The 60,948-nt window shown below is 35.6% G+C and overlaps 3 protein-coding genes and 1 non-coding gene across 4 annotated transcripts in view; 3 read left to right on the forward strand and 1 right to left on the reverse strand.

Annotated features, from left to right (window-relative positions):
• Positions 1–385, forward strand: part of LOC115723596 (uncharacterized) — a 3,429-nt gene extending 3,044 nt beyond the window's left edge. Inside the window, exon 2 of the mRNA XM_061105960.1 lies at positions 1–385. This exon is cut by the window's left edge and continues 359 nt beyond it. Within this exon, the coding sequence (XP_060961943.1) occupies positions 1–385 (385 nt within the window).
• Positions 386–38,360: 37,975 nt separating this feature from the next.
• Positions 38,361–38,804, reverse strand: LOC115722067 (uncharacterized). The gene has a single exon (XM_030651186.1). It carries the CDS (start codon positions 38,802–38,804, stop codon positions 38,361–38,363), a length of 444 nt encoding a protein of 147 aa, XP_030507046.1.
• Positions 38,805–39,320: 516 nt separating this feature from the next.
• Positions 39,321–39,427, forward strand: LOC115703322 (small nucleolar RNA R71). Its single transcript, XR_004009097.1, has one exon. It is a non-coding gene; the product is annotated as a small nucleolar RNA R71 (small nucleolar RNA).
• A 7,094-nt stretch (positions 39,428–46,521) lies between these two features.
• Positions 46,522–49,722, forward strand: LOC115712589 (uncharacterized). The gene is made up of 3 exons (XM_030640893.2): positions 46,522–47,393; positions 48,357–48,704; positions 48,806–49,722. Exons 1-3 carry the CDS (start codon positions 46,962–46,964, stop codon positions 49,427–49,429), a joined length of 1,404 nt encoding a protein of 467 aa, XP_030496753.1. The 5' UTR covers positions 46,522–46,961; the 3' UTR covers positions 49,430–49,722.
• Positions 49,723–60,948: the final 11,226 nt, after the last annotated feature.

A 60,948-nucleotide genomic window follows, 5' to 3' on the forward strand; every position in this document is an offset into this window, starting at 1 on the left:
CCCATACATACTTGCTAGTCAAGCAAAGCAAGTGTTTTATCTCGATGATTTATTGAGAGGGAAAAATTGGAAAATAGTTGAGAATGTAAATCACCGACAAATTTGGGATATCGTGGATGATGATCCTAACGTCGAAATTGATTTGGTACACGACACCAACTCCTCCAATTTTGTGTTAACAGTTGATCTTGGGGAGTTAATTCTGCTACCTAATCAACCTCCTATAGACATTGGCACTGAACCTAGTTCGCCTGTCAACGAAGATGACCGCAACGTGGACGACGAAGATGCTACTGAAGAATCTGACGAAGAAATTTTAGTTGACCTTTGTGAAGATGATGTGAATGATCATTTAGTTAATAATGATAGTGATATGGATGATTAATTTTCAATCACTTTATTTTGTAAATCATACAATTATTAATTGCAAGTTAATATTTCTTATTTCAAGTTAACTTTATTAATTTTAAATTATTTTTACTATTACTTATAAATGAAATATTTTTTTTAAAAAAAAAGTAATGTCAGCTGATGTATCCACTTATCATGGTGGAGACGGGGGCGGTACCGATCCACCGGACCCTAGTAGGGTACCGCCAACTTGTCAAACTGCTCCACCGCTAAGAAGAAAGGGGCGTGGCCTTGCTACCAACTTGGATGTTGAGCAAAGAAGGCGTGATGCAGGGAAACCATTACCACTAAAACTTGATGCCGTGACAGGCAAAGTGGTTGGTAAGGAGAGTTCAGCTTTTGTACGTCAAATGGGTGTTGAGGTCACAATTACGTTGCCAGGACACTACTTGAATTTTAGTGAAATTCCTCAACACTTTAAAGACCAAATTGTACAAGAAATGAAGGTAAAACACATTAACAAGTTTAATGTTTCAAATAATTAATTTCAATTAACACATAATTTTTTAACAAATACTATTTGTTTGTAGTATTTGTACGATATTGATGGCCATCCTGAGCCTGAAAAAGTGATGAGTACTCTTTATCATGAGATGAAGAGAAGATATTCTGAGAGAAAGAATATCAGGCACACGTGGTTTCAGGAACATTATTCTGGGGATCCAAATGATTTGGCAAGTGTTATTGAAGCAGTACCTGATCACTGCACTACCGAGAGTTGGAAGCAAATCATTGACTTATTTTTGAGCCCAAAATTCAGGGCGCGTTCAAATCAAAACAAGAAAAATAGAGGAGAAATGCAGTATTTGTCAACGCAAGGCTCGAGGTCGATGGCAGCGTCTCGAAATGAACATGTTAGTAAAATTATCAACTTTCTATTAGAAATTTCTTTTACTAAGCACAAACTAACTCTATTTTTAAACAGGACGTCCCCGAAGACTACGCAATTGATACTTGGATGAAAGGCCACCTCAAAAAAGGAACAGAAGACACTTGGATCAGCGAGACATGCAAAGAACTACATGTAAGTTTCAATATGTTTTTTAATAATTTTCTTACAACTAATGCATGTTGTTGTTATTGTATTTCTAATATTTTATTTGATCAGGAGAAAATGCTTGAAGAGGTTGCTAGCATGACGGATACAGAAGATGATTCCAGCGATGGGTCTGCTAGCAAATACAAGCAATTGAAAGCTATGAATAAAGTTCTTGGGAGCCGGTCGGACTATCTAAGAGGCTTGGGTTATAAATTGAAAGGCAGCTCGACATCAAGTTCTAGTACTCAAAGTCGAGCTCAATCACAAGTACCGACTTCATCCATTACTCCGGAAGATATGGGAGTCTTCGCCGAGTTTATGTTAAAAATGAGTGATAAGATTGATCAGTCTGGCACCTCCAGTGACGCGTCTCTGCATGACCCGCGGTTTAATAATTTTTTACAAAAATTTTTACCATCACAACCGCAAGGTAGCGCGTCCAGTTCAGCCCCCCCTCCAACGTCAATGCCACAACAACAACAACATTCTCCCAACATGTCTGCTGGCTCTTCACAATCGCCTCAGTTGCATTACATGTTCGGGCTTCCCTCACAGTCTCCTCCTATATTTTTTTCGGAAGCCGCTGGAGGATCTCAGACACAACCTATGGTTGGTAATATTGGAGGCTCATCCCAACAACCATACCCTGTGTACGGTCAATTTGGGTCATTGTTGCAGCAACAACCTGTGTATGGTCAAATGGGAGGATCTCCACAACAGCCTATGTATGGAGGCTTTTTCAGTGCTCAGAGTCAGCAACAACAGCAACAACCAATTTTGGTTCGCCCGCACCCTCGACAATATGTGGAGATCTTACCTACGCCGTAGACTGGACAACCTTATTACCCTGCCCCGCCGGCTCAATCCCGTGAGAATATTGATGGTTCAAGACTTAGCTCAAATGCAGATAAATTTTTAGAGTTTACTGATTTGAACAATGATAGTTAGGTTTTTTTTAATTATGTGTTATGTTTTAAAGTTTATTTAAAGACAATTTCCTAATTTTATTTAAGATAATATATTTTTTATTGTAATGGACAAATTAATTTTAATACTTAATTTCTTAATTAATGTTTAATGCTTAATTTCTTAATTTTGATATTTTATTTCTAATTAATATATTTATTTATAAAATAATTATTATAATTAAATTAATTATATTAAATAATCAGAATAATATTTTTTTTTAATATTTAAAATTATTATTACCGGCGGATGGGTCTGCCGGTATTTATCATTACAATATTTTTTTTTTAATATTTAAAAATATTAATACCGGCGGACCCCACCGCTATTAATCCGCCGGTATTAATATTATTATCGGCGGAATCCCCCTTTCGTCGGTAATAACCATTTTTAGCGACCAATTAATGCCGGCGGATAATTGCCGGCGGATAATTGCCGGCGGATTCCGCCGGTATTAATTATTACCTGCGGAATAGTTACTTATTACCGGCGGATGCTTCCGTCGGTAATAACGAAATCTGTTGTAGTGTTTTCTTAAGTTCTAAATATTTAGTTTCTAAAAATCTCGGTAAACACTTATCTTCCCCCATAAAGAGAGAAAACTAGAGAGAATCTTAAGTTTTGTATTCTTGGAAGATCATTACCCAATGATCTGACATCACTAAATTAATTATCTTTATCAATGAATTAAGGTACGCTTCTGCTATTCATGGTCTTTTTCCTCTTTGAATCATCAAGGGCTTTAGATCTACACTTCTAATTCTAATAATATGTAATATTTTATGTATGAAATTAATCTTGATACTGTATATTTTATAAGTGATGAAAAAATTCTAACAACTAGTACTAATATATAATATTTTAACTTTTACTCTCTTATATCTTTTATGGTCTTACGTTCCGCCATTATTTGATGAGAAATAATAAATCAATGAATTTATAATATTTTAAAAATATAAAATAAGTTAATAACAGGGAAATTACCCTATCTACGGTAAGTTATACTTTTGTCTTACGTTTTTTTTAACTTGGGTTACGATTTGGGTTGCTACGTGGAGTGCGCTGTGGATTGTAAATTAAGTTGAGTTGCGATTTTGATTGCTGTGTGGATTGTAATGTGAATTGCGAATTGAGTTGGGTTGCGATTTGGATTCCTGCGTAGATTGCGATTCGGACATTTATTATAAAATACCATATACAGTAGAACCTCTATCCAAGAATACACTTGGACCAAGTAAATTATATTCTAATTGGGAGATTATAACTAAATAGGGAATATTTTAGAGTAAATATAATTTCATACATGTATAATAATTTAAAATAAAATTATTAATTTTACATAAATAAATTTACAAAATACATGTATATATTTTATTAAGATGTAATTATTCTTATATAGAGGTATACTTTATTAATACGGGACTTAGAAAATGTATAACTAATTACAATTTAGAGGTTATTTTTATTTATAACTGACCCAAATCGGGACTTGATTTTTTTATAACAAATTAGAGGTTATTCTTGAATAGAGTATTCTTAAATAGAGGTTCTACTGTATTTATAATTTATATTAATTTTACAATATAAATAAAAAAATACTTTAAAATGTATAGATGAACAAATCCCTTAATAATATCTACCTATTAATAAATAAGAATATGAAAAAGTATATCATAGAAAATATCATCAGTATTCTTTTTGTGCAAAAAATTTACAATATTTTTTTTATTTGTTCTATAGATTGTAAATTAATAATAAGGAACATGGAATAAAGAAAAAGACAATCAGTCTTCCAAATGGTGTTACAAGAATGTTGCTGAGAGTCATCTCGGCTGGGGCTATGTTTTTCCCTTAATAACATAACTAATCACGCTCTTTATTCATTCAACAAAAAAAAATAAATAAATAAAAAAAAATCACGCTCTGCATTCTGTTATCTTTTTTTCACCCTTAATTAATTGTGAATGTTGTTTTATGTTACAGTTCTTCTAAAAAAGAAATTTCACTGTTCTTAATTATTAATTGCTTTATTCCAAATTAGCTTGCCTTGGTATTCACATAATAAAATTCCAAATGTGAAAGACGAATACAAAATCTACACTTTTTGATATCAATTGGGAAGGTAAGCCTGTCTGTCTCCCGTGATTGGCGACGTGATTTAGAAGTAGTGCTCCCAGAACCTAACTTTACTGCAGTTTTTTACGAAAATGGTCAATTTGGCAATACGCGCTCAAATTCGTCTTTTGTGTGTTGTTTCTAATATACATTTTCATAAACATATATTTATATAATCATTGATTAGACTCTTAGTCTTGGTGGTAGCATATAACTACTTACTACAACTTTGAGACGAAAAGCATAACAGAATCAGTTGGTCAGCCAAAATCTTCACCACAGTAGGGTCGCCTTTGCAAAGTTTTGTAGTCTAGCTGTTAGTCAAAAATATTTCATATTTAAAATATTAAAATATTTGCAAAATACAATTTCACTTATGTCGAATTTATAGCATACAAATTTATTAATATACGTGATCTATACATGATTAAAAGAATAATCTCTTAAATATAATTTTTTTATTCAAAGAAAACACTTTTTATTCTAATTACGATAATATTAAATAATTGAAGTAAACTTTAGAAAAGTTAAGGTGAATTTTAAATTGAGCTGAACTCACTAAATTTAATTAAACAAGCTGCTTATATACTTTCTTTGTGAAAGATCAATACACTTGTAGTTCGAATATGATATTTTTAAATTTAAATATAAGAATTTCGATAGATGACTACTTTCATGAATTCTTTGCTATTTACAAATTTGAGAAAATTGCTAAGTGGATGACCTTTTATGGAATCTTGAGATTTGTATTTTATACGATTTTGTGGTATTGGCGACTACACTTAGTCTTAGCAACTCAGTTGCCTATGTATCCTTTTATAGGAATCAAGTTGAACATAGTTCAAATTTTGTGATGCTTAGATAATTAAGAGGTGAATAACCTCTTTTTGGGATGTTATTTTTTATAACCTTGAAACACGATTTATTATGGCTTTTTAAAGTTACTGCACTTTTGAATTTTGAAGTAATATTACCATTAAAGTGTGCTTGAGTGGGGTTCGTACTTTTCTCTGATGCAGTTGCTCCTTTCTAGTTTTTCCCCTGTTTTCCCTTGTTTCTATCTTCTTCTTCCTCCTCGATCTGACTCCCATGAACCCACATCCCCACTACCCTTCTGGTTTCCCAATCTGGCTACCACGATCTTCCCTCTCTGATGGAATATACATATGCTCGTTATTCTATAAATACTCAAACTCAGACTCTTTTTGATCTATTCCTTCGGTTTCTTTTTTCTTTCACTGAATCAAACATTTTCATGGATTCCATAATAAACAACATGAATTCAACATTGGCTTTGCCTTATAAAGAGAGGGTGGTACATACCTTTTCTGAAGCGGATCTCTGTGATCCAAACCAAACCCCTAAATTTTTTCTCGTAGCCCAATGTCTCTCTAACTATTAATCCCAAAATCTTCATTAACTGAATGGGAGCTTTTTGGTCAAACAAATGTCGATTTGAGGTTATTATTAATGACACATACTGAACTGACTTTTCTAAGGCAAATGTCCACCCTTTTACTTTCATCTCTAAAAGAGCCATTAGACAAGCCATCCCGGCACTAAGGTTGCAATCACAATTTAGCTATTGGGACCATACCACATCCCTTACCTCTTACACTTGCTGAATCTTCGTCCAATAATTCATCAAGTTCCCAACCATTAGATTTCATACCCGAATTTTCTTCTCCTTTTTCTGCATATTACCAATCCATATCATCCCCTTTTACTAATGACATTCACAATGTTCCTCTTACATGACACTCTAATTCCCCAATTATTGCCCCCTCCATTTCCATTAATCCTTCACCTCACTATATAACACTTATCCACCTATTGATGCTATTTTTACAAGCTTTCCAGTTACTTTAACTTCATGTCTATTTTCCCAAAGTAGTAGCTCTACTACCAATGTTTTTGTGAACAAAAGGAAAGGCTGTTGTTTCTAGTGAAGAGGATTGTGATTATGAGGTGCATAATAGAGTTTTTAAAAGACATGTTGACCCCGATAATTTTAGAAGTGTATTGAAGAGATGCAAAAATAATAATCAGTGTATTTTAGCTGTTGATGGTCATCTCACTCAACCAGTTTCTTGTTCTTCCATGGATTCTACTGAGATTTTGCCGTCTTGTCCAGCAGAGGTTGTCGACCTACAAACCCGCTCTCAGCCATGAATGTCAAAAGCTGGAATCCACAGGGTTTGGGGAACCCAAGTGCATTCCGTCGTCTTCACTTGCTTGTTCGTGATCATTCTTCTCAATTTTATTTCTGATGGAAACAAAAGTTCTTGATGGCACTCTTACTCGTTTTAAACAGTCTTTACATTTCAACAATGGATTAGATGTATCTCATGTTGGTTTGAAAGGGAGGATTATGTTATTATGGCAAGAACATGTAAAATGTAACCTTAATTTCAATGAGTACAAATCATTTTGATTGCTATGTGTCCTTTAATAATGGCCCTCGTTGGCACCTCTGGTGTTTATGGCTTTCCTGAAGCTACAAATAAAAAATATACTTGGCCTTTGATAAATAGATTGGCCGATGTTTCTCCATTGGATCTTTGGATGTTAATTGGTGATTTAAATGAAATTTTCTCTCACACTCACAAAAATGGTGGTCCACTTTGACATGATAATCAAATGATTGCTTTTCGCTCTACTTTGGACGGATGCTTTCTGCATGAATTATCTTATGATGGGGATAATTTCACTTGGACAAAAAATAACAAAAATCCTTTGGCTTTGAAAGAAAGACTTGATTGGTGCTTTATTAATGATGTTTAGAATAATGGGTTTAGCTTACCAACTCTAACTTATCTTGATTACTATGGTTCGGATCATCGTGCTATACGTGTTCATGTTGGTTTTTCATCTATAACTGAAGCAAACAATAAGAAGCAATCTCGTGTTCAGTTTGAGAGAATTTGGTTAAAAGAAAAGGATTATGCTGATATTATATCTAGTTGCTGGCTGCATAATAGTCAGGGGGATCCTTGTGTGGATTTGCTTAATAGCTTACACAAATGTGCTCAAAGTTTGCAAACTTGTCATAAAAAGAAATTTGGACAACTCAGAACTGACATCTCCAATGCTCAAAAAAGGGTAAATCACCTCCATACTGTAACCACACCTGCTCTTAATCATTCCCAAGCTATTGTCTCGGCTGAGAAAATTCTGGATGAATTATTGGCTTATGAAGAGCAGTATTGGCAGCAGCGTTCTAGAGTTGAATGGTTGCAATTAGGTGATCAAAATACTAAATTTTTTCATGCAAAAGTCTCTGCTAGGAAGTCCAATAATAAAATCAAATGCTTGTAGGACCAAAATGGTTATACTATTACTTTAAAAGAGGAGATTTTGAGCATCATTTCTTTTTATTTTGAGCAACTTTTTACTGCTACTGAGGAGGATCATTGGGTTTAATCACATGTGCTCTCCACTATTTCTACTACCATCACAGATGCTCATAATGACATTTTATTGAAGGATTTTATTACAGCTGTGGTCCTTATAGCTTTGAACACCATGGGATTAGATAAAAGTTCAGGCCTAAATGCTATGTCGGTTTTGTTTTATCAATATAATTGGCATATTGTGAGACACTTAGTCATTATAGTGGTTCTTCATGTATTCAATGATGGTGGTAACCCTACGGTTTTCAATAAGATATTGATTACTTTGATTCCCAAAATTAAGAAGCCTCTTACTATGAAAGAGTTTCGTCTTATAAGTCTTTGTAATGTCATTTACAAGTTTATTTCCGAAATGATAGTTATTCGGTTTAAGAATGTTATACCCTATGTTATCTCAGAGACCCAAAGTGCTTTTCTTCCCAATAGGTTGATAACTGGTAGTGTACTTGTGGCCTTTGAGCTAGTTCATAATCTGAAGCATCGAAACAAAGGTTCCAAAGGCTATGCTGCACTTAAACTTGATATGAGCAAAGCTTTTGACAGAGTGGAATGGTCTTTTTTAGCTGCTGATAGAAGGGGGAGTCTAATCTTAAATAAAAAATAATAATAAAATCTTATATATATATATGGTCACCTGGTACACCACTTACTGGGGTTATATATATAAATATATATACTATTTATGTGTATCAAACAGTGGTTTTAGATTATATTATCGTGCTTATATAAAAAAAGCTATGAAACTGATTTTTATTTGGGAAATTTGAAATTTTATGCTTACATTAGGGGGGAATTTTTCCCTTAAACTCTAAATACCCTATATTGGTAAGATGGGACAATATTTTATTAATCCCCACATTACCCCCCTCATTCAAACCCCTCTCTCTTTCCCCTCTTTCTCTCTTTCTCTCTCCGTCTCGCGAATCCCACACTTAAATTTCTGGGATTTCAAGTTCGGGTCCGATGGGCCCGATGCCTCTGATTGCACACAAAAACTACTTAATTTTTTTGGGTTTTTAAGGTCGGGTCCGATGGGCCCATCGGACCCGACCTTAAAAACCCAAAAATTAAGTACATCGGGCCCCATCGGACGGTATCGGACGGGCATTGGGCCCATTGGACTCGACCTTAAAAACCCAAAAAAAATTAAGTGCATCGGGCCCCATCGGACGACATCGGACGGGCATCGGGCCTCATCAGACCCGACCCTTTAAAAGACCAAAAAAATTTGACATTCGACAGAAAACTCATACCATTTTCAACCCTATTAACTAACAGATCTATTCCTAAATCTAACTCTAACTAACAGATTTCACACAAAATTGCAACATATTAATCTATTTCATGAATTTAAGCATCAAAAATTGAAGGAAAAAATTGAAAAAAAAAATTGAGGGTTGGGGCGGTCGGGTGTGGGCGGCCTGCGTGGATGGTGGGGGCAGTCGGGTGTGGGCGGCCGGCGTGGACGATGTGTGTGCTGACGGCCGGTGGGTGGTGGTGACGGGCGGCGGGTTTCCTACGATGGGATTTTGGGCGAAGAGGCAAAGAGGCATAGAGAGTTTCATGGAAGGAGAGAGAAAGGATTTGAGTTTTTGAGAGGGGTATTTTTAGAGTTTTGGAAAAGTTGTCATATATTTTTAATGTAGAAAAGTATTAGTTTAGGGAAAAAATTATCCCCTAATGCATGCATAGAACACTGAATTGTTAAAACATCCTGTGTATCTCAAGGGCGTAAAGTTGAGTTACGTGGAATCCAAGGATCGATGCCACACCGAATTTGACTACCATTTCCTACTTTTAAACATAAGCCTTGTTGTAAGAGCTCTCTACCCCAACAAATTCCTTGCCAAATTAAAGAAGACATGCCTCCTTGCTTAGCATTCATGAAATCATTATGAGGGAAATATCTACCTTTTAGAACCTGACCCAGAAGTGAGTTAGGATTTTTAAGAGTCTCCAAGATTATTTGCTAACAAAGCCTGACTGAAATGAACAAAAGATCGAAACCCTATTCCACCATCCAATTTTATTTTGTTTTACAAAGAAGTTTCCATTTCTTCCAATGAGTCTTCTTTTTATCAATGTCTGAACCCCACCAAAACTTTACCATGATTTTCTCAAGTTGTCTACAAAAAGTAATAGGCAACTTAAAGCAATTCATACATATATTGAGATAGATTGGACTACAGCTTTCAAGATAACTTCTGTAATATCCCGATAAGTCTTATGGTAAATAATTAGGGTTTATATTTATATTATGGATTAATCAGGTAATAAGTGGGATTATGATCTTACTAATCTATTTTAGTGTAAAATTTAAATTTGCTATAAGTGAGTAAATAAGCATAATTTATAAATTATGAAGATTTATATAGCATGTGTGAATGTAATATGAGCTTTATTTGGAATAAAAATATTTTTAGGTTCGGCGATCCTCAAAACCCGATAAGTAGATAAATAAGTATAATTTATTAATTACAGATATTTATTTGAAATATGTGAATATAATATGAGTTATTTTGTAAAATAAAAATATTTTCAAGTTCGACGACTCTGGAGACCCGATTGGAGGCTAAAAATATCATAACAATTTTAGTTAAAAATATTGATGGGATTATTGAGATAAGTTTATTTTAGAAATACCGAGGTATTTTGGGATACTCGAAGTTGGCCAAATACCCTAAAAATAGAGATTTCTTAGTGGTTAAAAAATAATAAGATAACTATTAATAATAAAGTTTTTATTATATTATATTATTATAATATTATTATTATTATAATATTATTTTATATATATAAAGTTATCGTAATTTTTTTTATATATATATTATCTAAATTACAGTAAATATATAACACTTAGAATGAACGAACAAAATTATCGCTCTTCGTACTTCGATAAAATTTTCTCCTCCTATACCTATTTTTTTTTTTTTATTTTCAACCCGAAACCTAATGATCTAAGCTCTGGTAGTAGCGGGATAGCAAATCCTTGAAGAGAGAAAGCTTAAGGTATTGTTTAATTATGTTTTAAGCTAAAAACGATTGGTTTTATATAAGAGCTTTATGATTTAAAAAGGTTATGGAGATTCTGAATTCATAGAATTGTTCTTTGGTAACTATGGGACAAGTTTCTATGTTTACTTGTTGAATTTGAGGTGCTTTTGAGTTAGAAATGGAGTTTGGAACTTTTTAAAGCTTACTCCGAACGTTAATGGAATTTTTCATTTAAAGGCTTGATTTTTATTTCTGTTACATAAAGATGGTAATGTTTATGGTATATATGCGCCCTGTGAAGTTTGGAGTGATTTGGAGAAGTTTGGTAGTGTTTCAGTGAGTGTGAAAATTGAGATTTTTGAGTATCATAGTTTTTAAAAATTCCTAAGAGATTAAAAATCCTATTTTTGTCATAGCTTTTGACTCGGGTCTCCATGTTGGACAATCTATATACTGTTTCAAAGCTTGCGATGAGCTCTAAAATATGGTGTATATTTTAGAGCCAAAATATAAGTTTTATTTTAGTGTATTTATACCATGAGGTTTGGAAGAAAATCCTAGATTGTCTTATGTTAATATTAAGAAGTGTTTTGGGATAAACACTTATTGGTTTACCGTTGTTATGACATAGGGCCGAGATCATCGGGAATAGTTCTCCACTTGGGTTGGCCGATATGTATGAATCTGGATTAAAGGTAAAAAGAAGTATATTGTACTGCATAGTACGTTATATTGTAATATAATTAATAATGTTATGAATTGATTAATATTGAGATTGAGATATAGTTAATATTATAATATATTGAAAAGATTGATTGGTTAAGCAATGGTAATGTATTATACTATGAATGTGATATACAAACTCACCTGATTAGGTGGTGCGATACTCCTGGCGACTTACCGGGCATAGGTTCGACCGTCAGTGACATATGACTACCGAGCGTAGGTACAGACTCACCTGATTAGGTAATGTGATACTCCTGGCGACGTGTAGATACGACATTAGTGATATGAAAATTGTCAGGTTATGGCATACAATGAAACCGCTGTAGGGTTTCCTTCTGGCAACGTGTAGATACGGGAGTCAGTGACATATGATAAGCACTGGGCATAGGTACGGGCTCGTCTGATTAGGCGATTACTCCTGGCGACGTGTAGATACGGCGTCAATGATATGAAAATTTCCAAGTTATGGTATAGAATGAAACTGTTTTAGGGTTTCCTCCTAGCCACGTGTAGATACAAGCATCAGTGACATATGATAAGTATCTGGCGTAGGTATGAGCTTGTGTTATTAGGCGATTACTCCTGGCGACGTGTAGATACGACGTCAGTGATATGAAAATTGCCAGGTTGTTGCATATAATGAAACCATTGTAGGGTTTCCTCCTGGCTACGTGTAGATACAGGCATCAGTGACATATGATAAGTTTCTTGCGTAGGTATGGGTTCGTCTGAGTAGGCGATGCGATATATTGGTGCCAAGTTGTGGTACGGGCTCACCTGATTAGGTGATGTAATTATATGATATATGGGTGCAAGTTTTTGGCACGGGCTCACCTGATTAGGTGATGCAGTTATGCGATATACGGTGCCAAGCTATGGCACGGGCTTGCCTGATTGGGCAATGTGATGTAATAAAGATGGTTACTTTATGAAGTAACATATATATGATTTATATTTTTTAATGAATACGATTCCTTTGTATAATAATTTTGTATTATCAGATATCTGTATACTAATGCTTATTCATGGCAGATGCCAATAGTTATCTGGATTTCATTTTATGAACTATTCGTAATAGTTTGATTCTGATTGTGTATAAATGACACTATTAGAATAATCAACTATATGATTGTTATTATTATTATTACTTTTCTTACTGAGTCATTGTGACTCACGGTGCTATGTGGTGCAGGTAATAAAGGCAAAGAAAAGCTAGATCAACCATGGGTGATAGTCTTCTCCAGTAATGTACATATTGACCTCACTAGCCTGCGTGTCGAGTTGCCAGGAGTTTTGTTGGGCTGGTTGTATCTGTTGTGTGTTTTGATTTTGTGTTTAAATGGTTGTCGTATAATTCCTTTAGTAAAATTTTTTATAATAGGGGATCCCCGGAACACACTTATTATGTCGTTATAATGTGTGTTTTTGGTATTTTATTTTAGTCAAGTTTTCAATATTATCACGTTTTTTAATGATTAATTATTCTATTAGTATTAAACTAGTTTGTAAAATCACACACGTGGCATCCCTATAGATTAGGGCGTTACAACTTGGTATCAGTGCAACGATGGTTTTAAAGGTCCTAAAGACTGGTCGAATATGTACATTTGCTACGAGGACTGGTCGACTCACGGTATAGTAAGTATTTATATTATTTGTTATTGGATTACCTGCCTAGGCTATTATAAAGTATGTTGGGAAACGTAGCACAGTGATAATTTTGATAAGAATATATGTATGGTATATGCATAATGATATTGATATTCGTCTGAGTTTTAAATGGTTAGAAGAAGTAGACTAAATATTGATATTCGTCTAATTAGCGAGTTATCTGAGCTCGAGGCAAATAGTATGGAAGAGAATTCTTTATTGCCATAATGCTCGGAACATGTAAAAATTCTACTATGCAAGATATGATTATACAATAAGGGAAAACAGATCTGAGATCTGAAAGAACAATATGCTCATCTTGTGTCTGTTCTTGTATTACCGACACTTCATGTTGTACAACTAGATGTGGTGGAATATATGAAGCCAACTTACCAGAAGATCAGGAAGCAAAAACTAAATGAACCATATTTATGGGATAGGAGAAAAAGGTTCCAGGATGGTCAGGATAGCGGTTAAGGTGAGAATAAAAAATTGTGACTTATCCTAATTGTTCAAGATGCAAAAAAAAAAAAATGCCATTTGAACCAATGTAGAGCCAGATCTTATTTTATTGTGGGGTAGTGGGTCATCTAAAAAGAACCTACCCGTAGTTAAGAAAGACTGATGTTAAAGGAGAAAAGTATACGTGTCCAGCCCAAGTGCTGGTTATGACTTAAGGGGACTCGGGTATCAGACCTTTGGCCGACTCAAATTAGAATTTTATGGGAAATATTACAACTGTTATTTCAATTGATATCAATATAAAACATTGTACATTAAGTTAGAGACATCAAGAAATCTGAATGGACTGTGCATGTATGTTATTTAGTGGCAACCTATTTGAGGGGGTAGACAAATTAGAGAAATGACAATATGAGTTAAATTTGCAAGTATTCCCAAGTGGAATATAGGACATGAGTAGTTAATGGAGGCATCGATCTAATTGATTCAAATAACAAAATCTTTTATCTAGGAGTGATCTAGCATTATCAAAGGTGAGACAATTTACGAGTATTGTCTAGAATCCTAGGTGAATTGAAGGCAGCGATTGTGTAGTAATTTTGAGATTATGTAGGCGTGGGACTACCTATGTTAGCAAGAAGTATCTTGTTTTAGTAGCTCACCATGAGAGAACTCCATGGTTGAGTGTCCTTAACTTGGGGTGATTTCATTTAGGAAATTTTTCCATGAAGTGTGCGAGTCGAAGCAAAGCACGTTGGAAACACTTGGATTGGTCCGTGGGGGCCCGTCGTCAGTCTGGGAAGTAGCTAGAGTGATGCACTCATGTATAAGAGCCATCATTCTGTGAGAATAAGGGCCCAATGGAGGCTTGAAGCGAGAACGTTACCAGGGTAACGTATAAAAGAATGTTAGGAAGAGTAGTGGTATTACTAAGGTAAAGAAGATTACCTGAATTACTTAAGGTGATACGGTAATGATGGAAAGTACTTTATAATTGACTGGATAGTCAATGTGGTATATAAGGAGACCATTGAAATTCTAAGAAAGGATTACTTTATTAAGCAATTATGGAAAGGCATACTCACCCAGAATGGGGAAAAGCTTATGAATTGAGATGTAAATTAATGGACATCTAATTGAGTGATTAGTGAATGTTGGATCACAAAGTAGATTGTTTATTAAACAATGAGCTATATAATTGAGTGTAAAATAAATTTTAAAGTGGTTAACCAAGTATGAAGATAGTGATGATTGCAAGTAAGCAATGGTAGCATATGAACTAGGGAGTGAAACCTTAGTGGTAATGATGGAAAAAGAACATGAGAGTCTCAGATGTTGATGAATCAACATCATCAACAAGAGACTCACTATAAGTTGGTATGGTAATTCGTACAAAGGGGTTATCAATAAAACAAAGAATATACTTGAGGTATGTATATTTCTGGATGTGTTTGAAAAGATTATCAAGATTTCTACCAAACACAGAAAAGAAACTTTAAGATCAAGGAATGATCTTTGATTAATTGTTATTAGTTGAGAATTCGAGAAATGGATATTTTTCAGTTTAGTTGTTGTGACCTGGTATGAGAAGTGTTGCCTCTACTGTATAGGTTTAAACAACTTACTTTATAACCGTGGTTAACCGTAAATGATTGGGAAATATTAAAAGTTGTATCAATTCAAGGGAAATTGATACAAGTTAAAATAAGTGGACATGAACAAGATTTAAGTTGATAATAAGATGGGAATTCCTCAAGTTCAAGTGAACAAAACCGATGAGGAATTGCAAGAGGTTAATGAAGGGAGTGATCGAAATTAAGTTTTATTAACGAAACAATGAAAGCAAGAAATAAAATTAGGAATGACAAAGAAGCATCTACTTTCTGATAACCCACCATGAGCTTACTTTGGAATTAAATATACTTAACTTGGGGTAATCTCTAAATGGGAAATCTTTCGGGGAGTCATCTCGGAAAGCGTATGAGTGAGGACAAAGTACGCAAGAAAGATTCATATTAGGATGCAGAATTAGTAGTTGTTCCAGAGATTATCAAGAGGAAGGGATGTGTTAATAAGTAGAAATTTATAAGGTATTGATATGAGTATATATTAATGGGTGGTGTAGAAAATAGTGAATCGAATTGTGTATAGAATAGTACATATTAATATACAAAGTTAGGAGACTAAACGGGAAACTACTAATTACAAAATATGAAGCTATTAAAATACAAGTTACCCTAATTTCTTTACAACTAATAGTCTAACACTCCCCCTCAAGTTGGAGCATAGATGTTAATCATGCCCAGCCTGTTCAAAGATAATCAACCCACACCCCATTCAAAGCCTTTGTAAAAATATCTCCTAGTTGTTCTCCGGTCTTCACATATCCTGTGGAGATCAGACCTTGTTGAATTTTCTCAGGAACAAAATGACAATCAATCTCATTGTTCTTAGTTCGCTCGTGGAACACGGGATTTGAGGCAATATGAAGAGCAGCTTGATTATCACACCACAATTTTGCTGGAATAGAAGTCTTAAACCCGAACTCAGTCTAAAGCTGATAAATCCATATTGCCTCAGACACATATTGTGCCATAGCTCTACATTCTGATTCATCACCGGATCTAGATAAAACATTTTGTTTCTTACTCTTCCAAGAGACCAGATTGCCCCCAACAAATACACAATATCCTGAAGTGGATTGTCTATCTACCTTGGAGCCTACCCAATCTACATCAGAGAAACACTCAATCTGGGTATGTCCATGATCCTTGTAAATTATACCTCGACCTGGTGCTCCTTTCAAATAACATAAAATTTGCTCTAATGCTGCCCAATGATGAATTGTTGGAGAAGAAATGAATTGACTAATGACACTAACTGGGAATGCAATATCTGGACGAGTCACAGTTAGATAATTCAACTTTCCAACTAATCTGCGATATTTCTCAGGATCTTCAAATGGTTCCCCATCACGCATAAGATGCACAGCTGGATTCATTGGAGCATTATAAGGGTTTGCTCCCAATTTTCCTATCTCAGTTAACAAATCAAGTACATACTTTCTTTGAGATAGAAAAATACCTTGTTTACTCCGAGTAACTTCAATACCCAAAAAATAGTTGAGCTCCCCTAAATCTTTCATGTGAAACTGGGTATGAATGAAAGACTTAAGGGATGAAATGCCTTCAGTATCATTCCAGTAATAACGATGTCATCAACATACACCACTAACAAAATGATACTAGCAGTTAATCTTTTATAAAACACAGAATGATCTGACTTATTTTTCAACAAACCGAATTTCTCAACAGCCTGACTAAATTTACCAAACCAAGCACGAGGACTTTGTTTCCATCCATATAAAGATTTGTGAATATGACAAACTCGCCCTAACTCCCCTTAAGCAACAAACCCAGGAGGTTGGTGCATATATACTTCTTCCTAATGATCACCATGAAGAAAAGCATTTTTAATATCAAGTTGATGCAAAGGCCAATGATGAGTAGCTGCCTTGGAAATGAACAGTCGAACAGATGTGAGTTTAGCAACTGGAGAAAAAGTATCACAATAGTCCACTCCATAGGTTTGAGCATAACCATTGGCAACAAGATGAGCCTTTAAGCGAGCAACTGTTCCATCTTGGATTGAATTTAACCGTAAACACCCATTTGCACCCTATGGCCTGTTTTCCAGAAGGTAAATTAACCAAGACCCAAGTACCATTTGCAATTAAAGCATTCATCTCTTCTATCATTGCAGCAAGCCAACCAGGATGAGACATTGCTTCACGAACAGTTTTAAGAATAGTGATAGAATCAAGAGAAGCAATAAAAGAGCAAGAAGAAGAGGAGAGATGATTATAAGAAACAAAAGAAGAAATAGGAAAAGTACATTGGCATTTACCTTTACGTAGTGCAATGGGAAGATCATCTTTGATTTCCGGATCTGATGACGAAGATGCAGGTGCAGGACATGAAACATGAGGTGGAGGAGGGGGGCGCCTGGTATACACTATAGGAGGCCGAGGGAGTGGTGAGGTGGTTTAGGGGGTGGAGGTGTAGACACTGTGGGGGTTATGACCGAGGTAGGTGAAGGAACAAGAGACTCGTTAGACCATGTAGTAGGCGCAGAGGATGTGACAGAATATACCAACAAATCATCATCCTCCCCCTGATTAGTAGGAGTAGTGGAAGATGAAAAATAAGGTGTATTTTCTACAAAGGTAACATCAATAGAAACAAGATATTTATTGAGATCGGGATAATAACACCTATACCCTTTCTGAAGAAGAGAATAACCAAGAAAGACACACTTTAGTGCCTTAGGGTCTAATTTGGTGACAGATGGGCGGACATCGCGAGCATAACAAACACTGCCAAATAGTCGAGGAGCAACTGGAAACAATGACTTATTAGGAAAAAGAATTTTAAATGGGATTTCACCATTAAGGACAGAGGATGGCATGCAATTAATAAGAAAGCATGTCGTAGAAACTGCATCGAGCCGAAAAGGTTTAGGAACTTTCATTTGAAACAAGAGGGCACGTGCAGTTTCAAGAAGATGTCTGTTTTTATCTTCCGCGACACCATTTTAAGGTGCAGTATCAACACAAGAAGTTTCATGAAGCATGCCATTAGAGGTCATGTAAGATTGAAAATGATCAGATGTGTACTCTTTGGCATTATCACTTCTCAAAGTACGAACATATACATTAAATTGATTTTGAATCTCAGCACAAAAGCACAAAATATAGAAAACAACTCAGAACGATTTTTCATTAAATATAACTAAGTTACACGAGAATAATCATCCACAAAAGTAACAAAATACCTGAATCCAGTTTGAGACAAAATAGGAGAAGGACCCAAACATCATAATGAACTAACTCAAAAAAAACACTAGCATATTTATTGACTCGAGGACTCAAACTAACACGATGATGTTTTGCAAACTGACATGACTCACAATCTAATGAAGATAGCTTACTATATTGGGGACAAAGTTTCTTGTGCAAAGGAAGGGATGGATGACCTAAACGACAATGAGCCTCAAAAGCAGAAGCAACACTCGAACAAGCAATAGAGGTTGGCGGAAGTGGGTCAAGAACATACAAGCCACCAGAGTCATGTCCTTTACCAATAATCTTCTTCGTCATAAGATCCTGAAACAAACAATGATCAGGAAAGAATGAGATGCAACAATTTAGATTATGAGTGAGTTGACTAACAGAAAGCAAATTAAAGGACAAATTAGGTAAATATAAGACTGATGACAAAGTGAGCATAGGTGTAGGAACAATAGTGCCAGATCCAAGAACAAAAGTTGTCGATCCATCAGCTAAGGTAATAATAGAAGTGGGACTATGAGACTGAAAAGTGGAAAAGAGACTGGAATTACCTTTCATATGATCTGTGGCACCAGAATCAATGACCCATTTTGAGGATTTGGAAAGAAGGCATGCATTAGAGTTACATGAATCAGCAATCGCAGTGACAGAAGAAGATGAAGACTTAAGTGTTTCCTGATACCTTGAGAACTTGGCAAATTCATCAGCAGAAATAAGGACTGATTTATCAAATGCATCACTAGTGGTAGCAATATTAGCAGAGTGTTGTTGTCGATTCTTAAACTGTAACTTCCTACACTCAAACTTGGTGTGGCCATGTTTCTTACAATAATTGCACATGATGCTCCCAGAATTTGGTGTTCGATTATCAGGTGCTTGTGAATTACCTCCTTTGAATCCACTTGGAGTAGAGTTTTTTTCTGGTGCAAAATTATTACAACTCACCAAGGCGCTATTAAGAGGAGTTGAAGAGGTAGTTTCTGTGCGAAGAACACGAGTAAACACATCTTGTAAAGAGGAGACATCAGAACAAGAGAGAACTTGTGACTTTGCAGAGTTAAATTCAGATGAAAGTCCTGCAAGAAAACTCATAATAGCCATCTGCTCTCGTTGGCGCTGTTGAACTTTTACATCAAGACTAAAGGGTAATATCACATTAAGTTCTTCATACGTTTTCTTGAAAGCTATAAAATAATTCATAAGAGACTTATCTTGTTTCTCCGCACAATAAAAGGCTTTGCAAACATCATATATGCGAGATATGTTATCTTTGCCAGAATACAAAAACTCGAAGTAATCCATTAGTTCTTTAACCAATTCAAAATGATTAATCAAACTAATTACGTCATTATCGATAGAATTTTGAATTTGAAGGAACAAGCGAGCATCCTCACGGAGCCATATTTTCCTTGAATCGTCTTACTCCATACCAAATAATTTGAACCAATTAACTTATGGTCCGTGATTTTAGACATCACGAGAACCACATCAGAAACAATGATTGATTTTGAATTTGATTTTATCTCTGCCATAATCTCAAAAGCAAAAACAATTGATAGAGAAAGGGAACAAAAAGAATACCAAAGAATGAACACACAAACACGAAGAAGGCAAAAAAAAATATTGAATTACAACCTTAAACAGATGCAAGCAGGCTTAGAAAAATAGAACAAAGAACCAGCAAAAGAACGTCGTCAAAGATGCCGTCACACGCGCCGACGCGTGGGAAAATGAACAGAAACTTTAAGCGACGCGTGAGCCCCATGCGCGTGGAATTTAGCGACCGGACTTTGGGGTTTTGTAGATTGGCGGCTGGGCAACACTCTTGAGTGGGCAGTGAGAATCAATTCGCACTCCAATTAAGATTTTCAAAAAAGAACCCTAATCTTTTTTTATGAACCCAAATTGCGATCACAATGGCTCTGATACTATGTAGAAAGTAGTGAATCGAATTGTGTATGTATTCCATAGAATAGTACCTATTTATATACAAAGATAGGAGACTAAACGGGAAACTACTAATCATAAAATAGGAAACTACTAAAATACAAGTTACCCTAATTTCCTTACAACTAATATTCAAACAGGTGGAAATAAGAAATGCTCTAATTGAATATCTATCAAAAATGAATACTTAACTTATTATTAAGCTAAGTCAGTAGGTCAGCTTAGGAGGTCCCATATAAGGAATGAAAACACATAATTATGAACTATGTAGTGTGGGATCTTATGATTTCGGCTGAATAGTAACGATTGGACATACCGAGTTAATATGTTGTCTATCAATATAGACAATTTATACAATAAATAAGGATATGGAATTCATACGAAGGAATAGTCTAATCTTGTTAAATTCCAAGGTTGATATCGTTGGCTATAATGCTAAGAATTAAAGAAGACTATTGAGAACCATGGAGATTAAAGCAAGAATTGTATGATGTTTTATTCTTGAAAGGTGGGTAACCTAAGAAGATCAATAGAATATTAGAAACATGATGTGAGCATATTTGATAAAGGTAGATTATCTTAGAATAATCTCTTCCCTTATGAGTTGTTTATTTAAAAGTGATAATTAAATGTACCACTGGTTAGGTACCTTAATAACTGTGGTACGAGAGAAATATTAGATACATGTTCACTGGATTAAATAGGCTAGGTAGCCTATTATCTAGCCTTAATTCCTACGTTGTTCAGAGTATATAATATGTTTCATGTCTCCATGCTGAGAAAATATGTATCCAACTCGACCCATATTCTGATCTGTGACGATGTTAAACTTCAGACAAATTTATTTTATGGGAAAAATATCTTGTCCAAGTTTTGGACTAAAAAGAGGAGGTACTATGAATGAGACAGATCCACTAGTTAAGAAAGTGCTATAAAAAAATACATAGAAAGATAGAAACAACAATTTGAGAGTTAGAATCATAAATACGGGGGTAATATCTCGAACTGTTTAAATAAATTTTGAGGACAAAATTTCTATAAGGAAGGGATGGTTGTAATATCTCGATAAGCCTAATGGTAAATAATTAGGGCTTATATTTATATTATGAGTTAATTAGGTAATAAGTGGGATTATGATCTTACTAATCTATTTCAGTATAAAATTTAAATTCTCTATAAATGAGTAAATAAGTGTAATTTATAAATTATAGAGATTTATATAGCATGTGTGAATGTAATATGAGCTATATGTGAAATAAAAATATTTTCAAGTTCGGCGACCGTCAAAACCCGATAGGTGGATAAATAAGTGTAATTTGTTAAGAACTCAGCGTCAGTGATATCAAAATTGCCAGGTTATGGCATAAAATGGAACCGTTGTAGGGTTTCCTTATAGCAACGTGTAGATACGGGCATTAGTGACATATGATAAGCACCGGACGTAGGTACGGGCTCGTGTGATTAGGCGATTACTCATGGCGACATGTAGATACGGCGTCAGTGATATGAAAATTGCCAAGTTATGGCATAGAATGAAACCGTTGTAGGGTTTTCTCCTAGGAATGTGTAGATATGGGCGTCAGTGACATATAATAAGTATCGGGCATAGGTACGGGCTCATCTAATTTGGCGATTACTCTTGGCGACGTGTAGATACGGCATCAGTGATATGAAAATTGTTATGTTATGGCATAGAATGAAACCATTGAAGGGTTTCATCTTGGCGGCGTGTAGATACGGGCATTAGTGACATATGATAAGTACCAGGCGTAGGTACGGGCTCGTCGTATTAGGCGATGCGATATATTGGTGCCAAGTTGTGGCACGGGATCACCTAATTAGATGATGCAATTATATGATATATGAGTGCAAGTTTTTGGCACGGGCTCACCTGATTAGGTGATGCTGTTATGCGATATACGGTTTCAGGCTATGGCACGGGCTTGCCTTATTAGGTAATGTGATGTAATGAAGATGGTTACTTTATGAAGAACATATATATGATTTATATTTTTAAATGAATATGATTCCTATTATTGGTATAATAATTTTGTATTATCAGATATCTGTATACTGATGCTTATTCATGGTGGATGCCAGTAGTGATCTGGATTTCATTTTATGAACTAGTCGTAATGGTTTGATTCTGATTGTGTATAAATGACATTATTCGAATAATAAACTATATGATTATTATTATACTATTCTTGCTGAGTCCTTGTGACTCACAGGTGCTATGTGGTGCAGGTAAAGGCAAAGAAAAGCTAGGTCAACTATGAGGTGATAGTCTTCTCCAACAATGTAAATATTGACCTCACCGACCTATTTTGGGCTGGTTGTATCTGCTGTGTTTTTTGATTTTGTATTTAAATGGTTGTTTTATAATTCCTTTAGCAAAACTTTTTATAACAAAGATTCCCGGAATACACTTTTTATGCCATTATAACGTCTGTTTTTAGTATTTTATTTTAGTCAATTTTTCAATATTATCACGATTTTTAATAATTAATTATTCTACTAGTATTAAACTAGTTTATAAAATCACACACGTAGCGTCCCTATAGATTAGGGCATTACAACTTCTTTTCCTCCTATAGAAAAAGTTTATCATTCCAAGCATCCATTAACTTTCATATTTTTTCTTTTATATCTCCAAAAAGTTGCTTTTTATTTCTCTCAGAGTAAACAGGTAATCTCAAATATTTCTCATGACACTTACTAATTGGGATCCCAAGGATCTGTTGGAAAGAATTTTTGGCAGCATTTGAGGTATTTGGTTAAAATGACATGACCGAATTATCCGAGTTAAGCTCTTGGCGAGAAGCTCGATGGTAGATATCTAAAGCACGCTTGATGGCCCCATATGAACGATCATCTACTTGACAAAAAAGAAGGTTATCACATGCGAAGAAAAGATGGGAAATAGAAGGGGCTCTGCGAGAGATAGCAAGTCTTTAAGCCTTCCAATTCTTTCCTCATATTGCAAAAGTCTAAAGAGATCCTCAGAATAGATAAGGAACAAATATGAGAAAAGTAGATTTCCTTGACGAAGACCCCTCTGCGGAGTAACTTGTCTAGAAATAATACCATTAATGAGAAAGGAAAAGGTTTTTGTAGTTAGACACTTCATGATAAGAGAAATAAATCTGATATTAAAATCCATTTTGCATGCTCTATTTAATTTGGAAGCCTCTACCAATAATGCCAATATATATCACATAATTTTATTGATATAAACTTCCTTAGGATTATTTTAAAAGAATAATTTGTGGCTAAACCCCCGAACTCTCAATTCACTTACAATTAACCCTCCAATCTTAAATTTTTATGGGAAAACCTGTCAACCTCTACTTTTTTTGGCAAATCAAATGTGTCGTCTATGAGAGTGATTATGTGCTAGCATAGATTATCCCACATGTAAACAAATATACATGTGTAGCGTTCATATTGGTCCATATAATTATGCATATTTAAATATCATTAAAAAAAATAAAATCCAAAGAAAATCCAAAAATAAAAAAAAATAAAAAAAATAACTAAAATAATTAAAATTATTAAAAATATATATTTTTTTAAATCTCTCCCCTAAATTATTTTGGTAACTTCTTGATCTTCTTCTTCACTAGATTATCAAATATAAATCTCCCCAAAATAATGTAAAAAATAATATGTGCACTAGATTATCAAAAAAATCTCTCTCCTAAATTATTTTACATTTCTTCTTCTTTTGCTTTTTCTTCTTCAACATCTTCTTTCCTTTTTTAGGCAGTGGTCGAATCTAGAAAAAGAGGTCGGTCAGATCTGGGTAGGTGTTGGACAGATCTAGGATGAGTTCGGTTGGATCTTGGTCGGGATCGGTCAGATCAGGAAATTCACCAAGAGGTTGTGATCGACGTTGAGATGAAGTGTATTAGTGTGTATAATAATGGTGATGGTGTTGCTGTGGAGATTCATCAGGAGGAACATGTTTATCTTCATGAATTGATATTTGGGCATTTTTTGTGTAGTAACTATAATGATAAGGAAAATAAAACTACTGGTGGAAGAAATGGGTATGGTGATAAGCTCACTAATATCTTCTCAACTCATCAGTTTGTTAATGAAATTGTTGATGGAAAGCGTCAGAAGAAGGGACTATATTTATTTCGCCTAACAAAGGAGTCAATGTTCTAAATTGTCTAAATGACAAAATACTATTATTCCTCAAGGCCAATAAATAAATAAAAAGTTTTAGAAACAAAATGATGAGATCTTCAGTCCATCTGGGGAAATAAAGTCAAAGCACTGAGCCTTTTCTAAATTCTTCTTCTTGAATCTTGAGGATTGTTTTCACTCTCTCAGGTTTATGGAGTTTTCTACACCACCCTTGGTCCTTTGATTGACCTATCTCCTTAGCAAGATGTTGATGGTCCTTCAAAGAATCATTAAGACTAGAAAGATCTACTTCAAATGATGCTTTATCATCTTAGAACTTAGCTCGTCGTTGTTGTATGGCCAGTTCTGCTGTCTGCTTCATCTGTCTTAAAATCTTCAAAATCCTTTGTCTTGTTGATGACAGATATAGACAAACAATTCATAGTTGTCAAATTATCCTTGTCACGACGAAGAATGTTCATGAGACGGGATTCATTAAGATTAAGGGCACTCTCAACCATTTTTGTAGAAGCGACAAACTTTTCTTTTATAGTAACAAATTATTGACAGAGCTAGTAAACCATGCAACCTCTGTTGAGCCACATTTATAATTCTTACAAATGGCACTCAATATGCCAAGTTTCATGTTCGCGTTAGCACGGTGTTTCGAAATATATTTTGCCATCAAAGGAGAAGATAATAAATGAAGAACGTCTATCATGCTACCAATCACAAACCTTTTTGTATACTCATTCAAGTCAAAGCTGGTGATTACTGAAGATGACATTCTCAATACTAGCTATGGTAGAGGAATAAGAAAATCTGAGGGAGCAACTAATGATGGAACACCGAGCTTTGCTGAGACAATTGATTCTGGTGAAATGATTGGCTCTACAGGCAATGCCTCACTGTCAAATCCTTTGTCAACATAATTATCAAACCCAGTCTGGGTATGTAGGCAAACTAGTTAGGAGGAATAAATATATAGTCCCTTACTACGTGAGGCTTGATCCCAATCCGGTTGACCAAGCAAATATTTAGCCTTTTCATGGTAAGGACTAAATTCTCATGCTTGATAACAAATTCACCACTCATTTGTTTAATGAATAAGAGAGAATCGCCAAACACTTCCAATGATTGTATTTTCTATTCGAGTGCAACTTTGAGGCTGATAACTAACACTTTGTATTTTGCTACATTATTGGTGCATATAGTTTGAATATAGAAAGAGTAAGGTATTAGGCCTCCTGACTGTGTCACAAAGACAACTGCCCAACTATTTCTTGCTGCCCCATCAAAACATGATTGCCATGATGAAGTGTGCACCATGAAAACTTCTTTGTTTGGAAGATCTTCTCGTAACTCCATGTCATTTGGAATTGGGTGTATTCCTAAAAATTTGGCCAATACTTGTCCTTTATTGCTTTTTGCGATTGAAAGTTGATCTAAAATTCAAACAAAATCATGGACCATTTTTGGTAAGTCTTCTAGATAACATAGGCTTTGATAGAGTATATCTTAAGGGATCAACTTTTGACACTAAAGTCACAGGGTGTGAGAGCAAATAATGCCGTAATTTTTTGGCAGCAAAAATTAAAGCCAAACACACTTTCTCGGTTGGAGGTTAGTTTTATTCTGCCCCTACTAAAGTTCTACTTAGGTAGTAAAGATCAACTTCTTTTCCCTTCTCATTGTTTTGCGCCAACCTCGCTCCCAAGGAGCGATCAAGTGAATTGATATATAATATCAATGGCCTTCCTAAGATTGGAGCTCTCAACACTGGTGGGTGTAATAAGTACTTCTTAATACTTTCAAAAGCATTTTGGCATGCCTCATCCTAAATGAATGGGACATTTTTTTGCATCAATCTCGAAAAAGGTTGACATCTACTTACTGGACAGATCTGAGATGAACCTTCGGATATATGCAAGTCTTCCTTGTAGTCCACGTAGTTGACTTAAGTTACATGGGTGAGGTATTTCCAAAATTACTTTGATTTTTGTAGGGTCGATTTCAATTCCTTGATGTTTGATGATAAACCCAAGGAGCTTTCCTGATGTTACCCCAAATGCACATTTTAAAGGATTCATCTTGAGATTGTGTTGCCTGAGCCTATCAAAGACTCGTTTTAAATTATCAAGATGATTTGTCCTTTCTTTTGTTTTGACCACCAACATGTCGACATAACATTCAATAGTATTGTGCATCATGTCTTTAGAAATTGTGGCCATTGCTCTTTTGTAGATTGTCCCTACATTCTTGAGGCCAAATGGCATAACTATATAACAAAAACGCCTTTTGGTGTTTGAAAAATAGTGAGCTCTTTGTCTTCAGGTGCCATCTTGATTTAGTTGTACATAGAAAACTCATCCATGAATGATAAGGCATCAAAACCAGTGGTAGCATCTACCAATAATTCGGTGATGGGGAATGGGAATTCATCTTTTGGACAAGCCTGATTAAGGTCGTGGTAATCCACAAATATACAAAGTTGCCAATTTTCTTCATCACAATGATGAGGTTTGTGAGCCAAATAGGATACTTGACTTCCCAAACAAATAAGAAATTTCTTAACTTGTCAATTTCTGCCTTGACTTTGGGAAGTAACTCTGGTCAAATTCTTCTTTGAGATTATTTAATAGGGGCAGCATCTTTTGATACTACCAATCTGTGCACAGAAACCTTTGGATCAAACCCTGGCATGTCTCAATACCCCCAAGAAAATACATCTTCATTTTTATAAAGGACTTCTTCAGTTCATAAAGCACTAACAAACATAGGCTTTGGATCATCCTTGGTCCTAAGGTTGATCTCTATTGAATAATCCATTGTTTCTTGTCCTCCATCTTTGAATTCTTGATGTGCCAGTTGGACAATGTCTATGAAATCTTTTTGAAGGGTTTGAGCTTGAGCCTTCATCTTCTACGGTCAAACTTTCTCAAAAGAGAGGTAGTTGACCTGAGAAAAATTTTCTTCATCTTCTTGTGTTTCACACCCTGGAAGCATAGTAATTCTTAAGGGATTTTTTCTATTTTGGCACCCACTGCTTTTGATTACTAGTTCTCGTTGGCTGTAGAGCACTTGGGAAAATAAGCCTTTCGAATGTTGACACTCGTGGGGTGGATGTGCTTGCTTCAAGTCTGTCAAACACCAACACTTGTAGGGGAAATGTAGGTACATCGTCATTGAAAAACATTTTTTGTTCCTCCTCTGTTAACTCATCTAGTTCAAAAGAAGCTTTTAAACAATCATTATTTTGATGGATTGTGACTCCTTTTTGCTTCTTGCCATTGAACTTTTTCTTTTCCATTTTGAAGGTTTTTGGAGTTATAGAAGTTGAAGATTTCTTTATTAAGAGTAACAATCCTTTTATTTTTTCTTGTTATTTTCACCTAAAGTAATTAGAATTTGCATTTTACCCTTGGGTAGTGACTGGTCAATTTTCCTTAGCGATAAAGTGAAGTTTGTCATAAGGGTTGTCATTGAATCTTCAATCAGTGTCAAAGCTTTTTCCCCACTCGTTGACTTTTAGGGATGTACTTGGAGGTTCATTTTTGGTTAGATACCTTCAAGTTCTCCTCTTTAAGCTGATGAGATTTCAATAGCCTAGATAGAAAATTTTAATGTCCTCCGCAACTACAACATGAAGAAGCTCAAACCCAAACAAGATCCAAGCCCTTTTGAACATGAAGTCGCCCACAACAATCAAGGAAGTACAAAGCCAAACAAGATGCACTACTGCACTAAGCAGATTTGTGTCCAAGTCTACAGACAAATGCATACCCCTTCTTTAACATTCTCAAAAGCAACAAATTTGAGTGGAAAAAGGAATGTGAAATCACATTCCAGGAGTTGAAGAAATAGATTGGGCTTGACCACGTGTGTTGCCCGAATCCCTAGACAAAGAAGAGCTAGGCATGCACCTAACAGTCACAAAACATGTTGTGAGTGCTGCTCGCACAAGAGAAGATGGCGTACAACACCTTGTATACGACACCAGCAAGATATTGATCGACACTTAATGTTGGTTCCCGCTCATGAAGAAGTTGACCCATAGCTTGCTCTTGGCTTCCAAAAAGCTAAGGCCATACTTCCGGATACACCCTATGAAGGTGTACACCGATCAACAGTGGCAGGATGTTCTACAAAAACTGGAACATCTCGGCCAACATAAAAGTTCCTCACAATCAAGCATGGCCACCAAAGGCCAAGCTCTCACTAGCTTCATGGCTAATCATAGAAGCATATCTCCCTAAATCCCTCAGAGTTCGGAAAAAAAAAAAAGAGTCAAAGAAGAAGCGAGGGAAAAAACCCAAGAGGTACACATTGACCACCTGTCCAATGCAAGCATGGCCCCCAAGGCACCTGGGGGCAACTGAGGCACGAGGCAACAAGGTCAGTTACAAAGCTTCTAACAATGAGGCTAAACATGAACTCTGAATGCTGGCCCCAAGCTAGCACACGAGGCATGGGCTAACCACCTAGACATGCACCAGGACTCTCAGCTACTCGTAGGTTATGTTTTAGGTGAATATACAGCTCAATATAAGAAGATGATGGCCTGCTAGAGAAGTTAACATAGCTCAAAGGCTATACTAGAAGGCAAGGCCCCAAATAAAGCACAACAGCCGACACACTCACTCAACTAGCCACCTATGCCTTAACAGCCAAGGTAAACTTGGTACCTGCCTAGTTCTTTAGAGAACTATGTACTTTGTTTCAAAAGGAATAGGCATGCTAGACAATCAACATGGATACACCTACAGCAGCACACCTCTAAACAAAAACCTTACCAAAAAGCAAGGATTAGGGGATGGTTGTAGGGTGTCCAATCGTGCACAGCATAACACACAAACACGGTATCCCAACACCACCTCTAAGAAGTGTTACCAAGAATGGAGCTAAATAGCTATTGACAGAAGTGCACAAAGGCTCTAAGGCAATTACGCTAGGGGCAAGGCCAACTAAGGGCAAAAGATATAAAACAGCAGCATCGACCAGGCCTCTAGAAGGCTACGCAACCATGACTTTAGCAGGTAGGGTGGCCATAAAATCATCAATCTGTCTGGCCGCTGCTTCCATAAGTTGGCCAACCATAGCCTCCTTCAAATGGCCAAGAAATGCTCTAATGTGGATGGCCACATGGTCTTGCCTTGGCCAACCCAATCCACCAACAGCTTGCTCTCATACTTCTAGTCTACAACGACCAAGACGTACACACCATCTTGCTAGCAGGATCCCTTGACAAAAGGGAAAAAAGAAGAGACCAAGCCAACTTAGAGCAGCATGGTTGCCTATAAAGAGTTACCAAGCCCGTCAAATCAATGAAAGAAATACTTCACAAGAGAATTACTCCTTGAAGAATATTCCTTGACAGCAAAGATCTTGTAGCAAGCATGTTCAGACCGAACTGAGAAGGTCCGCACAATGTTATAAGATAACAGTAAAGGTGCATACAGGTCTGGCGAGTACAATGAGAACCTAGAGTTGGAACTTCTACCCAAACACTGAAATAGGGAATATCTTGGTAAGTACTCTCACTAGCCAACTTGTCAATTAAGTACCTTTAACATTTCATCGTGCAGGAACCCATAAAAGCGCTAGTACCTACGACCTTCTTGGCGTGATCTCCCATCGTTCTTCAATGGTGGCCTCTGCTTTGCTAAGTCATGTAAGGGTAGCCACTACGTGATTTCAAAAATGGACACTAAGCTATATGCTTTTATTACTCGTTAGACTAATTGTGTCTAAATTACTTGCTCACAAGATTAACTTCTTAAAGTTACTCTTTTAGTTCCACATGCGTACTATGGATAGCACCCCAATGAAGAACTCATGCAAAGTCTGTGAAACTTGGTGAATAGCAAGTGACCAAGAGACTTGCCTGCATGGTCGCTTGGGAGGCACCCATACCGTACAATGCATCAAACTAGCACAAATAACTTATATAGAGAGATTTTAAGGCTTAAAATAAGCTACTAAACCTACCTTTAAGTCGTGCAGGCATACTTTGGCTTGACAATGTAAATCCGGACCCTTACCTATCAAGGCCATAAGATGATAGCCAGGACAATAATATGTCTATTATAGATGGCTTTAAGGCTGAGTAATAGTAGTGTTCGAAAATAGAGGGCATATAGGCCAAAGCAAGAACATGAAAGCCTTGAGGCCAGATATGAGATCTGTTCACATGCATGAGGCCAAGGCCCTGCAAGAACCATATAGCCAGAAAAGAACTAGATAGAGCTCCAATAAGGGCCATGTACCGGGCTACAGCTATGGCGAAATTCCTTACAGGATCCAAACCATGTTGAGTCGTAAGTTGAACATTCGACTATAACAGACTCACCGTTAAGCTTCATACAAAGTTTCTAGGGAAACCATGTATGAGGCTAAGGTTGTATATGCCTACAGAGCCAAATTCTTTCTGAAGTCACAAGAGGACAGAAAACTGGCTACCCACTTGGAACCAAGGCCCATTCCTGCTAGGGTTCTAAAGTCTTGAAAGGGTCGGCTAGGGTCCCATGACTTAGCCAAGGACTGGCCAGGGTCACTAAACCCAAGCATGAACAGGCTTGCTTCATAGGGTAAAACCCTAAAGCTAGCCAACTCCCATGATTAAGCTTTAGGGCCGACCAGGTCTCACACAAGACCTCCTAGGCCGGTCAAGGTAAGTTTTGAATCCTAATATGTGTTTTTCTTTCAAAACTCGAATATGAGCCTCGTATTCTTTATGACTCAAAGAGTCAAGAATCATAGCAAAGGCCCAAATCGAATCTTTTCTATAAAAAAAAAAAGCACACATTACACGTTCTAAAACTCTCAGGAGGATCAATATACCAAAGAGATTACAAACTAACATGAGAATCAAAAAGTTTCCAAAAGCTTAAAAAGCTTGAAACTTGTTAATGGCATGTACAAAGAAGAGATACCCAAGGAGAGAAGATGAGACGTATATAGAGAGAGAAGTCAAAGATCCAAAAGCATGCCAGCAACACTTAGCTAGACAAGGTTACTCAACAGAGACTACTACAAATAATATGAGAGCTAGAAAGTCCCTATCGACCAGATATTTGAACAGGGACTTGGGGGACAAATGTTATCCCAAATTTTGTCCACCTGACGTGGCATGTCCCCGTAAGCCAAAGATAGAGTACAGGTGGAGTACAGCCCTACTAGTAGAAGAACAGGGCCTCCATGCAAGGTATAGTAAAACTGTTAAGCAATAATCGCATAGAGTGAAGCAAGCCCTCAATGAGTTGTACAAACATCCCTGGCCAGCCAAGGGTGAGCCTACATGCTGGCTAGGGTGAGCCTATAGGCCAGCCAGGATCTGTGCATAAGCTGGCCGACCAAGAAGTGACTTCCAGACTAAGAAGGCTTGCGTTCAACCAAGGGAACCTGGTCTCTACAAGGAAATGTACAAAGTTATCCTTAACTTGCAAAAGGCTAGCCTCCACACCCAAAGGCTAGCCTCCTCTTGGTGGAGCTATAATGACCAACTAGGTCCTACAAGCCTTGACCTGCCATATCCTGGAGGCCTTAACCTGCCAGATCCTGCAGGCCTTGGGCGGCCAGGATTAACCTAGTAGGACTCTATGTACAGCCCAAAACGTGGACAACAAGTCATGGGCCACGAATCAGGCCCTAAAAGCCCAATAGAATGGTTGAGTAATATCTAGATTCAAGGGCACTTTAGTCTTTTGTAATTATCTAATAACCTATACAAATATCTAGGGATTTAAAATATAATCTAGGGTTTAGGCCCCCTATATAAAGGCCTTAACCCTAGCCTAGAAACTAAAGTCACTATGCCTCCAAATCACTCTAAGTCAAAAACCCTAGTCTCTCTTCCTCTCTCTCTGCTACACGCCCCCAAGGGCCCTCTCTTCTCTTCATCTCTTTCACAGGCATCTAAGGCAATATCACTCTTTCATTATAGACCTGCCTACTGATTCATGTTTTGTATCCTTATAGAGAGCTATATCAGATCCCGCCTATAGTGATCTGAATAGTATTATCTCTAGGTATCAATACAACTAAAAGGAGATAGGTCATTACCCGCTAACTAAGGGGGTCAAACCTCTATTAAAAATCTGTGTATTTATTACTTTTCTATTCTATTTGTGTAACATGTGGCAAGCATTAGATCCATACGACCCCGCTTTCGGTTGATTACTTTTTTAGGTTAACAAGGTCTAGCCCATTAAGGGATCTATTTACTGAATAGGCACGTTGGATACGATTTAGTTGTCAATATTATGTCCTTTAATTATGGATAATTAATTATGAATTAATTGCTTGATCTCCATTTTAGGTAGTTTCCCTTTTTAGATTAATAGGATCTTCTGTCAAGATTTGAGGAGCATATGATTCCTTATTCTGTATGCTTGAATAAAAAAGGAAACCGAACTTGTCTTCCAGGAATACTCTATCTAACCTTCTAGCGTCACGATACTGGAATTGCTTCTGGATACGGACTGTCGTTGGCAGAGGCTCATCTGGTCACAAAGCTAAGGTTCTTTCCTGAAAGATCTTGTATGACTCGGGCTTGGCCCAAATTATCTTCTTTGGACCCACTGGTGGGGTTTTAGTGCTCACCTGAAAGCTACGTGTGCCTTGCTGGAAACACAGATAACATGCACGATTCATCTTACATAATTAATAAAATAGTATAAAAAAATATAAAACTAAACCTTCTAAAACATAACAAAACTAAAATTGAATTTTAAAAAAAAAATACTAAAAGTGAAATTGGGTTGCCTCCCAAGATTGCTTCAAGATCACTTTAATTAAGGTCTTCAGCTTGAAGCTCACTTTTCTTCAAACTCAATTTGGGTCAAGTTCACCTTGTGCACCCTTGAGTGCTAAAGTATCATACGAGGAAAATATTCTTTTATTCTTAGGAATATTGTAATTGTCCTCAATGTCATCAAAATGTTTCAAACTTCCCACAAAACAACATTTTCATTCAACGTCAAGCCACACGAAATCGTTCTTCAGCCTTTTTCTTTTTTTACCAAGTATTCTTTGACACTCATTCACCACCTCAACTCTATGACAGTTATGAATATCTATTGCTTCAAAGACATTAAATATTATCTCTTCATTTTGCACACGCAACTTTAATTTCCCTTTTGTACATCAATTAGTGCTCTGCTAGTAGCTAAAAATGGTCTTCCTAGTATGATTGGAATATTGCATCTTCCTCTATATCAAGAATAAGAAAATTAGCGGGGAAAATAAATTTACCAACCTTTACTAGAACATCCTTAATGACTCCACGGGGATGCTTAACTGAACGATCTGCCATCTGTAAGGGAACAGTAGTAGGGCAAGCATCTCCCAATTTTAGTTTTTAGAAGATAGAGAGAGGCATTAGATTCGCACTAGCCCCCAAATCACCTAAGACCATAGTTTCAATAAGCCACCAATAGAACATGGAACATTGAAACTACCCAGATCTTTGAGCTTTGGAGGTATTTTCTTTTCATATTCCTCCAAAGTAAATGCTACAGTCTCATATTCCTCCAAATTTCTTTTCATTGATAGAATCTCCTTAAAAAAAATTTAGATAAGTTGACATTTGCTCAAGTGTCACAACAAAAGGAAAATTAATATGCAACTTCTTGAATACTTCTATGAACTTGGCAAACTGCTTATCAACTATCAAGTGTATTTTTTTTTTTTTGAAGCCTTGAAGGGTAAGGACTCTTTTGTATCGACTTTTCATACTTAGGTTTCTTTTTCTTGGGAAGTTCTTTAGTAACCTTTTCTTTCGTTGGACTAGTGACTTGTTGATCCTTACTTTTCTTTTTTTTTGTCTATCATCGTTGGCCCTTCATAGTTGGTTCCACTCCTCAATGTAACTGCTTGACATTATTCTTTAGGGTTTACCACTGTTGAACAAGGTAAAGTCCCTTAATTTTTCCTTGACAACAATTTTGTAATTTGATCCATTTGAATTCTAGGTTGCGAATGGATGATCTTATTTTAGTCATGAATTGGTTGATCGTGTCGGATGATGGTTCCAATTTTGTCAATTGAGGAGGAGGTGATGGTTGTTGTGGTATTTGTGGTCTTTCAGGGTCATAATATTGCCTTGGATTAAGCCTAAAAGTTATTTGTTGTGGAGGGTAAAGAGGTGGATGTCGTGGATATTATGGTTGTTGCCCTTGATTATTACTCATTGATAGTGTTGTCAATTTTAATACGCAAGTGCACGTATCGTTGTTCAAGTAATAAACTCACACGAGTGAGGTCGAACCACAGGGAACTGAACTGAATACCACTAAATTAGACTTATGATTCTATTTGGTAGATAAATAATTTTGATGGAGTTTAAAATAAAGAAAAAAAAAACAAGAAAATTAAAGAAAGCATCTTCAATTACCCAATTGTTATTGTTAATTATTATTCCTCTTTCTTCATGTGAATGACAAATTATAAAATTAACCTAACTCTTTTCAGATCTTTTAGGTCCTAAATCATATGTTATCTATTGCATCTCTAAGATAGACTAACATACAATCCGCATTAAGCAATAATCTCAATGCACATAGGCTATGCAAATACTTTCGTTTCACAACAAAACCTAGTTTATTCAATTTTAGCATTCTCAATGCTAACTTTTTAGATTTTGTATTAAGATCATAAAGCATGCCTAACGTGATCAATCTCAAAAATAGAATTAAGCACAAACATGAATAAATACACAATCAAGAAAGAAGAAATAACAATTAACATTAACTCATGCCATAAAATCAATCAACATCATCATCTTCCCAAATAGGATTTTAGTTCATAAAATCCATAATAACATCCATAATCAAATTTAAAACAGAAATTAACATAGAAATCAAGAGTTTAAGAAAGAACTAGTTGGTGATTGTGCTCCAGATCGCCACAATTACTTCCTCTGTCTCCTTCTTTCACTTTTGGGTCCAATTTCTGCCTCCTTTCGTTCTAAAACACGAGCCCCTTAAATAGAAATTAGGGTTGCTACCTTTGAATGGTGAAAGTCAAAAACCACCAAAAATTCTCGTGTTTTGTTCATAGTCGCGACTACATAAAGCCTAGTCGCGACCATAGGCAAAACACAAAAATCAAGCTCTCTGCCTACTCCATAGTCGCAACTATAGTCGCAACCATGAAAAAGGGTCGGGACCATGAAAAATTGTGGTCGCGACTACTGAAGCAAAATGACAGCTTCAGCATCTTTCAATAAAATATGCATAACTTTCACATACCAACTCCAAATGGGTTGATTCAAGATGTGTTGGAAAGAACAAAAATAAATATAAAACTTCTATGTTTTGACTTTTTCCAAAATATGACAAGAACATAGTCAAATTAAGGCTTAAAGTTTCAGCTTTATTTTCTTGCAAAATTTTCTCTATTCTATAGATTGTTGCTTTCCAAATTTGATCAATTGACATATTCCAAGTGTGAAACCTGAAACAAAATAAAACAAGCGTAATTCTATTTCAAAAAGAACAACAAAGATGGAAAACAACTATAAAAAGTAACTCAAAACGTAGGCTAAAAATAGCCTAACAAATTCCCCCAAACTAGATTCTTACTCAACCTCGAGTAAGACTAAAAACTAAAAAAAAAGCAAACAGACAAACAAAGAAACAAACAGATAATAAAGCCTCCACATAATTAAACTACTGCTGCCACCTGTGAAACTTCAACCAATATGTTTAACTAGAATTTCAATCCAAAAACTCTAATAATTAACTCGAATGCCTTCTTTGAAAAACAATGTATAGATGCCAATAACATGTCAATATTTGGAAAATATCACAAACATTCTACTCTTACTAACTTTTCACAGTCCAATATTCAATATGCTTGCATAACCTACCTGTCTCCACTAATGTCAATAACCAATGCTCGGAATCAAAAGGTCATTCTAAGTTGTAATGATATGACTTAGGTAAAAGGTGGATAAAAAGTTATTTAGGCTCTATTATACCATAAGCAAAATATACCAAACAAATACCCGCAATTATCCATTTTTTTTTTCAAAATTTACCCAAAGAAAATTTTAAAATACTAAGAATTTCTAATTTCGAATCCAACATCATTTTTTTTCTCTAAGAATTAATATTCTTCCTTTTTTTTTTTTGAAGAAGAAAAACTAAGCAACTTTTTTTTTTCTTTTAGTGATGATGGATACACTTTCACATTACAAAACTCTTCTCAATCTCCCACTTCACCATAATTCCACTCATAATACTTCACTCCCCCAAACTTACTTCTAAGCTTATGGCATAATAAGGAGCAATTGGAAATAAAAGTTGAGAATGGGAACAACTAAGCTCAAATAAGTGGTTAAAATTTTTAAACAAGCTAAGGCTCAAATTGGGCAAACTAGAGATAAAAGTATAAGGGTAGGCTTGAAAGGCGTAACCGGTCTAAAGAAAATTGCCTAAATCATTTTCCAAAGCAATAGTCATCAAGGATTTCGTCTCAAGAAAATAAGTCATTCAATTTCTATTCCATTCACACATACATACCACAAGCCAAAATAGAACAAAATATGATATAATCCAAAAATTAACAATTTACATCGATACAATTTTTTTCAATAAGCATCCAAGTTAATCCAAAGAGTTAACAGATCAAGCACACGGTTAGAGATTTCAATCAATTTCATAGATTACAAAAGCAACTTAATCAATCAATTTTCATCGGCTCAATTATCAACACAGAAAAACTAAAACGAGACACTAAACTAATTAACAAACTAACCTACTAAAAATAGAGACAATGAAAACGTAAAAAAAAAAAAAATTAAATCCCTCCCCCTAAACTAAAGATTCTTATTGTCCCCAATGTGACATAATACTCAAGGTGAGAAGGACTTACCTAGGACCCCCATTAGAAGGGGTTGGACCTCAATACTGCTTCAAATTGGATTAAGTCCACCTCTTGCATCCAAAAGGGTCCTTGTACCGAACGAAGAAAATCGACCTCCAATATTGTTAATTTTAGAGTTTTGCACAAGAGTAAGTTCACCTTCAGAACTACCACACATCAATCTTTTCCAACGACGCTGAATTGTTCGAAGTCGCTCTTTAGGCTTTGCTCTCTTTTTATCAGCTTTAACAAAAGAACCCTTCACCATCTCAATCTTGCAACAAGTAGGAATGTCGGTTGGGGCAAAAATATTAAAATTGACCTCTTCATCTTGCACTCACAACTTTAACTCCCCCATTTGAACATCTATTAATGCTCGCCCTGTGGCTAAGAATGGTCTTCCCAAAATAATAGGAATAGTTGAATCTTCCTCCATATCAAGAATTAGGAAATCAGTAGGGAAGATAAACTTACCAACCTTCGCCAGTACATCTTCAATTATCCCACGAGGAAGAGTCAAAGAACAATCCGCCAGTTGTAAAGTCACTGTTGTGGGCTTTACTTTTCCCAATCCTAGCCTTTTGAATACATACAAGGGCATTAGATTAATGCTTGCTCCCAGATCACATAGAGCTTTAGTTTCCACTGAACCCCCTATAGAGCATGGAATATTGAAACTACTCGGATCTTTAAGCTTGGGCAGTAATTTTTTCTGCAAAATTGCACTTCACTCCTCAGTGAGTGCCACTATCTCGGATTTTTCTAACTTCCTTTTCTTATCTAAAATTTATTTCATGAACTTCAGGTCAGTTGGCATTTGCTCTAAGGCCTCTGCAAATGGAATGTTAATGTGTAGCTTCTTGAATATTTCAAGAAATTTTGAAAACTGCTTGTTGAGGTTGTTCTTGCGGAGTCTTTGAAGGTAAGGAATTTTAATATGGTGATCTATGTTAACCGAAGGCAAAGCTTTTCTCGGTGCAAGACCCTCAGTAGTCTTCTTTTCCTTTGGTGTCTGTGTTTGTGCCCGTTGATCTTGAAACCCATCTTCAACTAGTTGCTTGCCACTAGGTTCCTCATAACTCTTTCCACTCCTCAAGGAAATTGCTTGAAATTGCTCTTTTTCCTTTGCCTCACTAGTGCTAGGTGAATTCTCTTGAGTACGGTTGCCCATTTTAGCAGTCAACTGTCCCATTTGAGTTTCCATGGTTTTAATTGGGGCTCTAGTCTCCATAATGAATTGGAGCAATAAATCAGCTTGGATAATTGAGCCTCCACTAAGACTTTATTGTTGCGGCTGTTGTTGGTTTTGTTGGGGTTGATTTCTCTGCTGGTAGAACCCCTATTACTTGTGCTCATAATTATTGTTTGAGAATAGTTTTCAATGGCTTTTGCTTAATCCATTGGTAAATTGTTCACATCATCCGGGCATATGTCATATGTGTGAGGGCCCCCATATAGCTCACAAGTAACTTGAGCCTGTTTCACTTGAGCAGTCATCAACTTCGTCAAGGCCTCCACTTGGGTTGTCAACTTGGTGATGGTATCTACCTCATGTATACTAGCAACTTTGTTTGTTTGGCTTCTTTCAGTTGGCCATTGTTGGTTATTCATAGCCATTTCTTCGAGCAGATCATAAGCCTCGTTTGCACTTTTTTTCATAAATACCCCACCAGCTGTGGCATCTATAATTGTTCTGGTGTTACCAATCAGCCCATTGTAGAAATTATGAACCAACATCCACTTTTCAATCCCATGATGTGAACATTTTCTGATGAGATCCTTGAACCTCTCCCAAGCCTCAAGGAGAGATTCATTGTCCAACTGACAGAAATTATTAATTTCTCCTCGTAGCTTGGCAGACTTTGCTGGAGGAAAAAACTTGGACAAGAACTTTGTTGCCAAATCAGTCCATGTTGCAATGGAGTTTGGTGGCAAGGAGATCAACAAACTTTTGGCTCACTCCCTCAGCGAGAATGGGGATAGTCTCAAACGGATGGCATCATCACTGACTCCGTTTACCTTGAAAGTTTGACACAACTCCATGAAATTGGAAAAGTACAAATTGGGGTCTTCAGAGGGGAGTCCACCAAACTGGACTGAAGACTGCACCATTTGGAGTATGTCTGGCTTTATCTCGAAGTTACTGGCCTCTACGGTAGGTGGTCTTATACAACACTGAACCCCCATCAATGGTTGGAGAATGTAGTCTCTCAGACTACGACCGTTTGCCTGATCTTCAACGGCACCTCCGTTATTACCGTTGTTGCCGCCATTATTACCGCCATTAGCATTATCAGCCATGACTTCTTCTATTTCAGCACTTGTTGAAATTCTTTCTTGCCTTTTGTTTCTTTTGTTTCTTCTATAGGTCTTCTACATTTCAAGATCAACCAACAGTATTACACTTTGTCCTTGACATCGCATACACCTTCAATTCCTGAAATAGATTAAGACAATTCGAAAGAGACAGGTTAGCAATCGGCAGAAAGAATTTAACCAAAGTAGAATTTAATCTAATCTTTTGTAATATCAAGTTTTAAACAACTCCCTGGGAATGGCGCCAAAAACTTGTTGTCAATTTTAATACGCAAGTGCACGTATCGTTGTTCAAGTAGTAAACTCACACCAGTGAGGTTGAACCACATGGAATTAAACTGAATACCACTAAATTAGACTTATGATTCTATTTGGTAGATAAATAATTTTGATAGAGTTTAAAATAAAGAAAAAAACAAGAAAATTAAAGAAAGCAATAAAGGTATTTAATTAAGGATGAGAAATTAGGGAAACGAACCTTGCTGCTTCAATTACCCAATTGTTAATGCTAATTATTATTCCTCTTTCTTTATGTGAATGACAAATTATAAAATTAACCTAACTCTTTTTAGATCTTTTAGGTCCTAAATCATATGTTATCTATTGCATCTCTAAGATAGACCAACATACAATCCGCATTAAGCAATAATCTCAATGTCACATAGGCTATGCAAATACTTTCGTTTCACATCAAAACCTAGCTTATTCAATTTTAGCATTCTCAACGCTAACTTTTTAGATTTTGTATTGAGATCATAAAGCATGCCTAAGGTGATCAATCTTAAACATGGAATTAAGCACAAACATGAATAAATACACAATCAAGAAAGAAGAAATAACAATTAAAATTAACTCATGCCATAAAATCAATCAACATTCATCATCTCCCCAAATAGGAGTTTAGTTATAAAATCCATAATAACATCCATACTCAAATCTAAAACAGAAATTAACATAGAAATCAAGAGTTTAAGAAAGAACTAGTTGGTGATTGTGCTCCAGATCGCCACAATTGCTTTCTCTACCTCCTTCTTTTATGTTTTGGTCAAATTTCTGCCTCCTTTCGTTCTAAAACATGAGCCCCTTAAATAGAAATTAGGGTTGCTACATCAGAATGGTGAAAGTCAAAAATTGCCCAAAATTCCCGTGTTTTGCCCATAGTCGGGACTACATAAAGCTTAGTCGCGACCATAAGCAAAACACAAAAATCAAGCTCTTTGCCTACTCCATAGTCGCGACCATGAAAAAGGGTCGCGACCATGGAAAATGGTGGTGGCGACTACTAAAGCAAATTGACAGCTTCCACATCTTTCAGTAAAATATGCATAACTTTGAGATACAAACTCTAAATGAGTTGATTCAAGATGCGTTGGAAAGAAGAAAAGAAATCTAAAACTTCTATGTTTTGACTTTTTACAAAATATGATCAGAACATAGTCAAATTAAGGCCTTAAGTTTCAGCTTTATTTTCTTGCAAAATTTTCTCTATTCTATAGATTGTTGTTTTCCGAAATTTGATCAGCTGATATATTCTAAGTGTCAAACCTGAAACCAAAGAAAGCAAGCGTAATTCTATTCCCAAAAGAATAACAAAGAAGGAAAATAACTATAAAAAGTGACCCAAAACGTAGGCTAAAAATAGCCTAACAGATAGATTTGGGTGATTTCTCTAAGCATGAGTATAAGTGTTTGAGTAAGGATTATTAATAGGTTATATTGAATAATTTTCAATAACTTGGACTTTCTCTAAAGGAACAACATCAACTAAATAATTATTATTGGCGGAAGTACATTGTGCATAAGAGTGAGGCCTCCCACACATCTCATGATGTAGCTTGTAATTGCATTGCTTGCACTGACAGTGAGTATTATTGTTGCATCTTCTTAGTAAACAAAGCAATCTAGGCAGTAAACGTAGCAATAGGATCAACTTTTAGAACATGTTATACTCTAGGAGTTACTTGATGTTTTTCTCTATCAGTGAGGGTAGAAAAGATTCCGAAACTCCCACTATTGGTCTGCTATTAAGAAAGATCATAAGCTATGAGTATTCAAGGAGGGTAGCAGGATAGTCTAATCCGAGAAGGCTAAGGTTAGATGGTCTTGGAACCTATTTGGCTATATCTTACCTAGAGCTCAAGGCGATGATTATATATCTTCTGACACCAAATCAGATCTCGTCCCCTATGTCAGACCTTGGTAGTGCACGTTCGCGCCTCTAAAGCTCCATTTCATTCAACAGCTTGTCTAGACAATAACTTTGCACGGTGAAACCTTTGGGCGACACATGTCGTTAGTCCCACGAATTACCTTGCAGCAGCTGTACACCACACGATGGGAAGACTTCCTACTAACCAACGATCAGATTGCCATGTTGTAACACTAGCCATTACAACATGTTGAGTACGAAACCCTAGGTGAGTGAAGGGTATGCCCTCACCCACACACGTGCATATAGATACCCTTACTTTTCATGTGCAAAGGGTGAACAATTTTTATACTTACAGAACCTTTGCCAAAATTCCTATTAGCTTTCTTCGAGAGAGAGAGATACAACAGGAATACAAAGTTAATATTTATGTTGTAAACACTTGTAATACTAAAAACTTGTCAGCAAGGCTAATATAATGGACTCGTGGACTAAGAATTATTAATGCTCAAACCACGTACAACTTACTTGTTTATTATTTAACGTTTTATATCTTTCTTAAGCTCTAACTAATTGGTTTCTAAAAATCTCGGTAAATATTTTGGTGCTTTCATTGCAAGCTGAGGAAAGTTTACTAGTGGTCGTGCCACCTCAACCATGGTGAATACACAAAAGAATGTAAGCAAGAAAACTCCATTGGACACTGTTATGGAGGAAGCAGACTCCCTTTCCTCTGGCCTCCAGCCAGACGGTGTAAGAGAAGAAGGTAAAACCAATGCTGAGAACCAAAGGGAGGATGTTGAGAATGTGTTTGATGGCCTCAACGATGACAAGAATCCTGAAGATAGGGAAGAGGAGGACGACAACAATGACTGTGTGAAAGGCTATTACAAAGATGGTTATTACTATGACCACGACCCAAACTTGCTGCAGGTGACCAAGGAGCTAGAAGCTACTCAATTGGAGTTAGTAGAACAAAGGAAGCTCACTCAAAAAATGAAAAGAATGATGGAACACATTCAAAACAAGTTCAAAGACTTAGCAGAGTCCGACAATGACCCTTCGGTGGAGATAATGGCCGAAGAGCGTGCTCACAAACAAACATAATTCAAAACCTCAAATCCTTGTAAGGATAAAAGTAAAGTAAAGGTAGATAAACCCCACGAAAGTTTGCTCCTAACCTCCTCAAAAAGACATGAATCTAGTCAGCCAGCCCTCGAGGATGCGGAAGGCCACTAGTGCTTTCAAGCATGGATGCCCTTCTGATCCTAGAGGCAAAGCCATGCCAAAGTGGCAAAGTACGAGAGTAGCTAAGCCTAAAGGGGGAAGGAACCACCCTAGCAATTTTGTCAATCAGGATGGAAGGATGACCATAGGACATTTTGAGGATAGCTAGTCCACTACAGACCCTTGACGGTGATTAGACGCGAAGTACAAGAAGTATAAAAGTGAAAAGGCAAGGCCACATGGGGGTGATTAAATCACACCAACCCTGAGAAGACCTAATACAAGAGCCTACTCCAAATCCAAATAGGACTACACCGTTGTTGACCTCGCATTGCAGGAATTCACACCACGACCCTGAATCTGACACTGCCACCCCTAATTTAAAGCACACAAAACCTCAGAAAGATCGTCGAATCCTCCATAGAGTTAGTCACACAACCTATCAAAGAGAGTCCACAAATAGTTAAAACAAAAAAAGAGGAGAAAAAATCCACTGTAACCCGAGAAAGGACCAAGAGGCTCTTGTGCACACTAACACAAACACTCTCACCTGACTAGAGCCACAACAAAGTCGCAAGGAGGGTTGGCAGAGCCCTCATCATAAAATAAAAGAAGGAACTTGTGGCTAGCAGTTAGAGAGAAAGAGATAAAACCCTAAAAGAGAAAAGGAAATTATGCTTTATTGTTTTTTTTTTATGAAAGAGTTCTTTATTGAAGAAAAACAAACTCAGAGAACAAAGTTCATAGTGGCAACAAAGGGTGCCACTTCCCCAACCAAAAAACCTTAAAACAACAGTTAGAAGTCGCCTAAGCAGCTAGATCATGGCCTGCCACATTTAATCTGCGAGGGATCCACACCAGGCAAGAGTTAGGGACATCGGAGAAGGCCTGCAATGACTGATCGAAACACTGCCTAGCCTTCCAATCCGGGGATCTTCTAGCAGTCAGACCAGCAATAACCACTTGACAATCCGAGAACACCGAGGTATTTATGAATCCACGATGAGCAATCAAAATACACGCCTCCTGGATGGCCACCAACTCAACCTCTAAGGCTGAACTTACCTCGTGCCGTTTGGTAAGTGCCTCCAATACCTATCCTGCAGAATCAAAAGCAATCAAAGTCATAATCCCCGACCGACCCCGAACAGCAGCATCCATAAAAAGGTTGATGTCATTCCAAGTGTGCTGCCTAGTGTTAGAACCAGAAACCAAGTCCACACCAGCAGGAGTATGTGACCGATTATCCTCCACAACTCCTAGATCAGTAAGAGAGCAAGAATCATCAAGGATGTCTTATTGGAATTTGTGGATCGGCCGCTTGGTGCCTTCGTGGAAAGCCAGATTCCTATACCTCCAAAGATGAAAGCACACCATAATAGCATACAAGATGAACCCTGACCTGTCCTCTGCATTAGCAAGAGGAATGTTTGCCGGAGATAAGAGCCATCGTATAATAGCCTTGTTGTCAGAAAAAACCAAAGCATCAGAACAAATTCCCCAAGGGCCAGATCTCCAAATCTTCTTGGCAACTTCGCAATTGAAGAATAAGTGGTGGGGGGAGTCCTCATCCGAGAGGCAAAGGGTGCAGGTGGAGTCATTACCAAAAATCTGTTGAAGTCTACTGCCAAACAGGAGTATATCTCAGGCAATTTTCCACATAAAGCATTTGGCTCTTTCATGAACCTTACTCTTCCAAATAAGCCTCCACATGTCATCTTCCTCGCCACACCAGCCTCGAACGAGAGCTAAGTAAGCCTCCTTGAACGAAAAAGAACCATCCTTAGAGGCCTTCCAAATCAACTCATTGGGTAAATTGGGGAATAGTCTTGGGAAAGACCACACCATATCACTCAGGGCCGGGCAAAACAATCTTCTCACCATCTCCGGCCTCCAAGAAGAAGTATCCGATGAGAGAAGCGAGTTGACCGGGATACCACATTCCTGAATCCTTGGATTGAAGGAAGCTACATACTTCTCCTAAGAGAGTCACGACACCCAAGGGGAGTGTCAAATATCCACATCCCGACCGCAACCAACAAGAAAGCAAGCCTCATTACGAATGAGATCCCTAGAAGTCATGATGCCTCTTGCTCCAAAAGACATATTGCTTCGGGATAGGCCAAACCAGAAGGAATGATTTTGTCTGAAGTATTTAACACAAAACAGGGAGCACCAAGGCGACTCAAAACCCGCAACAAGCCGCCAACCGAGCTTAGCAATTAAGGCCATATTAAGATCTTTAAATTTCTTCAAATTTAGGCCACCCCACTCTTTCGACAAGCAAATAGAGTCCCAACTTGCAAGGGAAAGAAAATGCAACTTATCTGCCTCTCCCGTCCACCAAAAACTACGGCACAATTTATCAAGATCAAGACAGATGGACTTCGGAGCAAAAAGGTGGACATAGTGTAAACCAGAGTACTTGAAGCCACAGATTGGATCAAAGTCAAACGTCCCGCCTGTGAAAGTAATTTAGATTTCCACCCTTCGATCCGCCTAGCCATTTTCTCAACAAGGAAGTTAAAGTCTTTCACCTTGCTACCAGAGAAGAGAATGGGGTTGCCAAGGAATCTATCATTTCCATTCATATCCCGGTATCCTAAGGCCTCCTTGACATCCACTTTGAGACTTTAATCAACAGTAACAGAGAAGATTAAAGCTGACTTGTGCACATTAATACGCTGTCCCAAAGCCAAACAGAAGCGATCCAAGCACTCTTGGGTCGTTAGAATCTTCTCGAGGGCTACTTCACAAAAAATGTGTGTCATATGCATATATGAGATGAGATATGGAAGGGCCATGCCAAGAAGCTTTAAAGCCACCAATCAAACCATCATTTTCAGCTTTAATCAACATCCGAGATAATATGGGGAGAGGGGGTCGCCTTGTTTGAGCCCTCTCTCAGGGCGGAATTGTTTCAAGGGGCCCCCATTTAGAAGGACAGAGAAAGAAACCGAAGACACACATTTAGCCATCAACTGTCGAAATTGGGCATAGAATCCGAAGGCCTCCATGGTTTGGTCAAGAAAGCTCCACTCAATCCGATCATACGCTTTTGACATGTCGAGTTTAATCCCTACATAGCCTTTTCTCCACTTCATTTTCTTAAAAGAGTCCATCACCTCATTTGTGTGTGTGAAATTGGTATTCCATTATTATTTTTTAAGAGAATATTTGCTATTAGGCACAGTTAATATTTTTCTAGAATAATTTTTAAATTAAAATATATAAAATTTAGTAATCAATTACAATTACATCACACACTTCGTGTAGTGCCGGGCACCAGTCCTTTTAGCATTTCTTACAAGGAAGAGTGAGAAAGAGAGAGGCGCAGCGCAGGATAGGAGGTAACAAACTGTTTACTGTGCTACAGTGTGGTCTGTGCCGAGGTAATATATCGCATTTGTTTAATCGAAATTTAGCAGTGGAAGTGAAATATCAAATACCCGTTTTCCTTCTTCGTCTCGGACTCTCTCTCTCTTCTGCCTACTTTCAGTCACTTTTTCTGAGTGTAGTTGTCACTCTTCTAGTCATCGTCTTCGTCTAATTGGTTGAACAGCGTTTCAGTTAAGACCTTTTGTATCTTTTCTCTGAGAGGAACACGAGACACTATTCGAGCTTTCTACCATTGTTTTTATTATTGTTGGTGTTTAATTTTGAGACAAGGGGGAAGTGAGAGGCAGAGCTGTAAAAATGGAGAGAAAGCAGGGTTTTTTCACAGCACTAAAAGAGGAAATGGTGAGGGGATTGTCGCCGAGTAGGTCGAGGGCGAAGAGTCCGGCGAGGAGTGCTTCCCCAATGTCGGGTTTGCTTAGACGAAGGAAGAACCACCACGCGGCCCCACCGGACCCGTTGATCTCGAGATCCGGGAGCTTGAGGCCGGCCGAGGCCTTGTCGCCGCTTAAGGAAGGTCCTGATGGAACGGACGGTGAAGATTCGAGGATGGAAGGGAGGTGGGGTAACTGGATGAAGGGTCAACTCTGTAGGGCACCGTCGGTCTCTAGCTCCACCTATAAGAGGTCCGATCTGAGGTTGCTTCTTGGGGTTTTGGGTGCGCCACTGGCCCCGGTGCACGTTAGCACCACCGAACCTTTACCTCACCTTAGCATAAAAGATACCCCCATTGTTAGTACCTCTCTCTCTCACCCTGTTTATTTCCATGTTTTCTTTTTTCTGTGCTTTCTGCGTTGATCATGTTCTTCTCATTTACTACTTCATTTATTTAACTAAAATTAATACTTATAAAGAGTTGCTGCTGAATCTTGTTGTGAATTCATCAACTTTAGAATGGTAGTTGTGATTTTTGTTAGTTTGCTTGATTTCTTATTTATTTATTATTATGTCTTGAGTGAAGATTTTTCATGGGTATATTTCGCTGGGTAGAATAATGTCCATCAGAATTTTTGGTTGGTCAAGATTTATTTGTTTTTATTTTTACTTTTAGCTCTGCGATAGAACATGAACAATATACTACATATACTACTCATATAAATTATATATACATAGATAATAAAATGATGGAAGGACCATCATGTGATTTCTTATGCATGTCGAGGTCTTTTTTATAATTTAAGAGAACATGTTTATGATTGTAATAATCTTTATGTAAAAATGCGTTACTTTAGTTTTACGCATGCTATCAAGTATCCACCTATAAGAATGATAAAGAAAAAGGCAAAAAAGTAAACGCATGCTAACCTATGAGAGTAGGAAAAAAAATGGGCTCTCTCTCTCTATGTTGCCTAGCACTGTTCCTTTGGGCTCAGATAAACGACTCTTCATTTCGTTGGAGGACACATGAAGGTCAAAATAAAAATGGGATTTATTTTATATTTTTTTTTAATTTTCCATTGTGCAATGATATTGCTGCTCAGTCAAACACCAAACATTTGTATGAATGGAAGTTACAAGTTTCTCACATGAACTTCTAATTCCTATTAGTCTGCAATAATGACAAAGTGATAATTGCGGGAGTGGATGGCACACTGTTATTATTCCTTTTCTCTAAAATTGATGAATTGTAATCAACAATAGAGTCAGTGATCTCTCAAGTCTGAACATATTTCCTTTTTGGACTGCCTTGTGCAGGAGACATCCTCTGCTCAATACATATTGCAGCAGTACACAGCAGCATCAGGGGGGCAAAAACTTCAGAATTCCATCCACAACGCTTATGCAATGGGGAAGGTTAGGATGATAGCTTCTGAGTTTGAAACTGCAAACAAGGTTGTAAAGAGCAAAAATTCCTCAAAAGCAACAGAGTCTGGTGGCTTTGTTCTTTGGCAGATGAATCCAGATATGTGGTATGTTGAGCTTGCACTTGGTGGCAGCAAGGTTCATGCAGGCTGCAACGGAAAACTTGTATGGAGGCACACACCTTGGCTTGGTCCTCATGCTGCAAAAGGACCTGTTAGACCCTTGCGTCGTGCTCTTCAGGTTAAATTGCTTCTCAGTTTCATGCTATTTGCCTTGATCCATTGCCCTATTGTTTATTATGTTCATTTTCTAAATGGTTTAACTTTGTATCTCATTTGTAGGGACTAGACCCAAGAACAACTGCTAGCATGTTCACCAACGCAAGATGCATTGGTGAGAAAAAGATCAACGAGGAAGATTGTTTCATTCTTAAGCTTTGCGCTGATCCTTTAACATTGAAGGCCCGGAGTGAAGGTCCTGCTGAAATCATAAGGCATGTTTTATTTGGCTACTTCAGCCAAAAAACAGGGCTGCTTATACACTTGGAAGACTCCCATCTGACCCGAATCCAAAACAATGGGGGTGATGCTGCGTACTGGGAGACCACAATTAATTCATTCCTTGAGGATTACAGACCAGTGGAGGGAATTATGATTGCTCACTCAGGACGTTCAGTTGTAACCCTTTTCAGATTTGGTGAAACTGCAATGAGCCACACAAAGACCAGAATGGAAGAGGCTTGGACAATTGAGGAAGTGGCTTTCAACGTCCCTGGCCTTTCAATGGATTGTTTCATTCCTCCAGCTGAACTAAGATTTGCTTCCATGAGTGAAGCCTGTGAACTGCCTCAGGGTCCAACTGTGACGACCACCGTTGCAGCAGCTGCATACAGACCGAAAGTCGCTGCGCTTGAGAAATCGCGAGATGAAAATGCCAAAAATTTTGTGTGGAAGATGGATGTTTAGGGAAGGAATCTCATTTTGCATTAGATTCATTGCTTGGCAGGCGTAAATGCTAGTTTTAAAAACTGACGAAGTCTAAAGTAGATTGGCAAAGTAGGACTATGAAAATTCTATTTCTTTTACCTACTCTTTTTCGGCAGAATTAATTCTGCATGTGGCAAATGTGTTTACAAGTTTGTATATAGTACACAATCGTTCATGTCACCGTCTCATATTTCTTTATATGGATATATAGATGTGAGTTAACGGTTAAAATTAATACTCTTAAATTAATTAATTAATTATTTTTTTCAAAATTTTTTTTTTTTTTAATATTTAAATTTAATTTAAAAGTTTTAAAAGAATTAAATAATTATTTTTTTATATAAATATTTATTTAATTTAAAATAAACGTTATTTAATTAACTAATTATATTTTATAATAACATTTAAAATATTTAAATTTATTTACTTATTTTATAGTAATTAATTAGATATAATCTTTTAAATTTATTTAAATTAAATTTTAGGTATTTAAAAAATATAATAGAATTGTATTAAATTTAATTTTATTATTATTATTTAAATTAATAAAGAAGTAATAACAACTCTGATACTTATACAACTGTAAGTAAAAATATACATTACATGTTACTAATACCAAGGATATATATTGCATATTTACATTTTTTTTTAAAGATTTTATTTACATTTTTATGAAAACAACGTTGTTTTCATATTACAACAACATAGTATAATGTAGCAACAACGTGAAAATAACGTAAAATCAATAGTTCATATTTTTGTAAAAAAAAAAAACAAAAGAGTAATTAGCTTTTTTGCCCATTGAATTTTTTAAACTACCAAGTTGTGCCCCTTATATTTTATGACTCGTTAAAAATACCTCTCAAAATATAACTTTTATAATAGCGTGGTCCTTCCATCATATTCTATTCATTTTTTTATTGTGAAATAAGTGGCGGTAGATAGTAGTTGATAAATAGATGCAAATTAAATACCTTTCACCATTTTTTGCATTAATGATTGAAAAAATAAGAATAAAAATAAAAAATTTTATAAAAAAAAAAGTATTGTATTCTATTATTCATTAATGTAAAAAGATGAATGGTATTTAATTTGTATCCAATTATCAATTACTATTCACTATTTTACTCATTTCACGATAAAATTAAATAAAATGTGATGAAAGAACTATAGGGGCACAGTTTGGTAGTATAAAAAGTTTAGGAGGCAAAAATACTAATTATTAAAAATAAAAGTTCAAATTCATGAAAATATTGAAAAAATTGTGAATTCCTATTTTTGTAATTTTTTTGGTCTTTTTTTTTTGAGTAATTTGCGGCATAAATACTTAAGTTTTAGGCCGAGTAGCAGATAAATACCTAAGTCGTATTTTTGGCGGTAAAAATACTTTCTGTTACACTTTTAGAAATTTCGTAGGTACCTTATCGTTTTCTAACATGCTGGACACCAGATGGCATGACATGTCATTTAAAATGATGACACATAATCTTATTAAATGTCAATTAAATAAAAAAATATTAATACAATTAAAAGAGGCTAGCAAATGAAAAGAATAATATTATATACAATTAATTTATTTTAATTTAAATCAATTTATTAAAAAATTAATAACTAAATAATATATAAAATACATCAAACTATCTTTTTTATTTTATATATTATTTAAAATAAAATTCAAACCCTAAATCTATAACTGTAACGCCCCAATGCTAAGGCACGCTACAGTGCTTTTTCAATTATTGTGCAAACTTTGCTAATCAAAGAAATTTCTCGAAAAACGTGTCAAATTAAAATTTTTGCTTTAAACATTAAACTTTATAAAATAATATAATATTTACAAATCCCGGGATCCCGATTTCAAACTTTTGAAAATTTACTGTTTAAACTTTACATTCAAAATATACAAGTTATGGGTAGCCACCTCACTCACCTTAATAAAAGACTAAAATGCCCTTTAAACTTAAACTAGGGTATTTCTTTGAAACTAGGGGTAAAATGGTCAATTTCCATAACCCCGCTCAATCCCGATAAAATATTTTCTCTAAAATATTTCCCACTATGAAATAAGGTTCTAAACTTACTCATGTGATTATCTAGCCATCCATCGCATTTTCCGTTGTCGCCGAGCAAAATTACAAAATTAACATATTTCACATATAAGCTAAATAATACCCCTAGAGTTTAATAAAATCTCCAGAATTGAGAAATTATAACTCTAATATTTATTTCTAAATATTGGGGTCCATATTCAAAATTAATTCACAAATAATAATAAAATAATAAAATAATAAAAATTAGTGCTAATTGCCTTTTCTAATCCACATTACTAGAGCGGTCATTACAATAACAGTATGAACTGCAGCATAGAGACGGAGAGGGGGGAATGTAACGGACCTTCTTCTCCGACCACAGGAACCCATCGGTCGAGGCAGCGTGGAGCTTCTAGACGGACGAGGAGCACACCGCCAGGATCGCGAGCTTGTGAGAACCCCAATGTTGGTTCTCCCTCGACTTCTTTACTCTCTTTCTCGATTTCTCTTTGCTCAGAGCCGAATGGAGAAACTCCGGTTGCCTGTGGCGAAAACGGCCTTCACCACGATGCTCCCTACTCTTGAAGACCCCTAGATCTGAATCTCCCTCGCTCTTTCTCTCTCCCCACGGTGTCCCTCTCTCTGTTTCTCTCTACTTAAAGTCGGACAGAGCACCGCTGTCTCGGCGGAGATCTGAGCAACATCGTCATTCGGCAGATAAGACCAGTTCTGGATTTTTTACTTGACAATTTTTTTTTATGGAGTTTTCTTTTTTCACCATTAATTAGATTTTTTTCAAGAATTTTTTCATTTTTTTTCTGAGTTTTCTTATTGTTGTTCTTGTTAGTCTGATTTTGTTGTAATGGAAATGGATGAGTGATGGAGTTTTGGATTGTGTTTGATGTTGGTCTATGTTCACAGATGATTGATGATGATGTTAACAGATTGGCATGGGGGAAGAGAGTGGAGAAAAATGTTGGGGGAAGATGATTGATGATGATGTTAACAGATTGGCATGGGTACGACATTTCTTGGGTTTAGGCAATAATTTATGAAGTTCAATGAATATTAGTATGTTTATTAAATTAGGTTTAATTTTATTTTATTATGTTTAATTTTATTTTACTATGTTGCTTAAATGACATGGGCCATCTTTTTCAAAAAAAGAAAAAAAGAAAAAAGACATGGGCCAATTAAATATTGCCATATGTATATCTATTTGACATATACAATGAGTTATTAATAATGGTGAGAGTGATGTGGAATATATTTTAATGATATGGCACGCCATCTGGCACATTATATGGCAGAAAACAGAGAGGTACCTACGGAAGTTCTACACTAGTGACAGAATGTATTTTTACCGCCAAAAATACAACTTAGGTATTTATCTGCTACTTGGCATAAAACTTAAGTATTTATGCCGCAAATTACTCTTTTTTTTTTTAATATTTCTTACCATATATATTTTATTATACATGGTTAGGGTTAAAATGTGATGGAAGAATTACATTACTCTGAAAGTTATATTTCAAGGAGTATTATTTATAGGTCATATACTATAATACACAATTAGATAGTGTAAAAAGTTTAAGAGACAGACATACTAACCATCTAAAAAACTTCAAATTCATAAAAAAATTGACAAAATTATAAATTTGTATTATTGTAACTTTTTTTTTTTTTATCTTTTTTGATATTTATGAAAAAAAAAATATATTTTTTATTATACATGGTTAGGGTTAAATTCACTTAAAATAAGTCTCAAACGGACATATCTTCAAATTTAAGATTCTATACATTTTAAAACGCTTGCATCTTAAAAATCATCAAAATATAGAAAAAGAAAAAAAAAAATACATCAAACTTGCTTAAAGATTGCTCCATAAATAAAAAGATTGATGTAGAGGTGAGAAATATATGCATAATAATGTTATAATAACGATAGTTTTATGAAAATTTGATTTTAGAGATTAAACGATGTTCAACGACATTTAACGATATTATAAACTTAATTTTGAAGACCAAAAGTTGAAAACGATACTATTAACAATGTTTAACAATAATGGCATATAAAAAACCTTGATTTTAGAGGGGCAAACTTTTCATGGATCTCTTGCATAACATGGTTAAGTATTATTTCTATTTCAAAATATGCAATTTTTAAAATTTCAAACTTGGAGAAGAATGGAAAAAAAAAATACATGAAAAAAAAAATCATTATTCATATATATATATATATATATATATATTATAAATGTGATCGAGTTAGTTAGTTATAGCGGTCTACAAATGCTCCAAACTTATTTATTTATTTTTTATATTTTTTTTAATAATTTACCACAAATTAAATAAAAAGTAAAAATTTCTAATCCATTTTATATAAAAAAAAAAAAATTTACAATCTCATACTGTATTTTTCTCATTTATTTTAATTATACTGAGACACGACATTTCTTTTCTTTTTTACTAAATAGGGGTGTTATGTAAAAAACCTCACATCACTCTGAGGTTTTACACACGTCAAATGAGACAAATAGAATTTTACTATAGCACATAACTTTTTTACTTAGAAATGCAAGTTTTGCATCTGGATAGTACCTATTGATTGCTAAGAGAAATAATATTTTAATGGGTTTATTTGTTTTGCAATTTAACTTTTAAATTTGAGGGATATAATTGTAAAATATTGTTTTTGGTGATATGTGTTTTTGATGAATCAAAATGTATTGTTTGCAAATGACCATGTATTCTAATGTTTTGATTATTTTGAAAAAGATATTGTGTTGTTTGTGATATAATTGTAAAGAATAATTCACATTTTTATTCCTAAACTTTAACTAATAATAAATTTTATCTCTTTTTATTTTAAAAAAGTTAAATGTAAAAATTATAATTTTTTTATTAATTTTGAAAAAAATTAATAAAACCTAATAAAAAAAATATTATGTTTACTTTAAAAACCTAAATTATTCCTACAAAAAATATTTTCAAACTTTATTTTATTTACAAATACATATCTTAAATAATTTAAACAAACTAAAATTTTGTGAAGAGAAAATCAAATTTATTTATATTTATAAACCCGTATCTTAAAAAAAAAAAGAAAAATAATTAAAAAATCAATAAAAATATAAAATTATTTTAAAAAAAATATAAATTAAACTATAAAAAAAAATATATTATATTTACTTAAACAAATCTAGATTTTTAGAGAAAAAAAATATAGTAATTTGCGGCATAAATACCTAAGTTTTATGCCGAGTAGCAGATAAATACCTAAGTCGTATTTTTGACGGTAAAAATACCTTCTGTCACTAGTGTGAAACTTCCGTAGGTACCTTCCCGTTTTCTGCCATATAATGTGCCTGATGGCGGCGTGCCATGTCATTAAAATAAATTCCACATCACTCTCACCATTATTAATAACTCACTGTATATGTCAAATAGATATACGCAATATTTAATTGGCCCATGTCTTTTTTTTTTTTTGGAAACAGATGGCCCATGTCATTTAAGCAACATAGTAAAATAAAATTAAACATAATAAAATAAAATTAAACCTAATTTAATAAACATACTAATATTCATTGAACTTCATAAACTATTGCCTAAACCCAAGAAATGTCGTACCCATGCCAATCTGTTAACATCATCATCAATCATCTTCCCCCAATATTTTTCTCCACTCTCTTCCCCCATGCCAATCTGTTAACATCATCATCTATCATCTGTGAACATGGACCAACATCAAACACAATCCAAAACTCCATCACTCATCCATTTCCATTACAACAAAATCAGACTAACAAGAACAACAATAAGAAAACCCAGAAAAAAATGAAAAAATTCTTGAAAAAAAGCTGATTAATGGTGAAAAAAGAAAACTATAAAAAAAATTATCAAGTAAAAAATCCAGAACTGGTCTTATCCGCCGAATGACGATGTTGCTCAGATCTCCGCCAAGACGGAGGTACTCTGTCCGACTTTAAGTAGAGAGAAACAGAGAGAGGGACACCGTGGGGAGAGAGAAAGAGCGAGGGAGATTCAGATCTAGGGGCCTTTAAGAGTAGGGAGCATCGTGGTGAAGGCCATTTTCGCCACAGGCGACTGGAGTTTCTCCATTCGGCTCTGAGCAAAGAGAAATCGAGAAAGAGAGTAAAGAAGTCGAGGGAGAACCAACATTGGGGTTTTCACAAGCTTGCGATCCTGGCGGTGTGCTCCTCGTCCGTCTAGAAGCTCCACGCAGCCTCGACCGATGGGTTCCCGTGGTCGGAGAAGAAGGTCCGTTACATTCCCCCTATCCGTCTCTATGCTGCAGTTCATACTGTTATAGATTTAGGGTTTGAATTTTATTTTAAATAATATATAAAATAAAAAAGATAGTTTGATGTATTTTATATATTACTAGGTAGATTTTACGTGCCGCCGAGCCACTTGTTAGTTTTATTTGAGGTTTTGTTTTTTTTTTATATAAATTTTGGTAATTAAAGTGATATGATTATTTAAACAATTTGTTTTATCAAATACCATATGAAAAATAAAATAAAGTATAGTGAAATTTTATCTTGATCTTTCATCGTTTCAGTAGTTTAAACGGTAAATTAATTGTACTTTGAACTTATTGTTTGTTTTGAATATGCATACAATTGGACTCAAATTTAGAATACCCTTATATGAAAATCAAAGCAAAACACTGTGAAATAGAATTTTAAATTTACTGACCTATTGATATAATTTCCAAACAATGAAAAACTTATTTTTCTAATAACAATCTAATGTTGTAACATAAAATTAAACACATAAAAGTTTTAATAAATACATAAACACAAATATTAAATAAATATATATATAATTGGAAGAAAAAAAATCTCCTCAGCCTAGGCCAACCACTAGAGACCACTGGAGTCGGAGATAAAGTTGAAGTTGCGATACAACGGTAAGAAAATTAAGGCAGGAAAATAAATACAAACCTGTCAATGTCAAACACCACTAAGAGAAGGGATGAATCAGAGTGATACAAGGAAAGACCTTCATAAACTCTTGTAAATAATGACGAAAATTAAAACAATATATTTACATATTTATATACATATATACCATTGATACAATCAAGATAGAGAATGAGAGAGCAATATTATACAGAGCTGGGCTTTGGTTTTTCACTTGAAAATAGAAAAAATAAAAATAAAAAACATAAATTAACACAAAAAATAAACCAATACCTATATACTCATTTTTATACACATGAGATACATATATTTGAAAGAAGAATTGAACTTCTAATCTGTGAGAGAATAAAAACATAATTGGTTTTGGGTCTGAGAAAAACAAAAAGTCCATTTTAATACAAATATATATACACATAATACTTGAAATTGAAGCTATATTTGATTGCTTGTGAAATTAATCAAGAAAACGATAGTGAACAACGACAGTGATTGATAGCCTACTCACCATACTCTTCACCACTCCTCCTCCTCTTTGTGATTTCCTAGACCATGGATACTTAAAATGTTTTTTTTTTTAATATCTTTGCTTCATTATAATATCTTTGTATTGGGGAACAATTTAAAAACTACAAAACCCAAATCCCCTTTACAGAATAATTAGGGAAAACACCAAAAGTCGATTGGAATTCGTTAATGCTTAAAACTCTTTATTTCAAGGCCATTGTTAGCAAGGGGGGAATCAGTATGAGTGAAATTTACCACTCTGTAATGCTTAAGCAATGGAATCATTTCGTTCCTGTAATAGCAAGGCTGCATTTTTTAAAAGCATCTTAGATAAAATTCAAGTAAAATATTATGTTGTTTAGCTAAAATAGTGTCTCATAATTCCATACCTTAGACCAGGAAACAGGAGCCTTAAGTAAGGGCTTCATGGATGCATAGTGGGAAGGCAAATATTCAACTATTGCTATATCATCTTTCGGAACTTCCATAAAGTGTCTCCAGTCAAATATGTCCTTAAATTCACTGAAATTAGAAATGTGAATCAATATATTTTGAAAATAAAATTATTTACCCTTAATATCTCAAAAGCCAGAAAAGCTGAGAATCAAACCTTGGATCAGTCCAAAATGACTCAAAATCAAGAGAAGGAAGAACAAAAATAGCATTCATAATCTTTGCAACAACAACGATATCACAAATTTGCAACTCATTTATGGCAAAAGTCAGTTAACTCAAAAAAAGTCACTCAGAAGTTTCAATAAATGTAACACCCTAACTAGCATAGGCGTATTACGTGATTTTTAAACATGCTGTGCAGCTCGTTGCTAATCAACGAGATTTATGGAAAACGTGATTAATTAAAATTTTTACTTTTTAATTAAACTTGTAAAATATAATTACAAAAAGACTCGGGATCCCGATTACAAAATCATTTACAAAAGCTAACTGTTTATACAAAATAAATGTCGCCTAGCGACTAGTTACAAAATCAGCCTCGCTGTCCCGAGGATCGTACTCTCCAGGCCTAACCGCCCCGACATGTACAACCTTCATAAGCTTGCTCACGGTCCATCAGCTTTAGCCTTGCCTTTACCTACACATAAACGTAGAACTGTGAGTCGACAGACTCAGTAAGAAAAGCATAATAATATTCATACATAAAGCCTGGTCATGATCAGACGCCCATACCCCTGATCATAACCCTAACTGCCGTGTCCAACACGATACTGAGTCCCACTACTGCCGTGTCCAACACGGTACTGAGTCACTACTGCCGTGTCCAACACGGTACTGAGTTCTAAACGTTCATAGGGACGGTACTATTCACACGTAACAGCCTGATCGGTCGAACCGGTCATACTCCGGCTGCTGGTCATACTCCAGCCTGTACCGACGGGATACGTCAATAGTACGGAACCACCAACCTAAGTGTCAGGCTGATCGGTCGAACCGGTCATACTCCGCCGTCGGTCATACTCCACTCGTACCGACGTGACAGGGTTGGATGGTTCGAAGCCAACATACATAACTAATGTAATCTAACAGGCTTCCTACATGCACGCTAAACATGTAATCTACATATGCATACTGTTATACTAATCTTACCTGGATTCCGAATTCAGGTGTGCCGGTCAACCTGACTGGAACTTTAACTGCGCGACGAATTACAGGCTCCTAAACCATAAAAATCACAACACTATAAGTGACACGCTAAATCACTTCCTGGGGACTTAAACTAGGAACTAAAAGTTTCCCTATTGATAAAAAGCATGGCAATACCCCCTAAAACATAAAATCGAGAAAATCTAGGGTTTCAGAATTTTCCCCAACCGGCAGACCGGTTGCCCAACCGGAATTCCGGTTCTGGGAAAATTCAGAACCCCATCCGGAATTCCGGATGCACAACCGAATTCCGGTTCCTCGCAGCAAGAACATCAAAAATTCATATCTTGCACAAATCGACTCCAAATCAATTCAAACCTTCCAGACCTACTCCATATGACCCAAAGAACATTTCTAAGGCACCAAAACCACCCAGATTGCACCCAATCAAAAATCACCATTAAAGCTCAAGCTTTGAGTTCTAAACTCAAACTTGAGCAAACCTAACTAACATGCAATCAAATCAGTCTAAACTTACTTAAACATGCTTAGAATAACCTCTGGAAACAATTACAAACATTCACAATATCACAGCAACAGAACATAGACATTTCTTTAAAAAAAATCATATATTTTGCATAGAAAAACCATAACTTGCTCAACCTAAGAATCATGCTTTATAAACAGCTCATTTAACTTCAATTAAACATGCTTAAATCACAGAATTTAACAACAACATCACAGCAGCAACAAACTCAAATAATCATGCATGCATCACATTAAAATTCATCCAAAATTTCCAAGAACAAGAAAAGGAGCTAGAGCAAGGTTTACCTCAACTAGGATTACTTAGATCTTGCTAAAAACCACTTGAATCCACCAAGAAAACCCAGCCCTAGCAGCTCCCAAGCTTGGCCGAAAAGAGAGAGAGAGAGAAAAAGCTTTGGAAAATTCTATTTTTTTCTAACTTTTGAATTTTTGAATAAAATGAAAATCATGCAAAGTCCTACTCTTATTTCAGCCATCAAACAATTAAAATAAACCTTTATTTTTCATTTACTAAGTCCACTAAAGGACAAATATCATTGGGGCAAAAAGACCATTTTGCCCCTCCACACTAAAATCACATAATTAACACTAAAGGGGTATTTTTGGGAAATTCTAAATTCCCGGCCATTCCCGACATTCCCAATGTCTAATAAACCGTCCCAATGTCTAATAAACCGTCCCAAACTACTAACATACTAAGTTGTGATTTCTACTGAGCCAAACACCGAGTTCCAAAATACCGGGCACCGGAAATGCAAAATATGAAAACTACTGAATGACATAGCAATGCATTTCTGAATTCAATAATAACAGTATAATAAATTATTTAAATAGCTATAAATAATTTCATAATTAAACGTGATTAACTGCTAATTTCTAAATTAAACTAAGCGGTCTTTACAATAAATGAGAAGCAATTTCTGACCATTGCTGTTGGAAGGAGGGGCGATGAAGACAAATGGTTCTTTCTCATTAAAATTGGGATTTGGGTTTTTTTTTTTGGGATAGGGATTGAGAGTGAAACTCTGCAATTGAAAATATAGAAAAGAACTGAAATTTCTGCGATTGTTATGCGATTGGGACTGGGATTGAGTGAAGTAACTGGTGTAAAACGTAGAAATAAACGGATAGTTAACGTTTCATGTTAATGATCCGTCTATTTTTCTTCTAAAAAAATATAACGTTAAAAAAAATCGTTAAACTAAAAAAATGTCGTTAGATAGCCACTTTTAATATATAAAGATTTAGTTATTATTTTTTTAATAAATTGATTTAAATTAATTTAAATTAATTGTATCAATAATATTATTCTTTTCATTTGCTAGCCTTTTTTTAATTGTATTAATATTTTTTTATTTAATTGATGTGTCTATTTAATAAGATTATGTGGCATCATTTTAAATGGTGTGTCATGCCATCTGGTGTCCAGCATGTTAGAAAACGATAAGGTACTTACGGAATTTCCAAAAGTGTAACGGAAGGTATTTTTACCGCCAAAAATACGGCTAAGGTATTTATCTGCTACTCGGCATAAAACTTAGGTATTTATGCCGCAAATTACTCAAAAAAATATACTCTAACTTGTTCCCATAAAATTTAGTTTTTACAAAAATTAAATTTTTAATATACTTTTTTTAAATATAAATGGATTTTTTAATAAAAAATAATTAATTTTTTAAATCCATTAATTAGTTTTTACAAGGAAGCTTGTGACATACTCTTGAAGGGGCTCCCCGAGGTAAGATTGAACATTTTTATGGGTGGTCTCCAACTGTCCTTAAAGTTGATCGAAATTGCCTGGTTAAATTTTTTGATAGCCAATATAATTTTTACATTTAGAATTGAATTAATCTCATCGCAC

Source organism: Cannabis sativa, chromosome X, assembly GCF_029168945.1.
Source record: "Cannabis sativa cultivar Pink pepper isolate KNU-18-1 chromosome X, ASM2916894v1, whole genome shotgun sequence".
Classification (NCBI taxonomy): domain Eukaryota; kingdom Viridiplantae; phylum Streptophyta; class Magnoliopsida; order Rosales; family Cannabaceae; genus Cannabis; species Cannabis sativa.

Coding starts and splice junctions, on each gene's coding strand:
- LOC115722067 (XM_030651186.1), bottom strand. CDS start 38,804: ATGGAGACTAGAGCCCCAATTAAAACCATGGAAACTCAAATGGGACAG.
- LOC115712589 (XM_030640893.2), top strand. CDS start 46,962: ATGGAGAGAAAGCAGGGTTTTTTCACAGCACTAAAAGAGGAAATGGTG. Junction 47,394..48,356: donor GCATAAAAGATACCCCCATT/GTTAGTACCTCT, acceptor TGCCTTGTGCAG/GAGACATCCTCTGCTCAATA. Junction 48,705..48,805: donor CCTTGCGTCGTGCTCTTCAG/GTTAAATTGCTT, acceptor TCTCATTTGTAG/GGACTAGACCCAAGAACAAC.